Raw genomic sequence first — 72,089 nt, 5'->3', positions numbered from 1 at the left:
TTGAAGCATCTTAAAAGTGATATAAATCAATCATATGAATTTATATTCTTTGAAGTTTAGCGGCCATGAAAGCACCACAGACTTCCAAACTGTGGAAGTTAATAACAGATTCCAGAAACTTCTGGTCTTCTCTAGAATTCTTTTGAATGGAAAAACATTTGCAATATTTCACGTGAGGAATGACAGTCCAGAATTTGGGGAATGTTTCTCTAGCAAAGCCTTGGTGAATCACAGCTAGCACGCCCAGAACTATAAGAAACGTCAGTACGGTAATTAACTTCCCCTCAAGAGCCTAAGTGCTCTTCAGTCGGTAACATGGATGCCATTCAGCACTTTGACCATTGCAAGAATACTGCCTTCTTCTCCCTACCCCCAGGAAAGTGGAAACCCTTCCAGCTATTCCAAAATGAAGATTTATTACACAACAGAAAATTAGGATGAGCACCTGCAACATAACTATTGATGAGAGAGATGTTTCTTAACTGAGTCATTCCCCCCTGAAGGGATGAAGCAAATTCTATTTCTTTATGCTTACTTTAGAAAATTATTTCAGGACTGCTGAGGGCAGCAGAAGGAAGACCACTTGCACCTGGGGAGCTCATACCAGCTCAATACTTAGATTTTTCATTTGACCGAAATCAGTTCTATGGTGGCCTCTAGTTAAATGGCATAATTGGCTGATTGCAGATATTGCAGCTGACACAAGAATGAAGTTTCCAGCAGGCATTAGGAAGTGACTCCTCCAGACCGAAATGTTGGCTTGGACAGTAACTTTATAAAAGTAAACTTTAAAGATGCGTAGAACTCAGTTGTCATGGAAAGATATAAATGAAAAAAATGCTAAAAATATTTATTTGCTCAGCACATGCACATGCCTGCACACACACACACACACACACACACACACATACAGAGTCTGGAAGTATATATATCAGATTGCTAACAGGAGTAATCTCTTGGTAAGTAATTATGGTGGGATTTTTTAACTTATTTTTATATTCTATTTTCAATAACAAACATGGATTATTCATATAATAATAGAATAATAATAATATTTTTAAAGAAAGAAAGAAATTCAGTTATCCAAGTCCATTTTCCCATTCCAGGCTTGATGTTCTACTACAAAATTCATGACTATATGTAGGATTTACATGTCTTTTTCTGTAGAGGGCCATATTCTTGAAACCCTCGGCTCATCTCTCTCCTTTTAAAAGTGAATGTGGATGGTCAGTTAGAAAATATTGATGAAGATAATTAATGGCACTGAACTGTACATGTGAAGATTGTTGAAATAAAAGAAAGGAAAGAAAAGTATTCACTAAGGACCTACTCTACCTTCTTGGTCCAAGAAATGGGCTAACTCTTCCTACTCCCATTATCTTGGTGTTGTTGTTAGGTGCCATTGAGTCAGTTCCCACTCATAGCAACCCTATGTACAACAGAATGAAACACTGCCTGGACCTGTGCCATCCTCACAATCATTGTTATGCTTGAGCCCATTGTTGCAGCCACTGTGTCAATCCATCTCATTGAGTGTCTTCCTCTTTTTTGTTGACCTTCTACTCGACCAAACATGATGTCCTTCTCCAGGGACTGATCCCTCCTGATTAACATGTCCAAAGTCTGTGAGACTTAGTCTCACCATCCATGCTTCTAAGGAGCATTCTGATTGTACTTCTTCCAAGACAGATTTGTTTGTTCCTTTGGCAGTTTCTACGGTATATTCAATATTCTTTGCCAACACAACAATTCAAAAGCATCAATTCTTCTTTGGTCTTCCTTACTCATTGTCCAGCTTTCGCATGCATATGAGGCGACTGAAAACACTATGGCTTGGGTCAGGCACACCTTAGTCTTAAAGGTGACGTCTTTGCTTTTGGACACTTTAAAGAGGTCTTTTGCAGCAGATTTGCCCAATGCAATGGGTCTCTTGATTTCTTGGCTGCACTTGCTTGGCTGTTGATTGTGGATCCAGGTAAAATGAAATCCTTGACAACTTCAATCTTTTCTCCATTTATAATGATGTTGCTCATTGGTCCAGTTGTGTGGATTTTGATTTTCTTTTGTGTTGAGGTGTAATCCATACTGAAGGCTGTGGTCTTTGATCTTTTTCAGTAAGTGCTTCAAGTCCTCTTCACTTTCATCAAGCAAGGTTGTGTCATCTGTTTAACACAGGTTGTTGATGCATCTTCCTCTAATCTTGATGCCGCATTCCTCTTCACAGAGTCCAGCTTCTCGGATTATTTGCTCAGCATACAGATTGAATCACTCAATAGGCATAGTAAAAGAATACAGCTTTGACACACACCTTTTTTGACTTTAAACCATGCAGTATCCCCTTGTTCTATTTGCATGACTGTCTCTTGGTCCATGTACAGGTTCCTCATGAACACAATTAAGTGTTCCGGAATTCCCATTCTTCAAAATGTTATCCATCATTTGTTATGATCCACACAGTCGAATGCCTTTGCGTAGTCAGTAAAACACAGGTATACATCTTTCTGGTATTCTCTGCTTTCAGCCAGGATCCATCTCACGTCAGCAATGATATCCCTGTTTCCATGTCCTCTTCTGACTCCAGCTTGAATTTCTGGCAGTTCCCTGTGGATATACTGCTGCAGTCGCTTTTGAATGATCTTCAGCAAAATTTTACTTGCATGTGATATTAACAATATTGTTGGATAATTTCTGCATTCAGTTGGATCACCGATCCTTCTGACCTTTTGGGTCACCCCAGCAGGTAAAGAACCACGAACAGCTGAGGTGCTGCTGAGGGCAAAGGGAATATAGAATGGGTGGTAGAAGAAGGTAGTTCTAAACACCAGTTATGTCCACGTGACTAGTTGCAGACATGAGGATTGTAATGGTTATGAGTATTTCTGCCCTGTATGTATGCATCAAATATTTTTGTTTTCTTCACTTATAAAACAGAAGATGTAAATGGGGATAGTGCGTTTTCAGTTGTATGAGTGTTACTTGTATCATGGTAGGTGCAAGTACGACTTTGTAATTGTCTTTATTTAGAAATTATGTATGGTTTGGGGAGATGTGTACAGGTGCCAAGTTGACCAGAGGTAGACTGTGATGGTTAAGATTGTGTGTCAGCTTGGCTGGTTCGTGATTCTCAGTGCTTATATGTGATCACCCCCATGATGGGATCTGCTGTGAGTAGCCAATTAGTTGAAAGGGAGTTTTCTTGGGCATGTGGCCTGCATCCAAATATACATGGAGGTTCTGGCTTTTGCCTGCTCTGGATCCTGCAGCTCCCTCATGTTCGTCTGACCCCCAGTTCTTGAGACTTGAGCTAGCAAATCACATGCCAATCTCGGGATTTGTGGTTCTTCACAGCCTGTGAGCAAGAGCCCTGCTCTTTGCCCTGCCAATCCTGGGTTCACTAGGCCCTGCAGCTACGTGAATCAGGAGTCTTGCGGTCTTGCCTGCCAATCTTGGAATTCGTGGATCTTCACGGCCTGTGAACAAGGGCTGTACTGTCCTACCTCCTGATCTTGGGCTCACCAGCCCGAGGCTATGTGAATCAGGAGAAGCCTCTGTTGTGATCCACAGACTTGGGATGTTCCAGCCTCTACAATCCCATGAGCAGCTTCCTTGATATAAATCTGTCTATACACTATACTGGTTTTGCTTCTCTAGAGAACCCAGCCTAAGACATTTAGTACCAGGAGTGGGGTACATGTTTTTTTGTTTGTTTGTTTGTTTGTTTTTAATGGGCATTCCCTTTTCTCGGTAGCATAGGTCTGTGCACCGGTAACTTTGAGAAATAATTTTCAGTCACTCGAAAGAAACTTTTTTTTTTTTCTTTTTACCAGAGTTTTGAAGTAAAGGTGAGGCATTGCTGTCAGGGAAATGAAAGAATTTTCAGGGAGGAGTGTTGTTATTGTTAGCTGCCATTGAGCTGGCACCTGATTTATGAGGACCTCATGCACAACAGAACAAAATGCTGTCAAGTCCAGCACCATCACTGTGATCAGATCATTGTGATCCATAAGATTTTTTTCTGAGCATTTTATTGTTTAGGTGAAAGTTTACAGAGCAAATTAATTTCCTATTCAACAATTTATACACAGCTTGTTTTGTGACATTGGTTGCAAACCCTTGAATATGTCAACACTCTCCCCACTGCTTCCCTGGGTTCTTGGTGTCTATTCGCTCAGCTTTCCTGCCCCCATAGTTCTTCTGAACTTTGCTTTTGGGCAAATGCTGCCCTTTAGGTCTCAAATAGTTGATCGTTCTGAAGTGCATACTCCTCACTGGTGTTATTGTTCATTTTGTAGGCCTATCTGTTGTATGGCTATAATGTGATCTCTGGGGGTGATTTCAGTTCCAAATTTGAAGCTTGTCTAAGGGCCACAGTTTTGAGGGTTCTGCCAGTCTCCACCAGACCAGTAAGCCTGGTCTTACTTATGAGTTTGAATTTTGTTCTACAATTCTCTCCCACTTCTGTCCATGGCCTGCTATTGTGGTCCTGGTCAGAATGGTTGGTAGTGGCAGCTGGGTGCCATCTAGTTCTTCTGGTCTCAAATTGGTGGAGGCTCTGGTTCATGTGGTCCATTAGTTTTTTGGACTAATTGTTTCCTTGAGTCTGGTTTTCTTCATTTTTCTTTGTTTTGGTTGGGAAGAGACCAATTGTCGCGTCTTAGATGGCTGCTTGAAAGCTTTTAAGACCCCAGTCGCTACTCACTAAGATAGGATGTAGAGCATTGTCTATATGGGTTATGATATGCCAATTGACCTAATGTCCCCTGAGACTATGGTCCCTAGCCCTCAAGCCCAGTATCTCAGTCTTTGGAGGTATATGGTTATGGCTAAGTTTTCATGACTGTGTCCCCTGTGTGCACTATTTCATACATGGGTATATTTGCAGCATGTACACATATATATGTATGCAGATATATTTCCATACTCCCTTCCACCATTGTTGAACTTACATACCTACCTATGTATCCACTTGTGCATTATTGTGTGTTATTACTGTTGTTGCAGAATTGTATATATATTAGTATTTACCATTTTGCCTTTTACTCTTATGTACCTTTCAGTATCTTCTTTTACCTTAACTATGTTGTGCTGACTTCCCTATATTATGTATTAACTCTCTCTTCACCAAAGTTAGTACGTTTCTACTATCTAGTTAGTGGTTTTCTCTCCCCCTACCTCCCATCCCTGGTAACCATCAAAGAATGCTTCTGTCTGTGTGAAAGTCTTTTCTTGACTTTTTATAATAATAGTCTCATACAATAGTTGTCCTTTTGTGATAGACTTATTTTGCTCAGCATAATGTCCTCCAAGTTCATCCATTGTGATTGTTAAGGTTGTTTGTCAGCTTGGCTTGGCCATGATTCTCAGTGGTTTACCAGTTATGATGTAGTTTGTCAGTCATATGATGATGTCATAATAAGATTTCATATAACATGATCATCTCCATGATGGGATCTGCCGTGAGTAGCCAATCAATTGAAAGGGGGTTTCCTTGAGAGCTGTGGTCTGCATCAAATATAAGTGGACTTTCTGGCAAGGCTCCTGGGCTATTGCTTGCTCTGGATCCTGCAGCTGGCTCTGGTTGCTCATCTGGCTTTTGGTTCTTGGGACTTGAGCTAGCAGCTTACATGCCATCTTGCCTGCTGATCTTGGGATTCGTTGTTCTTCGCAGCCTATGAGTAAGAGCCCTGCTGTCTGACCTGCCAATCTTGGGTTCACTAGCCTCTGTGGCTATGTGAATCAGGAGAAGCCTCCAGCCAGACCTAGGGGCTTGGAATGTTTCAACCTCTACAACCACATGAGTCATTCCCTCGTTATAAGTATCTATGTAGATATTTATACATTTTACTGGTTTTGTTTCTCTAGAGAACACAGCCTAAGTTTTCCATATCGTGAGATGTTTCATGGATTTGTCATTATTCTTTATCCTTGAGTAGTACTCTATTGTGTATGTACCACAGTTTGTTTATCCATTCATCCATTGATGGATACTTAGGCTATTCCCATCTTTTTGCTATTGTAAATAATGTTGCAATGAACGTGGGTGTGCATGTGTCTATTAGTATCACAGCTCTTATTTTTTATATAGCTAGGAGTGGGATTGCCGGACCATGTGGTATTTTTATTTCTAGCTTTTGAAGGAAGTGCCATATAATTTTCCTTAGCAGTTGTACCATTGTACATTCCCACCTGCAGTGTATGAGAGTTCCAACCTTCCCACAGCTTCTCCAGCATTTGTTGTTTTCTGTTTTTTGATCAGTGCCCTTATGACTGGTATGAGATGGTATCTTATTGTGGTTTTGATATGCATTTCTCTAATGGCTAATGATTAGGAGCAACTCTTCATGGATGTCTTCCTTGGTGAAGTGTCTGTTCATGTCCTTTGATCATTTTTTAATTGAGTTTTTTTGTTGTTATTATTGAGTTGTTGGAGTTTTCTATAGAGATTAGACCCTTGTCAAATATGGTATAGCCAATTTTTTTTTCCCAGACTGTGGATTTTCTTTTTACCCTTTTGGAAAAGTCTTTTAATGAACATAAGTATTTGATTTTCAGGAGGTCCCATTAATTTAGTTTATCTTCTGCTGTTTGGGCTTATATTTGATAGCCTAGTTATACCACTGACAGATAAATGGTGGCTGTGCATGAGGTGCATTGATCAAAAATTGAACCCAGGCCTCCTGCATGGAAGGTAAGAATTCTACCACTGAACCAGAGTAGTGTCTTTGAATAATTATAGCTATCATTGATTGAGTGCATACAGTGTGCCAGGTACTTTAAATACTTTATTTCATATAATCTTCAAAATACTGCTTTTCTAAAAAAAAATTTCAGGTAAGTAAAATTATTGCTGTTTTCCAGGTTAGGAATTGTGGCATAGAGAAGTTAAGTAACTTGTCCAAGGTCACAGAACTAGCAAACAAGGGAAGCTATGACACCAACCTAGGTCTCTCTGAATCCAATAACCCCAAAGACTCTTTTATTTATTCATTTTGTGGTGAAAATATACACACAAACCAGCAACAATTCAACAATTTCTGCATGTATTATTCAAGTTGCGTAACCATTCTTTTTTTAAATAATTTTTATTGAGCTTTAAGTGAACGTTTACAAATCAAGTCAGTCTGTCACATATAAGCTTATAAACACCTTACTCCATACCCCCACTTATTCTCCCCCTATGAGTCAGCCCTTCCAGTCTCTCCTTTCGTGACAATTTTGCCAGTTTCTAACCCTCTCTACTCTCCTATCTCCCCTCCAGACAGGAGATGCCAACACAGTCTCAAGTGTCCACCTGATACAAGTAGCTCACTCTTCATCAGCATCTCTCTCCAACCCATTGTCCAGTCCCTTCCATGTCTGATGAGTTGTCTTCAGGAATGGTTCCTGTCCTGGGTCAACAGAAGGTTTGGGGACCATGACCGCTGGGATTCCTCTAGTCTCAGTCCGACCATTAAGTCTGGTCTTTTTATGAGAATTTGGGGTCCGCATCCCACTGATCTCCTGCTCCTTCAGGAGTTCTCTGTTGTGCTCCCTGTCAGGGCAGTCATCAGTTGTGGCCGGGCACCATCTAGTTCTTCTGGTCTCAGGATGATGTAAGTCTCTGGTTCATGTGGCCCTTTCTGTCTCTTGGGCTCATAGTTATCGTGTGCCCTTGGTCTTCTTCATTCTCCTTTGATCCAAGTGGGTTGAGACCAATTGATGCATCTTAGATGGCCACTTGTTAGCATTTAAGACCCCAGACGCCACATTTCAAAGTGGGATGCAGAATGTTTTCATAATAGAATTATTTTGCCAATTGACTTAGAAGTCCCCTTAAGCCATAGTCCCCAAACCCCTGCCCTTGCTCCACTGACCTTTGAAGCATTCAGTTTATCCCGGAAACTTCTTTGTTTTTGGTCCAGTCCAGTTGAGCTGACCTTCCGTGTATTGAGTATTGTCCTTCCCCTCACCTAAAGTAGTTCTTATCTACTAACTAATCAGTAAATAACCCTCTCCCACCCTCGCTCCCCCACCCCGTAACCACAAAAGTGTGTGTTCTTCTCAGTTTATATTATTTCTTAAGATCTCATAATAGTGGTCTTATACAATATTTGTCCTTTTGCCTCTGAATAATTTCACTCAGCATAGTGCCTTCCAGGTTCCTCCATGTTATGAAATGTTTCACAGATTCGTCACTGTTCTTTATCGATGTGTAGTATTCCATCGTGTGAATATACCACAATTTATTTAACCATTCATCCGTTGATGGACACCTTGGTTGCTTCCAGCTTTTTGCTATGGTAAACAGAGCTTCAATAAACATGGGTGTGCATATATCTGTTGGTGTGAAGGCTCTTATTCCTCTAGGGTATATTCCGAGGAGTGGGATTTTTGGGTTGTATGGTAATTCTATTTCTAACTTTTTAAGAAAACACCAGATAGATTTCCGAAGTGGTTGTACCATTTGACATTCCCACCAGCAGTGTATAAGTTCCAATCTCTCCGCAGCCTCTCCAACATTTATTATTTTGTGTTTTTTGGATGAATGCCAGCCTTGTTGGAGTGAGATGGAATCTCATCGTAGTTTTAATTTGCATTTCTCTAATGGCTAATGATCGAGAGCATTTTCTCATGTATCTGTTAGCTGCCTGAATATCTTCTTTAGTGAAGTGTGTGTTCATATCCTTTGCCCACTTCTTGATTGGGTTGTTTGTCTTTTTGTGCTGAGTTCTGACAGAATCATATAGATTTTAGAGATCAGGGGCTGGTCGGAGATGTCATAGCTGAAAATTCTTTCCCACTCTGTAGGTGGTCTTTTCACTCTTTTGGTGAAATCTTTAGATGAGCAGAGGTGTTTGATTTTTAGGAGCTCCCAGTTATCTGGTTTCTCTTCGTCATTTTTGGTAATGTTTTGTATTCTGTTTATGCCTTGTATTAGGGCTCCCAACGTTGTCCCTATTTTTTCTTCCATGATCTTTATCGTTTTAGTCTTTATGTTTAGGACTTTGATCCACTTGGAGTTAGTATTTGTGCATGGTGTGACGTATGGGTCCTGTTTCCTTTTTTTTGCAAATGGATATCCAGTTATGCCAGCACCATTTGTTAAAAAGACTATCTTTTCCCCAATTAACTGACACTGGGCCTTTGTCAAATATCAGCTGCTCATATGTGGATGGATTTATATCTGGGTTCTCAATTCTGTTCCATTGGTCTATGTGCCTGTTGTTGTTCCAGTACGAGGCTGTTTTGACTACTGTGGCTATATAGTAGGTTCTAAAATCAGGTAGAGTGAGGCCTCCCACTTTCTTCTTCTTTTTCAGTAATGCTTTACTTATCTGAGGCTTCTTTCCCTTCCATATGAAGTTGGTGATTTGTTTCTCCATCACATTAAAAAATGTCGTTGGAACTTGGATCGGAAGTGCAATACATGTATAGATGGCTTTTGGTAGAATAGACATTTTTACTATGTTAAGTTTTCCTATCCATGAGCAAGGTATGTTTTTCCACTTAAGTAGGTCCTTTTTAGTTTCTCGTAGTAGTACTTTGTAGTTTTCTTTATATAGGTCTTCTTGGGGGCTACTGTGAATGGTATTGATTTGGTTATTTCCTCTTCGATGTTCCTTCAGTAGAGGAATCCAAGTGATTTTTGTATGTTTATCTTATAACCTGAGACTCTGCCAAACTCTTCTATTAGTTTCAGTAGTTTTCTGGAGGATTCCTTAGGGTTTTCTGTGTATAAGATCATGTCATCTGCAAATAGAGATAATTTGACTACCTCCTTGCCAATCCGGATGCCGTTTATTTCTTTGTCTAGCCTAATTGCTCTGGCTAGGACTTCTAGCACAATGTAGAATAAGAGCGGTGATAAAGGGCATCCTTGTCTGGTTCCCGTTCTCAAGGGAAATGTTTTCAGGCTCTCTCCTTTTAGAGTGATGTTGGCTGTTGGCTTTGTATATAAAATATATCTATATGTATATATATATATAGATAGATATAGATAGATAGATAGATAGATAGATAGATAGATAGATAGATAGATAGATAGATAGATGATAGATAGATAGATAGATAGATAGATAGATAGATAGATAGATAGATAGATAGATGATAGATAGATAGATAGATAGATAGATAGATAGATAGATAGATAGATAGATAGATAGATAGATAGATAGATAGATAGATGCCCTTTATTATGTTGAGGAATTTTCCTTCAATTCCTATTTTGGTGAGAGTTTTTATCATAAGTGGGTGTTGGACTTTGTCAAATGCCTTTTCTGCATCAATTGATAAGATCATGTGGTTTTTGTCTTTTGTTTTATTTATATGGTGGATTACATTAATGGTTTGTCTAATATTAAGCCAGCCTTGCATACCTGGTATAAATCCCACTTGGTCATGGTGGATTATTTTTTGATATGTTGTTGAATTCTATTGGCTAGAATCTTTTTGAGGATTTTGCATCTATGTTCATGAGGGATATAGGTCTGTAATTTTCTTTTTTTGTGATGTCTTTACCTGGTTTGGGTATCAGGGATATTATGGCTTCATAGAATGAGTTAGGCAGTATTCTGTCATTTTCTATGCTTTGAAATACCTTTTAGTAGTAGTGGTGTTAACTCTTTTCTGAGAGTTTGGTAGAACTCTGCAGTAAAGCCATCTGGGTCAGGGCTTTTTTTTTGTTGGAAGTTTTTTGATTACTGTTTCAACCTCCTTTGGTTATAGGTCTATTTAGTTGTTCTACTTCTGATTGTGTTAGTTTAGGTAGGTAGTGTTTTTCTAGGAATTCATCCATTTCTTCTAGGTTTGCAAATTTGTTAGATTACAATTTTTCATAATAATCTGATATGATTCTTTTGATTTCATTTGGGTCTGTTGTGATGTGGCACATCTCGTTTCTTATTCGGGTTATTTTTTTCCTTTCCTGTATTTCTTTAGTCAGTCTGACCAATGGTTTATCAACTTTGTTAATTTTTTCAAAGAACCAGCTTTTGACTTTGTTAATTCTTGCAGTTGTTTTTCTGTTCTCTCGTTCATTTAGTTCAGCTCTAATTTTTATTATTTGTTTTCTTCTGGTGCCTGATGGATTCTTTTGTTGCTCACTTTCTGTTTGTTCAAGTTGTAGGGAGAGTTCTCTGATTTTGGCTCTTTCTTCTTTTTGTATGTGTGCATTTATCAATATAAATTGACCTCTGAGCACTGCTTTTGCTGTGTCCCAGAGGTTTTGATAGGAAGTATTTTCATTCTCGTTGCATTCTATGAATTTCCTTATTCCCTCCTTAATGTCTTCTATAACCCAGTCTTTTTTAGGAGGGTATTGTTCAATGTCCAAGTATTTGATTTCGTTTCTCTAATTTTTCTGTTATTGATTTCCACTTTTATGGCCTTGTGGTCTGAGAAGATGTTTTGTAATATTTCGATGTTTTTGATTCTGCAAAGGTTTGTTTTACGACCTAATATGTGGTCTATTCTAGAGAATGTTCCATGTGCACTAGAAAAAAGAGTATACTTTGCAGCAGTTGGGTGGAGTGTTCTGTATAAGTTAATGAGGTCAATTTGGTTGATTGTAACAATTAGGTCTTCCGTGTCTCTATTGAGCTTCTCACTGGATGTCCTGTCCTTCTCCGAAAGTGGTGTGTTGAAGTCTCCTACTATAATTGCGGAGGTGTCTATCTCATTTTTCAGTTCTGTTAAAGTTTGTTTTATGTATCTTTCAGCCCTGTCATTGTGTGCATAAATATTTAATATGGTTATATCTTCCTGGTCAATTGTCTCCTTTCATCATTACATAGTGTCTTTCTTTATCCTTTGTGGTGGATTTAACTTTAAAGTCTATTTCGTCAGAAATTAATATTGCTACTCCTGGTCTCTTTTGATTGTTGTTTGCTTGATATATTTTTTTCCATCCTTTGAGTTTTAGTTTGTTTGTGTCCCTGAGTCTAAGGTGTGTCTCTTGTAGGCAGCATATAGACGGATGGTGTTTCTTTATCCAGTCCGAGACTCTCTGTCTCTTTATTGGCGCATTTAGTCCATTTACATTCAGCGTAATTACAGATAAGTATGTGTTTAGTGTTGTCATTTTGATGTCTTTTTATGTGTGTTGTTGACAATTTCATTTTTCCATTTACTTTTTTGTGCTGAGACATTTTTCTTTGTAAATTGTGAGAGCCTCATTTTCATAGTATTTGACTTTATGTTTGCTGAGTCGTTACGTTTTTCTTGGCTTTTATTTTGAGTTATGGAGTTGTTACACCTCTTTGTGGTTACCTTAATATTTACCCCTATTTTTCTAAGTAAAAACCTAACTTGTATTGTCCTATATTGCCTTGTATCCCTCTCCATATGGCAGTTCTATGCCACCTGTATTTAGTCCCTCTTTTTGATTATTGTGATCTTTTACATATTGACTTCAATGATTCCCTGTTTCGAGCATTTTTTTTTTGTTTTTAAAATGAATCTTAATTTGCTTTTGTGATTTCCCTATTTGAGTTGATATCAGGATGCTCTGTTCTGTGACATTGTGTTGTGCTGGTATCTGATATTATTGGTTTTCTGACCAAACAATTTCCTTTCGTATTTCTTGTAGCTTTGGTTTGGTTTTTGCAAATTCTCTAAGCTTGTGTTTATCTCTAAATGTCTTAATTTCGCCTTCATATTTCAGAGAAAGTTTTGCTGGATATATGATCCTTGGCTGGCAGTTTTTCTCCTTCAGTGCTCTCTATATGTCATCCCATTGCCTTCTTGACTGCATGGTTTCTGCTGAGTAGTCTGAACTTATTCTTATTGATTCTCCCTTGAAGGAAACCTTTCTTTTCTCCCTGGCTGCTTTTAAAATTTTCTCTTTATCTTTGGTTTTGGCAAGTCTGACGATAATACGTCTTGGTGATTTTCTTTTTGAATCAATCTAAATGGGGTTCGATGAGCATCTTGGATAGATATCCTTTCGTCTTTCATAATGTCAGGGAAGTTTTCTGCCAACAGATCTTCAACTATTCTCTCTGTGTTTCTGTTATCCCTCCCTGTTCTGGGACTCCAATCACACGCAAGTTATTCTTCTTGATAGAGTCCCACATGATTCTTAGGGTTTCTTCATTTTTTTTAATTCTTTTATCTGATTTTTTTCCAGCTATATTGGTGTCAATTCCCTGGTCCTCCAGATCTCCCACTCTGCATTCCAATTGCTCGAGTCTGCTCCTTTGACTTCCTATTGCGCTGTCTAACTCTGTAATTTTATTGTTAATCTTTTGGATTTCTGCATGCTGTCTCTCTATGGATTCTTGCAACTTATTAATTTTTCCACTATGTTCTTGAATAATCTTTTTTAGTTCTTCAACTGCTTTATCAGTGTGTTCCTTGGCTTTTTCTGTAGATTGCCTTATTTCATTTCTGAGGTCATCCCTGAAGTCTTGAAGCATTCTGTAAATTAGTTTTCTATATTCTCTATCTGGCAATTCCAGGACTGTATCTTCATTTGGGAAAGATTTTGATTCTTTAGTTTGGGGAGTTGTAGAAGCAATCATGGTCTGCTTCTTTATGTGGTTTGATATCGACTGCTGTCTCCGAGCCATCACTAAGATATTGTAGTGATTTATTCTATATTTGCTCACTGAGTCTTATCTTGTTTTGTTTTCTTTCAATATACGTAGATGGACTACTAGATTGCGCCATCTTGATTGTTGTAGCCGTTGAATCACTTATGCCCTATTACCAGCTGGTTTGGGCTGTTACCAGATATATAAGCCTGAGTCCATTCACTATTCTTAAGTAGAATCTGATTTTGGGTCATCAAGTGTGTGGTGGAGACTATCACCTATTCACCTAGAGAAGTAGTGGTGATAGTTGTGTGCACCAGATTCTAGTAGCAGCAGGGGTTCACACTCCAGAGGGGGCAGGATGCTGACAGGCTTCCCCCAAGTGCCAGTGAGGTAGGTGTGTCTCTATTCCTAAAGCACCTTGGTGGGTGGGCTCTGCAGCTGTACCTTAGGGCCCCAATGCAAGTACCTCTACAGATTGGTAGGTGTCACGCTCCTTAGACCCCTCAGGCAGGAGGCTAGGTGGTCTGGGGGGAGCTTCAGCCCTCAGTTCCCTGTTGTGTGTCAGTGAGGGCTCTGTTGAATATGCAGAGATATCAGACCTGGGAAACTTGTCTTTCCAGTAATCCGCTAAAACAATTACAGTCAGATCCCTATCAGAAATGCCTTTGTGTTATAATAGCCACCTTGTTCCCTGTGGGGATGAAAGCCCAAGACCGTGGATCACATATGCTTGGCTGGAGCTGGTTCTGTGTTTTTAGTCCAATTAGGAAAAGATTTTTGGTCCCTGGGTTTTTTGTAGCTGCTTCTCTCAGACTAGGAGAATGGGTTAGGAAAAGACCAAAACAAGAAAGAAAGAAAGAAAAACCACAGAGCAGTTCACTCTCTGGCACAGGAAATTCCAACGTTAATGAAGCCGCCTGGGAAGGGGAGGGGAGGGTTCAGATAAAAAGGAGAAAGTAGCACCCCGGAATATAGACAAAGTTACTTATCTTGCTTGGGATGACTGTTTTATCTGAGATTCCAGAGGGGCGTATTGACTGTGTGCGCTGGGTGGGTAGAGATTGCCCCCGAGGGTCAGGCCCGCATCCTGTGCGTGCTCTGTCTCAGAAGCCACGGTTAGTTCCTTCCCTCCCAGTCCAAAGCCCAGCGCCAAGGTTCCCTGGCAGGGACGCCACACTCCTGGCTCCAAAACCAGTCGCTGCCTCCTGGTGACTTCTCCTCCTGTCAGCCGCGTCACTGGGCTGCCTGCATGCACTGGCTGGGCTTCCCCCAAGGTCAGTGCAGGGGGCTAGGGCTGCATCCCGTGTTTGCGGCCTCTCAGGATGCCGTGCTCACCTCCCCTGCACCCAGTCCAAAGCCCGGGGCCAAGGTTTTCTGACTGGGACGCTGGCTCCAGGCTCCAAAAATGGTTGCTGCTTCCCCGTGGTTGTTCGTTCTCAGTCTCTGTCAATCAGGTCAACTCTTTAGATCTGTGTTTGATGGTTAGGGTTCGTATATTAGCATGTATGTGATCGATTCACTTGGTTTTCCGAGTCTTTGTTGCAAGAGGGATCTGAGGTAGCTTCTACCTAGTCAGCCATCTTGGCTCCGCTGCGTAACCATTCTTGCTAATCTTTTCCAAACTATTCCACCACCATTAACAAAAACTCAATGCTTCCTAAGCAAAAGCTCTCCCTTTCCCCCTCCCACCCACCCCTGGTAGCCAGTATTAATTTTTGATTTGTATATATTTGCTTATTTCATATAAGTGAGATCATACAGTATTTACCCTTTTGTGACTGACTTGTTTCATTCAGTATAATGTTTTCAAGATTCGTCGAGGTTGTGGCATGCATCAGAACTTCATTTCTCTTTAGAGCTTTGTATATTCCATTGTATGTATATACCACATTTTGTTTATCCATTTATCTGTTAATGGACATTTTGGTTGTTTTCTCTTTTGGGCTAGTGTGGAAAGTGCTGCACTGAACATTAGTGTTTCTGTTTGTGTTTCTGCTTTCACCTATCCTGTGTATACACCTAGGGTTGAGATTTCTGAGTCATATGGTAGCTCTAAAGATTGATATCCTAAGCATTAGTGAGCTGAAATGGCCATTTTGAATCAGAAAATCATATGGTCTACTACACCAGAAATGATAAATTGAAGGGGAATGACTTCACATTCATCATCCAAAAGAACATTTCAAGACCTATCCTGAAGCACAACGCTGTCAGTGATAGGATAATATCCACAGGTCTACAGGGAAGAGCAGTTAATAACACTGATATTCAAATTTACCCACCAGCCTCTAATGTGACAGATCAGAAAACTGAAGATTTTTACCAACTTCTGCAGTCTGAAATTGATCAACACGCATTCCAGATGCATTGGTAATTACTGGTGTTTGGAATGCAAAAGTTGGAAACTAAGAAGAAGGACTGGTAGTTGGAAAATATGGCCTTGGTGATGGAAACAACAACAGAGATTGCATGATAGAATTTTGCAAGACCAATGACTTGTTTATTGCAAATACCTTTTTTCAACAACATAGATGGCAACTATACATGTAGACCTCACTGAATGGAATACAAAGGAATTCAATCAAATTTACTACATCTTTGGAAAGGTGATGGAGAAGCTCAATATCATCAGTCACAACAAGGCCAGGGGTTGACTGTGTAACAGACCATCAATTGCTCATATGCAAGTTCAAGTTGAAACTGAAGACAATTAGTCCAAGAGAGCCAAAATATGACCCTGAGTATATCCCACCTGAATTCAGAGGCCATCTCAAGAATACGTTTAACGCATCGGACACTAATAACCAAAGACCAGACAATTTGTAGAATGACATCAAGGACACAATACATAAAGAAAGCAAAAGGTCATTAAACAGACCAAGAAGAAAGAAAAGACCAAAACGGATGTCAGAGGAGACTCTGAAGGTTGCTCTTGAAGGTAGAGTAGCTAAAGTGAACGGGAAGAAATGATGAAGTAGAAGAGTTGAACAGAAGATTTCAAACGGCAGCTCAAGAGGACAAAGTAAAGTATTATACTGAAATGTGCAAAGACCTGGAGTTAGAAAACCAGAAGGAAAGAACATGCTCAGCATTTCTCAAGCTGAAAGAGCTGAAGAGAAAATTCAAGTCTCGAGTTGCAATACTGAAGGATTCTGCAGGGAAAATATTAAACGACTCAGGAAGCATCAAAAGAGGATGGAAGGAATACACAGAGTCACTCTACCAAAATAATTGGTTGATGTTCAACCATTTCAGGAGGTAGCATATTACAAAAACCAGTGATACTGAAGGAAAAAGTCCAAGCTGCACTGAAGGCGTTGGTGAAAAACAAGGTTCCAGGAATGGACAGAATACCAAATGAGATGTTTCAACACACCGATGCAGCTCTTGGACATATGCCAAGAAATTTGGAAGACAGCTACTTGGCCAACCGGCTGGAAGAGATTCATATTTATGCCCAATTCCAAAGAAAGATGACCTAACAGAACGTGGAAATTATCGAACAACATCATTAATATCACATGCAAGTAAAATTATGCTGAAGATAATTCAAAAATGGTCATGGGAGTACATCGACAGGACAGGGAACTGCCAGAAATTCAAGCTGGATTCAGAAGAGGACATGGAACAAGGGATATCATTGCCGATGCCAGATGGATCTTGGCTGAAAGCAGAAAATACCAGAAAGATGTTTACCTATGTTTTATTGACTATGCAAAGGCATTCGACTGTGTGGATCATAATAAATTATGGGTAGCATTGAGAAGAATGAGAATTCCAGAACACTTAATTATGCCCATGTGGAACCTGTGCATAGACCAAGAGGCAGTTGTAACAGAACTAGAGGATATAATAATAAAAATATTGTGATGACACAATCTTGCTTGCTGAAAGCAAAGAGGACTTGATGCACTTACTGATGAAGATCAAAGGCTACAGCCTGCAGTATGGATTACACCTCAACATAAAGAAAACAAAAATCCTCACAACTGGACTGTTTTAGTCATCTAGTGCTGCTATAACAGAAATACCAAAAGTGGGTGGCTTTAACAAAGAGAAGTTTATTTCCTCACAGTGAAGTAGGCTAAAAGTCCAAATTCAGGGTGTCAGCTACAGGGGAAGGCTTTCACTCTCTGTCAGCCCTCTCATCAGCTTGAATGCTCCTTAGATGTGAGGATGGCGAAAGTTCGTCTCATGTACTTTGGACATATAATCAGGAGGGACCAGTCCCTGGAGAAGGACATCATGCTTGGTATGGTAGAAGGTCAGCAAAAATGAGGAAGACCATTGAAGAGATGGATTGACACAGTGGCTGCAACAATGAGCTCAAACATGATTGTGAGGATGGTGCAGGACCGGGCAGTGTTTCGCTCTGTTGTACATAGGGTCGCTATGGGTCGGAACAGACTTGAAGGCACCTGACAACAACATGGTAGTTCTATGTTCACCTTTTTGAGGAACTGCCAAACTGTTTTGCACAGTAGCTGTACCATTTTACATTCTCACCAGCACTGAGTTCCTGTTTCTTCACAACCTTGCCAACACCTTTTTTTTTTCTTTTTTTTTTTTATCATTGCCATTCTAATGCGGGTGAGATGGTATCTCATTATCATTTTGATTTGCGTTTTTTTTTTATGGCTAATGAGGAAACACTGGTGGCATAGTGGATAAGTGCTACAGCTGCTGACCAAAAGTTCGGCAGTTGGTATCCACCAGGCACTACTTGGAAACCCTATGGGGCAGCTCTACTCTGTCCTATAGGGTTGCTATGAGTTGGAATTAACTAGATGGCAACTGGTATGGGTAATGGTTAATGAAGGAGTGCTGGTGGCACAGTGGTGAAGTGCTTGGCTGCCAACTGAAAGGCCAGCAGTTTAAACACACCAGTGAGAGGCTCCAGGGGAGAAAAGAGCTGGCGATCTGCTCCCATAAAGATTACAGCCTTGGAAACCCTATGGGTCAGTTTTATTCCGTCCTTTAAAAAAAATTTTTTTTTTTTTTTTTAGGATCGTGAGTTGGAATCAACTCGAAAGAAATCCATTTTGTTTTGGTTTAATGGCTAATGACGTTGAGCATCTTTTCATGCACCTGTTGGCCATTTGTATTTCTTCTTTGATGAAATATCTATTCAAGTCTTTTGGCCGTTTTTGATTGAGTTGTTTGTCTTTTTTTCTTAAATTGTAGAAGTTCTTTATATATACTGTATATCAAACACAATATATCAGATATATGGTTCCCAAATATTTTATCCCCATCTGTCTGTTGGTTGTCTTGTCATTTCATTGATAAAGTCCTTTAAAAGCCAAAGTTTTTCATATTAATGAGGTCCTAGTCATCTGTTTTGTCTTTTGTTGCTTGTGTGTTGAGTGCCGTATCTAAAAATCCACAGTTAAAAACTAGGTTATTACCCTAGTTTTTAACATTACCCCTGTGTTTTTTTTGGAGTTTTATGGTTTTAGTTCTTATATTTATGTCCTTGACCCATTTTATGTTAGTTTTGAACATGGTGTGAAGTACGAGTCCAGCTTCATTCTTCTGCATTGGAAATCCAGTTGTCCCAGCACAGTTTATTTATTTTATTGTGCTTTAAGTGAAAGTTTACAATTCAAGTCAGTCTCTCGTACAAAAAGTTATACGCACATTGTTATATGACCCTAGTTGCTCTCCCTACAATGTGACAGCACACTCCTTCTCTCCCCCCGTATTTTCCGTGTCCTTTCAACCCTTCCTGTCCCCCTCTGCCTTCCAATCTCACCTCCAGACAGGAGTTGCCCACGTATTCTCATGTGTATACTAAGGCTAAGAAGCACACTCCTCACCAGTACCAATTTATGTCTTATAGTCCAGTCTAATCTTTGTCTGAAGAGTTGGCCTCAGGAATGGTTTTAGTTAGGGGCTAACAGAGAGTTTGGGGGCCATGACCTCTGGGGTCCCTCCAGTCTCAGTCAGACCGTTCAATCTGGTCTTTTTACTAGAATTTGAGGTTTGCATCCCACTTTTCTCCTGAAGCATCAGGGATTCTCCTTCGTGTTCCCTGTCAGGGTAGTCATCGGTGGTGGCTGGGCACAATCTAGTTCTTCCAGTCTCAGGGTGATGGAGTCTCTAGTTTATGTGGCCCTTACTTTATCTTGGGCTCATATTTTCCTTGGGTCTTTGGTGTTCTTCATTCCCCTTTGCTCCAGGTGGGTTGAGACCAATTGATGCATCTTAGATGGCCGCTTGCTAGCTTTTAAGATTCCCAGATGCCACTCACCAAAGTGGGATGCAGAAAGCTTTCTTAAAACACTTTGTTATGCCAATTGACCTAGATGCCCCCTGAAACCATGGTCGCCAGAACCCCGCCCCTGTTACTCTGTCCCTTGAAGTATTTAGTTGTATTCAGGAAACTGCTTAGCTTTTGGATTAGTCCAGTTTTGCTGAATTTTCCTGTATTGTGTGTTGTCCTTCCCTTCACCTAAATTAGTTCTTGTCTACTATCTAATTAGTGAATACCCCTCTCCCTCCCTCCCCACCCTCGTAACCATCAAAGGAAGTTTTCTTCTGTGTTTAAACCTTTTCTTGAGTTCTTATAATAGTGGTCTCATACAATATTTGTCCTTTTGCAACTGACTAATTTCACTCAGGAAGCCCTGGTGGAGTAGTGGTTGAGTGCTATAGCTGCTAATCAAAAGGTCGGCAGTTCAAATCCACCAGGCACTCCTTGGAAACTCTATGGGGCAGTTCTACTCTGTCCTATAGGGTCGCTATGAGTTGCAATCGACTTGACAGCAATGGGTTAATTTCACTCAGCATAATGCTTTCCAGATTCCTCCATATTATGAGATGTTTCACAGATTCATCATTGTTCTTTATAGTTGTGTAGTATTGCATTGTGTGAATATACCATAATTTGCTTATCCATCCATCTGTTGATGGGCACCTTGGTTGTTTTCATCTTTTGCTGTTGTAAACAGTGCTGCAATGAATATGTGTGTGTGTATATCTATTCATGTGATGGCTCTTATTTCTCTAGGATATATTCCAAGGAGTGGGATTACTGCATCATACGGTAGATCTATTTCCAGCTTTTTAAAGAAGTGCCAAATTGATTTCCAAAGTGGTTGTACAATTTTACATTCCCACCAGCAGTGTATTAGTATTCCAGTCTCTCCACAACCTCTCCAACATTTATTATTTTGTGTTTTTTTTTTTTTTTTGGATTAATGCCAGCCTTGTTGGGGTGAGATGGTATGTCATTGTAGTATTGATTTGCATTTCTCTAATGGTTAATGATTGTGAGCATTTCGTCATGTATCTGTTAGCCACTGAACGTCTTCTTTGGTGAAGTGCCTGTTCATATCCTTTGCCCATTTTTTAATTGGGTTATTTGCCTTTTTGTTATTGAGGTTTTGCAGCATCTTGTAGATTTTAGAGATTAGACCCTAATTGGATTTTCGTAGTCAAAAATTTTTTCCCAGTATATAGGTTGTCTTTTTACTCATTTGATGAAGTCTTTGGATGAGCCTAAGTATTTGATTTTTAGGAGCTCCCAGTCATCTTGTTTCTTTTCTAGTGTTTGTACATTGTTAGTAATGTTTTGTATACTGTTTATGCCAGCTATAAAGGCTCCTATTATTGTCCCTATTTTTTCTTCCATGATCTTTATCATTTTAGATTTTATGCTTAGATCTTTGATCCATTTTGAGTTAGTTTTTGTGCATGGTGTGAGGTATGGGTCTTGTTTCATTTTTTTGCAGGTAGATATCAAGTTATGCCAACACCATTTGTTAAACAGACTGTCTTTTCCCCCATTTAACTGACTTTGGGCCATTGTCAAATATCATCTGCTCATATGTGGATGGATTTATGTCTGGATTCTCAATTCTGTTCTATTGGTCTATGTATCTGTTGTACCAGGACCAGTCTGTTTTTACTACTGTGGCGGTATAATAGATTCTAAAATCAGATAGTGTGAGAGGCCTCCCATTTTGTCCTTCTTTTTCAGTATTGCTTTACTTACCCGGGGCCTCTTCCCTTTCCATATGAAGTTGGTGATTTGTTTCTCCATCTCATTAAAAAATGCCACTGGAATTTGGATCGAGATTGCATTGTATCTGTAGATACCTTCGGGTAGAATAGACATTTTCACGATGTTGAGTCTTCCTATCCATGAGCAAGGTATGTTTTTCCACTCATGTAGGTCTCTTTTGGTTTCTTGCAGTAGTGTCTTGTAGTTTTCTTTGTACAGGTCTTTTATGTCTCTGGTTGGATTTACTCTTAAGTATTTTATCTTCTTGGGGGCTATTATAAATGTTATTGATTTAGTGATTTCCTCTTCGATGTTCTCTTTGTTAGTGTTGAGGAATCCAACTGATTTTTGTACGTTTATCTTGTATCCTGATAGTTTGCTGAAATCTTGTATTAGTTTTCATAGTTTTCTTGTGGATTCTTTAGGGTTTTCTGCGTATAAGATCATATCATCTGCAAATAGAAATATTTTTACATCTTCCTTACCAACTTGGATACCTTTTATTTCTTTTTCTAGCCTAATTGCTCTGGCTAGGACCTCTGGCACAATGTTGAATAAGAGTGGTGATAAAGGGCATCCTTGTGTGATTCCTGTTCTCAACGGGAATGTTTTCAGACACTCTCCATTTAGGATGATGTTGGTTATTGGCTTTGTATAAATGCCCTTTATTATGAGAGAAATTTTCCTTCTATTCCTGTTTTGCTGAGAGTTTTTATCAAGAATGGGTGTTGGACTTTGTCAAATGCCCTTTCTGCATCAATTGATAAGATCATGTGGCTTTTGTCTTTTGTTTTACTTATGTGGAGGATTACATTAATTGTTTTTCTAATGTTGAACCATCCCTGCATACTTGGTATGAATCCAACTTATTCATGGCCCAGCACCATTTATTAAAGGGACTATTCTTTCCCCCATTGGATGGACTTGGCACCCTTGTTAAAAATCAATTGACCATACAGGCATGGGTTTATTTCTGGACGTGCATTTCTATTTCATTGGCTTATATGTCTATCATTATACCAGTACTACACTATTTTGATAATATATTTTGATACAGGGAATTGTGGGCCTCTACTTTGTTCTTTTTTTTTTTTTTCAAGATTGTTTTGGCTATTTAGGGTCCCTTGTAGTTCCATAAAAATTTGAGTATTGGTTTTTTCACTTCTGGTAAGAAGGCTGTTGGAATTTTGTTAGTGATTGTGTTTAATCCTTAGATCACTATCGATAGTATTGATATCTTAACAATAGTAAGTCTTCCAATCCACGAACATGGACTGTCCTTCAATTAGTTAGGTCTTCTTTAATTTCTTTCAGCTAAATTTTATAGTTCTAAGGGTACAAGTTTTTACCTCCCTGGATAAATTTATTCCTAGGTATTTTATCGTTTTAGATGCTATTATAAATGAAATTATTTTCTTACTTTCCTTTTCAGATTGCTGGTGGACAGAAACCCAACTGATTTTTGTGTTAAGCTTATACCCTGCCACTTTGCTAAACTCATGTGTTAGCTCTAGTAGCTTTATTGTGGATACTTTGGAGCCTTCTGTATATAGGATCATTTTACCTTTATGAAGAGGTAGTTTTACTTCTTCCACCCTGATTTGGATATCTTTATTTCTTTTTCTTGCCTAATTGCCCTGGCTACAACTTTCAGTACAATATTGAATAGCTGTGGTGAGAGTGGCCATCCTTGTTTTGTTCCTGGTAGTAAGGGGAAAGCTCCTCAGTCTTTCTTCATCAAGTATGAGTTTAGCTGTGAATTTTTCATAAATGCCTTTTATCGGATTGAGGAATTTCCCTTCTATTCCTACCTTGTTGAGTGTTTTTTTCTTATCACGAAAATGTGTTGGATTTTGTCAAATGGCTTCTCTACATTCATTGAAATAATCATGTCTTTCTTTTCCTTTATTAATATGGTGTACTGCATTGATTGATTTTGTAATGTGAACCACCCTTGCATCCCTGGGATAAATCGCACTTGCTTGTGGTTTTTTTGTGGTTTATAATCCTTTTAGTATACTTTTGGATTCAGTTTGTCAGTATTGTGTTGAGGATTTTTGCGTCTATATTTATAAGGGATATTGGTTTGTAGTTTTCTTGTGTTGTCTTTGTCTGCCTTTGGTATCAGAGTAATGCTTGCCTCATAAAATGTGTTAGGAATTGTTCCCTCCTCTTCTAGTTTTTGAAAAAGTTTAGGGAGGATTAGAGTCGCTTATCTAAGTGTTTGGTAGAATTCCCCAGTGAAGCCTTCTGTTCTAGGACTTTTCTTTGTTGGGAGGTTTTTGATGCTGATTCAATCTCTTCACTTGTTATTGGTTTGTTGAAATCGTCTGTTTCTTCACGAGTCAATGTAGGCAGTTTATGTGTTTCTAGGAATTTGTCCATTTTATCTAGGTTATTTTTTTTTATCTAATCTGTTGGCGTACAATTGTTCAAAGCATTCTCTTTTGATTCTTTTTATTTCTGTAGGGAAGGTTCTAATGTTCCCAGCTTCATTTTTAATTTTAGGTATTTACATATCCTCTTTTTGTCAGTCTAGCTGAAGTTTTATCAATGGTATTGATCTTTTCAAAAAACTAACGTTTAGTTTCGTTGATACTTCTGTGGTTTTTCTATTCTCTGTTTCATTTATCTCTACTCTGATCTGTGTTATTTCCTTTCTCCTGATAAATTTAGTCTTGTTTTACTTTTCTTTTTCAAGTCTCTCAATTTATAAAGTTAGGTTATTGATTTGAGATCTTTTAAAATTAGGTATTTACCACTGTAAATTCCCCACTGAGGATTACCTGTGCTGTGTTCCATACTATCTGACACTTTGTGCTTTCTTTTTCATTGACTTAAAGTATTTTTTTTATTTCTCTCTTAATTTCTTCCTTGACCTATTGGTTGTTTAATTTCCACATATTTGTCTATTTTCCAGTTTTCTTTCTGTTACTAATCTTTAACTTCACTCCATTATGATTGGAGAAGGTAATTCGTATTATTTCAACCATCTTAAATTTATTGAGACTTGCTTTGTGACTTAACATGTGGTCTGTCTGGAGAATGATCCATGTGCATGGAAGAAGGATGTATATTTTGTTTTAGTTGAGTGTTTTATATATATGTCTGTTAGGTCTAAAAAATCAAAAACCAAACCTGTTGCCATGGAGTCTATTCTGACTCATAGCAACCCTACAGACAGAGTAGAACTGCCCCATAGGGTTTCCAAGGAACAGCTGGTGGATTTGAACTGCTGACCTCTTGGTTAGCAGCCAAGCTCTTAACCACTGTGCCACCAGGGCTCCCTGTTAGGTCTAGTTGGATTATAAAACCAAAACAAAACAAAAAAACATTGCCTTTGAGTCTATTCTGACTCATAGCAACCCTAACAGGACAGAGTAGAACTGCCCCATAGGGTTTCCAAGGAGCATCTGGTGGATTCAAACTGCTGACCTTGTGGTTAGCAGCCTGAGCTCTTAACCTAATGCCACCAGGGCTCCAGTTAGATTATAGTATTGTTTAAATTCTCTATTTCCTCACTGATTTTTCTTTCTAAATATTCTGCCCAGTGGTGAAAATGATGTATTGAAGGCTACAGCTATTATTGTAGAATTGTCAGTTTCTCCCTTTAATTGTTCAGTGTTTGATTCATATATATTGGGACTTTGATGTTAAGTGCATATATATATATTCTCTACTATGATACTTGTGCAAACCTATTTTTTTAAATAATTTTATTTATTTTGTTGTTGTTAAGAATATACACAGCAAAACATAAATCAATTCAACAGTTTCTACATGTACCATTTAGTGACACTGATTACATTCTTCCAGTTGTTTAACCAGCTCACCTCCTTTTCTAAGTTGTTTCTCCCCATTAACATAAATCTACTGTCATCTAAGGTTCCTATCTAATTTTTTAAGTGCTGTTGTCAATTTAGTCCCATATAGATAGTTCTTAAAAGATCATTATGCTCAAGGGAGATATTTTTTACTAGTTAAGCTAAACTATATATATTTTTTGTTTGGTTTGAAGAAAACTTCAGGGGATATTTTTAGTTTAAGGCTTAAGCATTATCTCGGGGCAATAGTTTCTGGGATTCATTCAATCTTCATGGCACCAGGAAGTCTGGAGTCCATGAGAACTTTAAATTCTGTTCTGCATTTCCCTCCTTTTGATCAGAATTCTTCTACGGAATCTTTGATCAAAATGTTCAGTAATGGTAGCTGGCACCATCCAGTTCTGAAGGCAGTTGCACATGGAGGCAATTAGTCCCACATTCCACATCCTATTCCTGACTCTCCTTCTTCCTCTAAGTGCTTATATACTTATAATTGTGATATATTCTTGATGAATTGACCCTTTTATTATTATATAACATCTTTCTTTGCCTCTAATAACAAATCTTGATTAAAGTCTGTGTTGTCTGATATTAAAATTGAAACTTCAGCTCTCTTTTGTTTACTATTTGCTATTTGTTTACTAGTTCCATCACTTTCAACCTACTTTTATCCTTGGGCCTAAAATTTGTCTCTTGTTGACTGCATACAATTGGAACACATTTTTCTACCATTCTGCCACTCTCTGCCTTTTGATTGGAGCATTTATTCCAGTTATATTCACTGTAATTATCAGTAAGGAAGGACTTAATTCTGCCATTTTGTTATTTGTTTTGTGTGTGTGTGTGTGCATGTGCTGAACTGCAGTATTGTCATAAATAGCCTAGATTGCTTAGGCTAAGTACCAGGATCAGCATAAAGCTGATTACTATGGGGTGGAGGTCAGACATACTTTTTTACCAATTCTGACACCAGCCGTCCTCCCCACGGCACTCCCTATTTCTCTGCTGGGTGAGGTAATTCATTCTGATGGCTACACAGATTTCACAGTTAAGTGGTTTATAATAGAAGTAACAGGGTACTACTTGGGATCAAGATCAACAGGCTACAACTCAGGATCAGGAAGCATGTAGGCAAAATCTGGAAGGGTCCCCTGAAGTGGAAAGCACATCCCTTCCTTCTTCAGTGCAGGGCAACTCTGTCAACTCCTCTCAACTGTGCAAGCAAGCAGGCCCTTCTCTCTGCCATGCATATATGTCCCCTTCTCAGCCATGCAGACTTCCTCTTAGCCCTCTCAGAAAGGGTTTCTTCTTGGCCCTCTTATAACAGACCTCCTTTTGGCCATGCGCACCCCCTCTCAGCTATACAGGCCTCCTCTCAGCCCCCTCAGGACAGTCCTCTTCTCAGCCCCCTCAGGAGAGGTTTCCTCTCAGACCCCTCAGGAGAAGTCTCCTGTTGGCTGTGCACATGCCCTCTCAGTAGTGCAGGCCTCTATGCCTTCAGTGTTCCTGCCATCATCTTCTCCACTGCTAACTGACTCAGCCCATAGTCAGTATAGCAGTTCTGTTCAGCTCTCTCGGCTGTATTCTTGGCATCAGGTTTCTGCCATCACGACCGGCTCTGCTGCAGGACCCCTTCCAGGACTCTCACTGTCTTCAGTGTTACAGCCCTTGACCCATATTACAGCTTTTTCGGGTGGTTTCTCACTGCCTCTCTCTCTGCTTCTTCTCTCTTGTCTCTTCTTGCCTTTTCTCCTCCTTCCTTCTTTCAGAAACCTTCCTTCTTTCTGAAACCTCTGTGGGGTTGGCTTCATATATCAGCAGACTCCTTGTCAATTTCAAGGCATGACCCTCCCAGCAGGGCCACAGACTGACCAGTCAATCCACTTGGTGAACCATAGTCACTTCATTTGCATAGTCTACAATATATTGCCCCACACATCTGTCAATTTGTCTTACTGTGGTAGCTTGCATGTTACAGTGATGCTGGAAGCTGTGCCACCAGTATTTTAAACACAAACAGGGACACCTATGGTAGATAGGTTTCAGCTGAGCTTCCAGACTAAGACAGACTAGGAAGAAGGGCCTGGCAGTCTACTTCTGAAAAAATTAGCCAGTGAAAACTTTATGAATAACATGACCTTGAGTATATTCCACCTAATTTTAGAAGCTATCTTAAGGATAGATTTGGCTCCTAAAAGCTAATGACCGAAGACCAGACAGGGTGTGGAATGACTTCAAAGACATCATATGTGAAGAAAGCAAAAGGTCATTAAATAGACAGGAAAGAAAGAAATGACCAAAACAGTTGTCAGAAGAGACTCTGAAACTTGCCCTTGAACGTAGAGTAGCTAAAGCAAAAGGAAGAAATGATGAGGTAAAAGAGCTGAACAGAAGATTCCAAAGGATGGCTCTAGAAGATAAAGTATTATAATGAAATGAGCAAAGATCTGGAGATAGAAAGCCAAAAGGAAAGAGCATGCTTAGCAGTTCTCAAGCTGAAAGAACTGAAGAAAAAATTCAAGCCTGTAGTTGCAATATTGAAGGATTCTACAGGGAAAATATTAAACAACTCACGAAGCAACAAAAGAAGATGAAAGGACTACACAGAGTCAACTGTACCAAAAAGAATTGGTTGACTAAGGAGGTAGCAAATGACTAGAACTGACAGTAATGAAGGAAAAACTCCAAGCTGTACTGAAGGCATTGGCGAAAAATAAGGCTCCAGGAATTGATGGAATATCAGTTGAGATGTTGGCTCCAGGAATTCACGGAATATCAATTGAGATATTTTAACAAACGAATGCAACACTGGAAGTGCTCGCTCATCTATGACAAGAAAATTGGAAGACAGCTACCTGGCCAACCGACTGGAAGAGATCAATATTTGTGCCCATTCCAAAGAAAGGTGATTCAACAGAGTATTGAAATTATCAAACAATATCATTAATATCACATGCAAGTAAAATTTTGCTGAAGATCGTTTAAAAGTGGTTGCAGCAATGCATGGACAGGGAACTGCCAGAAATTCAAGCTGGGTTCATAAGAGGACATGGAATGAAGGATATCATTGCTGATGTCAGATGGATCTTGGCTGAAAGCAGAGAATGCCAGAAAGATGTTTACCTGTGTTTTATTGACTATGCAAAGGCATTCAACTGCATAGATCATAACAAATTATGTATAAAATTATGAAGAATGGGAATTCCAGAAACTTAATTGTGTTCATGCAGAACCTGTACATAGAAGAAGAGGCAGTGTTCTGAACAGAGCAAGGGGCTACTGTGTGCTCTAAAATCAGGAAAGGTGTGCGTCAGGGTTGTATCCCTTCACCAGACTTATTCAATCTTTATGCTGAGCAAATAATCCGAGAAGCTGGACTATATGAGGAGGAATGTAGCATCATGACTGGAGGAAGACTCTTTAGCAACCTGTGATATGCATATGACACAACCTTGCTTGCTGAAAGTGAAGAGGACTCGATGCACTTACTGATAAAGATCCAAGACTGCAGCCTTCAGTATGGATTACACTTCAACATAAAGAAAACAAAAATCCTCACATCTGGACCTATAAGCAACATCATGACAAATGGAGAAAAGATTGAAGCTGTCAAGGATTTCATTTTACTGGTATCCACAATCAATGCTCATGGAAGCTGTAGGCAAGAAATCAAACGATGCATTGCATTGGGCAAATCTGGTGCAAAAGACCCCTTTAAAGTGTTCAAAAGCAAAGATGTCAGTTTAAGGACTAAGGCATGCCTGACCCAAGCCATGGTATTTTCAATTGCCTCATATGCACGTGAAAGCTGGAGAATGAATATGTAAGACCAAACAAGAGCTGATGCCTTTGAATTATGGTGTTGGTGAAGAATATTGAATATGCCATGGACTGTCAAAAGAAAGAATACATCTGTCTTGGAAAAAGTGCAGACAGAATGGTCCTTAGAAGCAAGGATGGCAAGACTTTGTCTCACATACTTTGGACACGTTATCAGGAGGGATCAGTCTCTGGAGAAAGGACATCATGCTTGGTAAAGTCAAGAGTCAGCAAAAAACAGGAAGACCCTCAACGAGATGGATTGACACAGTGGCTGCAACAATGGGCTCAAGCATAACAGTAATTGTGAGGATGGTGCAGGCTGGGCAGTGTTTTGTTCTGTTGTACATGGGTTTGCTACTAGTCCAAACCGATTTGACGGCACCTAACAACAACAATTTTTAACAACAACATTTTTTTTTTTAACAACAACATAGTATATTGACGAATCCCTGCGAGGTGTAAAATAGACCAATCACAGCACAGGCTGCAACTCAGGGCCAGACAAAAAGTATCAAACCATCATGTTGTTTACTGCTTTCCCAGAAGACGTCAATCAACCTGGACAAATGTAACAAACTGGGGTAGAAAACTAGGGCAAAAGTAATTCCTCAGGAATTGGGGGTGGGGGAGTCTCTCAAGTGGTTTTTTGAAAGAACCTAGGCAAAAGGCCACATGAAGGAATTAGTTTCACCACATGTATCTTATACCTTCTTTGTCCCTTTTTTCCTCTAATACTACCAAATATTGTGGCTTTGTTGATTTTTTGTGGTGAACCATTTTGGCTCCTTTTTCATTTCCTTTTGTGTGTATATTTTATATATTTTCTTTATGGTTGCCCTGTGTATTACATTTAACATTCTGAATTTGTAACAAGCTAGTTTAAATTGATACCAACTTCAGTATCATGCAAAAACTCTATACTTATACTATTTCTCCCTTCCCTGCTTATATTGTTGGTATAACCAATTGCATCTTTATACATCATGTGACCTGTAACATACATTTATAGTTATTTTTATGCATAAGTCATTGTAAAGCATGAAGGGCATAACCACGAGAATTATGAAGCAAAATTACCTTAAAACTTATCCTTATATATGCCCCTATAATTAAAAGAGATCTTTTTGTGTGTGTGTGTGTGTGTGTGTGTGTGTGTACAACTATGTCTATGTCTTTTCTTTCACATCTGAAGGACTACCTTTAGCTGATTGACAGTTCTTTTCTTTAAGTCCTTTAAGTACATCAGTTTATTGCCATCTGACCTTCAAGACTTCTGAGGAGAAACTGGCATTTAATCTTATTGGATATCCTTTTTATGTGACTATTCATGTTTCTCTTGCTGCTTTCAAGATTCTTTTTCTTTACTTTTAGAGAGTTTGATTATAATGTGTCTAAGCGTAGGTGTCTTTGGGTTTATCCTACTTGGAGTTCATTGACCTTTTTGGATTTGTAGGTTTGTGTCTTTTATCAGATTTGGAAATTTTTCTGCCATTATTTCCTCATATATTCTTTCTTTACCTTTCTCTCTCGTGTCCCTCTGAAATTTCCATGATGCATATGTTGGTTCACTTGATATTGTCCCAGAATTCCATTAAACTGTGTTCTTCATTTTGGGCCCTCTCTCTTGTTGACCTTCAGCCTCCATGATTTAGATTACATTATTCTCTAGTTCACTGATTCTTCTGTCTGCTCAAATCTTGCTCAATCCTTTTGATGAGTTTCTCATTTCAATCATTGTCTCTTTCAGTTCCAGTATTTCTCTGTGGTTACTTTATATAGTGTCTGTCTCTTTATTTAAATTTTCATTTCGTTGGTGCATTGTGTTCCTGATTTCCTTTATTTATTTATTTGTGTTTTCTTTTAGTTCTTTGAACTTGCTTAACATTGTTATATTCTTCCGATCTGTTCATTATCAGACTTCCATAAGTACAATTCCTCTCCCTTTGTCTTGTTCACTTGGATGGGCCAGTTTCTGGTTTCTTTCTGTGCCTTGTTTTTTTTGAAGCTGGGATATTAGAATTTTATAATGTGTTAGCTTTCTCAATTCTCCTAGGTGTTCAGTGTTTTCAACAGCACTACTTTATGCAAGAAACTTTTAGCAGTCTTTAGACTGCTTACCATTCCCTTCCTCTTTCTGTGATAACTCTGTTTCCATCCAGACTAAAGTTTTTGTCCTTCAATGGCTCTAAAACAGAACAGAAAACACACACTAATCAATCTGTCCTCTAAGGGTGCCACCTTCAGTCTTTGGTAATTGCTTCCTCCCCTGTTCTGTGAGGGCTATATTTCTGTCCAGACAATGTTTTCAATCCTTTAGCAGCTCCCAAAGTGGTTAGGAAGCCCACATTAAATGAACCGCCTTCTGGTATGTGTAGCTGTCAGTCCTTCGTCACTGCTCCCTTACCTGCTCTGTGAGGGCCTATTTATTTTAGAGCCAGAGATTGGGACCCTTCTCCATGCTCAGTTGAGCTGTGGGCTGACTGGGACTGCGGTAGCTGAATGTCCACTGCACCGAGAGGGAGAGGGCAGGGATAGTGGATGAAGCACTTTCCTACCTTATGGCATTCATCATTGGCTTGGTTCCATCTGCAGCTCCTTGCTGTTGTCCTCCCACCACCAATTCAGAGTTCCACCAAGCTAAGTACAGATTTCTTGTTGGGTTTCTTGCTGTATATGCGGAGACAGTCAGGAACTTAGACCTGCTCACACTGCCATCATCCCAGAATCTGTGCTAATATATATTTTTAATGTCAATACCTAACATGCATGGAGAATTTACTCTAAGCCTTTCTTACCACTCTAAGTGAATAACAGAGGTAAGAAACACTGAACTTCATGTTCAGCACCTGGAGGAGGAAATTGGGTGACCTATTCCATTATGCCCTGTGAGGTAATCTAATTAAATCATCTCCATTTCCTGGCTGAGGAACATATACGGAGGGCATTTCTAGACAGAAAAGCAAAAAAAATAATATAATTGATTTAAATGTATCTGACTAATTGTATAAGAAGTATAAATCTCAGCTTGCACAGTGTATGGTAAGGTCTCTGGACATATGAAAAAATAAAGAATTCTATGATAATATCAATAAATATGAAGAAGGATCTGTGGCTTCGAATGATAATGTAGTCTTTCAAGACTAATTCAGTTCATAAGCAGAATGGTCTAACAGATTGTAATAAAAGATAATACTGTTTTACACTTATCAAAGACCTCCCCTGTGCAGAGTTCAAAATGCTTCCTAATCCTTTCTCTTCCTCCCCACACAGACCTGAGTGGTAAGCGTGTATACATTTGTATGAAGTTATAAAAAAAAGAAGAGAGTTAAAAAAAAAAAACTAATAGGGATGGTAGCTAAATTCTAACACTAGGTGTTGCTAGTTTCCATGGTGAGAACTCCAGCAGGAGTTAAGTAACACTATGGTCTCAATTCAAACTTAAAAATCCTGTTTTGAGTTTTTGCTATAAATTTTACCAAAGTGAAATGGTTGGATCAACTGAATTCCCTTAAATTATACCCATAATAATAGTTTGTAATCTGAGACAGTAGTTTTTGGCTGCTACTGTCACTTGGTATAAGGCAAACAAGTGGAGCCAGTAGCTACTGTATTCAGTAGTGTTCCATACTGATGAAAAGGCCTTATAAAAAGCATCAAGAACCATTTAAATTTCTCATTTATTCATTCATTTATCTGGTTTGAATCTGAAACAAGCCAAGCCTACCCTGCATTATAATGCTCCAATTCAGTTTTCTCCCCACCCTATCCCATTCCTGTTTGGTGCCTGTTATGGATTTAATTGCATCCTCCAAAAATATGTTTTGTAAATTCTGCTATACCTGTGGCTATAATCCCATTTAGAAATAGGGTTTTTTGTTATGTTAATGAGGAAGTATTAATGTAGCATGTGACTTAAATCAATCTCTTTTGAAATATAAAAGAGCAGATTAAGCAAGCAGTAAAAAGCAGAGATGGGAAAGATACAAGCCAAATGATTGCCAAAGGACCTAGGAATAGAAGCTGAAAAGAAACAAGGATCTTCCCCCCAGAGTGGACACAAAAAGAGAGCCTTACCCTAGAGCCAGTGCCCTGAATTCAGACTTCTGCCCTTTTAAACTGTGAGAAAATAAATTCTTTTTTTTATTGATTTGGGTATATGTATTTTGTGTCTAGCCACATTACTGAATTATTATTGTTCTAATCATTTTTTAGTTTATTCTCTTGAGTTTTGAAGGCATAGTTTGTAAATAACGACAATGTTATCCCTATCATCTAACACTTATAATTCTTATTTCTTCTATGTCTTGCCTTATTTCACTGACTAAAATTTCCAGAACATTGTATCTGAGTATTGGTTCTTATCTTAATCCTGACACCCTTGTATGATTCCCAACTTAAAAGGAAATATTTATCAGTAAGGATGTTGCAGCTGCAAATAATAAAATGCACAACTGACAGTGGCTTAAACAATGAGAAAATTGTATTATCTAATATAATATGAAGTCTGGAGTTAGGCCAGTTCCAAAGTTGATTGATTAATTTAGCGGCTCAACAATATAAGGACATGGTTCAGTTTTTCTGTGATTCTCCAGGCTTTCTCCTCATGGTTTCCAGATGGCTACAGCAATTCTAAGTATCAGTTTATAGACAATGTCCAAGTCCTGAATAGTGCAAGTCTCATTTTTAAATGCTCATTTTTTGTGTGTGTGTGTTTTATTTTTTTTTTAATAATTTTTATTGAGCTTTAAGTGAACGTTTACAAATCAAGTCAGTCTGTCACGTATAAGCTTATATACACCTTACTCCATACTCTCACTTACTCTCCCCCTAACGAGTCAGCCCTTCCGGTCTCTCCTTTTGTAACAATTTTGCCAGTTTCTAACCCTCTCTACCCTCCCATCTCCCCTCCAGACAGGAGATGCCAACAGTCTCAAGTGTCCACCTGATACAAGTAGCTCACTCTTCATCAGCATCTCTCTCCAACCCATTGTCCAGTCCCTTCCATGTCTGATGAGTTGTCTTTGGGAATGGTTCCTGTCCTGGGCCAACAGAAGGTTTGGGGACCATGACCGCTGGGATTCCTCTAGTCTCAGTCAGACCATTAAGTCTGGTCTTTTTATGAGAATTTGGAGTCCGCATCCCACTGATCTCCTGCTCCCTCAGGAGTTCTCTGTTGTGCTCCCTGTCAGGGCAGTCATCGGTTGTGGCCGGACACCATCTAGTTCTTCTGGTCTCAGGATGATGTAAGTCTCTGGTTCATGTGGCTCTTTCTGTCTCTTGGGCTCATAGTTGTCGTGTGACCTTGGTGTTCTTCATTATCCTTTGCTCCAGGTGGGTTGAGACCAATTGATGCATCTTAGATGGCCGCTTGTTAGCATTTAAGACCCCAGATGCCACATTTCAAAGTAGGATGCAGAATGTTTTCATAATAGTATTATTTTGCCAATTGACTTAGAAGTCCCCTTAGGCCAAGACAATAAATTCTTGTTTGTTAAAGCCACCCACTTGTGGTATTTCTGTTATAGCAGCCTAGATAACTAAGAGAGGCCCCTTAGTTGTACTACAGTGATTTAAGACAGATTTAACCTACTATAGTTCCTCCTCTACTAAAGAATCATTTGTTAAAAGTCTGTTCCACCTCTCCTCCTTCCCTCTCCACCCTTTGCTTGTAACCTGTAACCTAACACAGGCACTTTACAATCAAACTAAGGTACACTGTGGTTTCAAGTGTGGGGAGATGTGGAGAACAGTGTCAGAAAGGTTTCTGTTCTTATACTTAAAAAATGACTTTTTCCTGGAACACATTTTCTGCCAAAAGAGGCCCTACCTAATGATCAATACTGTGCTGATGAGTTCTGTACAAATATCCTTAATGATGGAGAAACACTGCTACAGACCCAAGTAGATAACAAGTGGGGCTAATGTAGGAGCTGCACACAACATGGAAGTTTCTGGGGGTTTAATCCAGACGTCTTTCTGGGTCCAAACACATTCTGAAGTGAGTAGTCTGGTCAGCACTTGCAGGAGAGTAGAGATGGAATTATAATTTATGTAGATTCATGCAAATGGCTGTATGAATAATTGTGCCAAGTATATCAAATGAAAAGCTCCAAGGGTTAGAATGGACTTTGAGAGGGCATCTAGTTCACCTTCTATCTCTAGTTGGGATTTTTGAAAAATTATCTCCCAAAGCTAAAGCAATCGTTTCTTCTTTCTTTCAAAAATCTCCAGACAAAGAGATTCTGCAAACACTTGGTGATATATTCCAGTCTTATGCTTCTCATGCAAATGACTTAACCTTAATAGAGTCAGAGTTACCATAGTAAATAATTTCCATTTCCATCACTTTGTGCAGTGAGCAAGGCAAACAAAGCCACCAACAAGAGGGCTTGCACATGACATGCACAGCTGCTAACCAGAAAACAGATTATATGCATATTTAGCACAGAAAAGATTCTAAATCATGGAACAATCTTTTCAGTCACACGCACACACACTTGAGTAATCAGCTAATAATACAGAAGCTAATCACGAAGATGTATGTGGAAGTTGTTCATGTTTATAATGTTTAACAATTCAGCTTTTGTCTCAGAAAATGTTCCCTGCATAATAAATAAACAGGGCTGAGCTCCTACTTGTTCCTGTAACGAAATCCACACCTCACTGGAGAACACAATCCTCTTCTGCCTGAAGGGGCTTTTATCCCAATATCCATTGCTTCCCAGAAACCATTCTGTCTAATGCATCTGCAAAGATTAAAACCTATTTTAACACCTCTGAAAAAAAAAAAGGACTTGCTGAGTCCTACCTTTGGGAGCTACCACAGCCAAGGCCACTACTGGTGCTTGACTTAGGGTCACCATTTTTCCACCACTGTGTGCTCTTGAGACTGCTATTCCCTTACCACTCCAGGGTTTTGGGGCAGGTGCCCTCTCCTACAATGATAATCTTTCCTCGACCGATGTAGTTTAGGAGCTTTAACATCACTGCAATGGCTCTTTTTGTGTTCTAATATCAGGTACTATCTTAGTTCTCTAGTGCTGCTATAACAAAAATACCACAAGTGGATGGGTTTAAAAAGAGAAATTTATTCTCTCACAGTTCAGGTGGCTAGAAGTCCAAATTCAGGGTGCCAGCTCCAGGGGAAGGCTTTCTTTGCTGGCTCTGGGGGAAGGTCCTTGTCATCAATCTTTCCCTGGTTTAGGAACTTCTCAGTACAGGGACCCCCGGTCCAAAAGACACTATTTTCCTGGCTCTTGTTTCTTGGTGGTATGAGGTCCCCCTGCCTCTCTGCCCACTTCTCTCTTTTATATCTCAAAAGAGGTTGATTTAAGACAAAACCTAATCTTGTAGATTGAGTTTTGCCTCATTAACATAACTGTTACTAATCCTATTTCATTAACATCATAGAAATAGGATTTACAACACATAGGAAAATCATATCTGATTACAAAATTGTGGACAATCACACAATACTGGGAATCATAGCCTAGGAAATTGACAGATATTTTTGTGGGACACAATTCAATCCATGACAGTTACCATTATGCCTGAGCTTCTATAGTGAGTATGGCACTATTTACTAGGGTGTTTTAGTTTTTTTTTTTTTAGTTTGGTTTCCTACTGCCAGACAGAGGTCTTTCTTCTTAGAGTTGCTTTTCAAAGTGTCAGACTGAGGCAGAACAGCCCCTGAGTGACATGTAGTCTTCACAGAGTATCATTAATAATACATAAATTCAGTGTTTTTTTTTATTGAGTATATAGACTCCAGCATCTCACACAAGTTGTGGAAGAGATTTCTGCAAAGATACACTATGAGTGCTTGTTTAAATGCTCTCCTCCTTATAATGTCCCTAGATTGAGGTCTGTGGTCACTAATCCCAATTAGGTTTAGGGCTGCCATTTGGTACTGTACTCACTTTGTATTGTTCTAAACAAATATCTGCTCTCCAAGGCAGAGGCTAACTAATTTTGCTATACATTGGAATCTCCTAGGAAATTTTGAAAATGCATGTTTCCAGGTCCCACTTTAGTCTCACTGGATCAGAATACACATTTTTGTTAGAGATATCCCTGAACGATTCTGAATAGCCAGGTTTAGGAATCACTACTATAAAGTTATCTCTCTTAAGTCTCCTCAAAACCTTAAAGGCCTATCTGCAAAAGTCTATCCTGAAAATGGGTTTCGATGGTTCCTTCCAAGATGAACAAGAATGTGAGTCTTCACCATGCCCATTAATCTTCACTGAACATTGATTATCTATCAGTGTTATTTGGTAAATGGTATTTCCAAACCAAGAATTATCCTTGCCATAAATGCATATTTTTGGAGCTCTGGTGGTGCAGTGGTTAAGAACTTTTCTGCTAACCAAAAGGTCAGTAGTTTGAATCCACCAGCAACTCCTTGGAAACCCTATCGGGCAGTTCCACTTTGTCTTATAGGGTCACAATGAGTCAGAATCAACTCGATGGCAAAGGGTTTTTTAAGGCAGGAAAAGAAACAATAGAAGTTACCTTTTTCCTTTGCTCACAGGAAGAACATTTTTATCTTACTTGAGAACACTGCTCTCTTCTGAAAATTCCTAAATCTTTTCTTCTACTACAGTGTAGATAACATTTACTGATACTTCCTGCATGTCACATGCTAAAAATATTACATGCATGATTTCATTTAATATTTACTATTCTCAAATTTAAGTCTTTTCTTACTCACTATTCTATATACAGCACTAGTTTTTTTTTTTTTTTATTCTATACAGTATATGGATGGTTGTTTTCTCCCTTTTCACTCTTATTGATGTTGGAGAGAAGTTGCTTGTGATATTGTCAAATTTGTGTCAGTTTTACTTACCTTAGCTAGTCTGCTTTATTCCCTGTCCTCTGGCTTTTGAGTCCCAACCTTCTCATGGGCTCTGCTCATGGCCCCAAACATCTCTGAGTCAAGTCTTTATATCTCTGGAATCCTGTCTACCTTTGGCTCTGGTTTTGAATTTTCTGAACTTGTATGTAATTAAACTGGCCTAATCAGTCTCCTTCATGAAACCTACCTATACAGTTCATGGCTTTACTCCTAACCAGTGCCTAAACCCTGTGCTGACTCTGTTTATCTCTCTGAATTGTAACTCCTAGCTCTAGTCCTTGACTTTTCAGCAATTATATGTAAATTTAAATTTCTTGGCAGTATGTAAGATCCTGAGGAGTGGGAGTTTTAGTGGAGATATTTATTAGAACAGCAAAATTGAGGAACATTTTTGCCACCAAAAGCTCAACTGAGTGCTTCTGTCCTGGAGACATTTGGCGTTCTAAAAGCCTCTGGCTGAGGAGGCTATTCCAGTTGGAATGAAAGTTGATACATTGTGTTTTGTGATTAGAAGTAGCAGACCAGAACTTCCAGGTACCACTTTGAATTTCCCAGTGAAGTCTATATGCTATTTCCAACGCTAAGGATTATTTTCTTTCATCTGAAGCATTCTCTGAAAAGGTAAATTATGGGCTTGGGTCCAAAATTATTTACTAAGCACTTTGTAAGCCAGAGCAACTGTTTCTTTGCCAATTTCAAATTATTTTAAATAATGTTAAATGACCTCTTTTTCAAATCACTGATAACCTACATCAACTAGAAAAGCTTCTAACTCAAATCAGCAAACCTCACATCTAATAGAGTGACAAAGACCTGACACAAGGCAAAGCAATGTGAAGTCAAAATTAGTTTTTTTTTTTTTTAATCACTGTCTTGTGCATTCTACTTTGAAATCATTCATTAAGAAGTTTACCTAGTACCAAGAGCTATACATAGGTAAAACAACCGCTTTTATGAGTTGTTTTTTCCTTTTTGGGTCCCCAACCTCCACAATCTCCTTTAGTACCATCTATTTAGAATGCCAGGACTTTTCACAACTTGCAAAACTAATTTGTTTATGAGTGTTACAACCTACCCAAGAGCACTTTATAAAACAATTATTTGAAAATAGAGCTTTCTAGACACATTAATTAACAAGAACAATGATTTGCTAATGTTTGGATTTTAGGTACCAGCAAGTAGAAACTAGGAAGGGAGAGAGGTAAAGGAAAATAAATCTTCTCCCAATTCCCTCAAATCATACCACACACCAAGCAGCCTAACCATAAAGATGGTCCCCTGTTACTTTCTTTAACCACAAGTCCACCTGACATACACTCATTTAAGATGAGCAGTTCACAAGATCTGGGAAGATGGCAGAGCAGTTCCTCACACCTACCCTCCCATACAATCACCAAGGAAAACACCCAGAAAATTTACAGTAATATCAACTCTGTAAGAAATCTAAAAAGTAATCAGAGGGTTGAAGCAACTAGGTGAATGCTATGTAAATAAAAAGGCAATTTTTAAATGGTAGGAATTTTTTTTCGTCTCCCTCTACTACCAGCATCCCTTTGACAGTGGTGACAACAGCAGGAGACTTGACCACACTCTCAAAAAGAGGTCTCATACTTGGGTCTGGAGTGAAAAGAGCCAACTTTGCTCACAGACTATTGTGAATATTGGTTCTGATCTGTCTGGGGATTGCCTGAGGATTGAAACATGGCATTTTTCCTGGTTTGACCCACCTTGGAGCTCACACTGGGCTGGAGGAGAGAGGAATGGTGAGCAATGCCTGAAGGTTGCAACCTTTCTTAACTACCTCAGACTAAGTAGTGTACTTGAAGCATACAATTAACTTCGAAGGGCTGAAGGAGACACCAGTGTGAGAGTTTCCTGAAGGATTTGGCACTTTCAAAAGCAGCATGTATATAGGAAAACTGAGAAAGCCACGTGCAAAGTCGGGATAAAATGAATTTGCACCAAATTTCTAAGAAAAATCTATGTTTTTACCTCAGGATGATTCCTAAGGACAGACCCGAGTTGCAAAGACTAGGAGAGGTGGGATTTTTCCTCCTTCTACTTTTCTTTCTTTCTTTTCTTCCCTTGTTTTCTTTTCCTCTTTCTTCCTGAAGTACAGGAAATCTCTTTTGAAAGACTAGCTAGGCATGGGTTGAGAGACAGAGTCCTTGGTGTGCATGTACATTCAGGAGGGTAGTCATTGCAAATATTGTTATAGGAAGTTTCTAGCAGATGTGCTAATATAGCCTTTAACAACAAAAAATCCAAACCCTGGGGAAGGGAAAAAAATGAGTCTCAGAACTGACAAACTATAATATTCAAAAGTCCTGGCTTCAAAAAAAAAAACTTGCAAAGCATTCAAAGAAACAAACAAAAAAAGGATGGGTCATTCAAAAAGAGAGAGAGAGGGACATAAACCATCCTGATGGAACCCCAGATAATAGACACACTGTATGCCTTTGGAAACCCTGGTGGAGTAGTGGTTAAGTGCTATGGCTGCTAACCAAAGGGTCGGCAGTTCAAATCCGCCAGGCGCTCTTTGGAAAGTCCACGGGGCAGTTCTACTCTGTCCTGTAGGGTCGCTATGAGTTGGAATTGACTCGACGGCACTGGGTTTGGTACTGGCTTATACGTGTTTAAAATAACAATATTAAATATGCTCAAAAACTAAAGGAAATCATGAAAATGATACATGACAAAATGAGAATATCAACAAAGAGACAGAAAATATAAAAAAGAACCAAACAGAACTACTGGAGCTGAAAAGTACAATAACTGAAATAAATAATTCTCTAGAGGGCCTCAACAGAGATTTGAGTCAGCAGAAGAAAGAATCAGTGAGCTAGAAGCCAAGAGGTTCAAATTATCAAGGCTGAAGAGCAAAAATAGAATGAAGAAAAGAATGAAGAGAAGTGAGATCCTAAGGGGATTGTGGAGCACCATCAAGCAAGCTAACATACATATCACATGAATCCCAGAAGGAGAGGAGAGAGAGAAAAAGGGACAGGAAAAATATTTGAGGAAATAACGTCAGGAAATTTTCAAAATTTGATGAAGGCTATAAATCTACAAATACAAGAAGCTTAACAAATCCCAAGTAGGATAAACCAAAAGAGACCCAAACTGAGACACTTTATAATCAAACTCTTGAAAACCAAAGATAAAGAGAGAACCTTGAAAACAGCGAGAGAGAAATGAGTTGTCACATAAATAGGGATCTTCTATAAAGTTAAGTGCCGTGGCAATTTATCTTCAGAAACCTTGGAGGCAAGAAGGCAGTGGTATGTAATATTTAAAGTACTGAAAGAAGAGAGCTATCAGTCAATAATTCTAAATCTGGCAAAACTGTCTTTCATCAATAAGTGCAAAAATTAAGACAAAAGCTGAGAGAGTTTGTTATGACTAGACATGCACTACAAGAAATGTTAAGGAGATTCGTTCAGATTCAAATGAAAAGATATTAGACAGTGACTAAAAGCCATATGTAGGAGAAAAACAGCTCAGATAAAGGTAATTTCATAGGCAAATGTAAAGGACAGTTTTATGATATAATTGTTTTATGACTCTGCTTGCTATGTCTTATAAAATTTAAAACATCAGATGCATTACAAGTAAATATAAATTTAAATTTTGAGCATATGATTTATAAAGATGCAATTTGTAATAACAAGAACATGAATGGGGGCAGTAGTGAAATAGGAATAGAGTTTTTGTATGTTATTGAAGTTAAGTTGCTATCCTTTTAAGTTGTTTTTGTTGTTAGGTACCATCAACTCGGTTCCAACTCATAGCAACCCTATGTATAACAGAACAAAACACTGCCTGGTCCTGAGCCATCCTCACAATTGTTGTTATGCTTGAGTCCATTGCTGCTGCCACTGTGTCAATCCATCTTGTTGAGGGTCTTCCTTTTTTTCACTGACCCTCTAACTTATCAAGTATGATGTCCTTCTCCAGAGACGGATCCCTCCTGATAACGTGTACAAAGTATGTGAGATGTAGTCTCACCATCTTTGGTCCCAAGGAGCATTCTGGTTGTAATTCTTCCAAGACAGATTCGTTCATTCTTTTGTCAGTCCATGGTATAATCAATGTTTCCCCCCAACACCACAATTCAAAGGCATCAATTCCTCTTTGGTCTTCCATATTCATCTTCCAGCTTTCACGTGCATATGAGGTGATTGAAAACACCGTCGCCTGGGTCAGGCACACCTTAGTCTTCAAGGTGACATCTTTGCTTTTGAGCACTTTAAATAGCTTTTTTGCAGAAGATTTGCCCAATGAGCCACATCATTTGATTTCTTGACTGCTGCTTCCATGGGTGTGGATTGTGGATCCAAATAAAATGAAATTCTTGACAACTTCAAACTTTTCTCTGTTTATCACAATGTTGCTCATTGGCCCAGTTGTGAGGATTTTTGTTTTCTTTATGTGTAATCCATGCTGAAGGCTGTTGTCTTTGATCTTCATGAGTGAGTGCTTCAAGTCCTCTTCACCTTCAGCTAGCAAGGTTGTATCATCTGCACGATGTAGGTTGTTAACGATTCTTCCTCCAATCCTGATGCCACATTCTTCTTCATATAATCCAGCTTCTCAGATTATTTGCTCAGCATACAGATTGAATAACCCAGAAAACCCAGTGCCGTCAAGTCGATTCCGACTCATAGCGACCCTAGGTATGGTAAAAGGGTACAACCCTTACACACGCCTTTCCTGACTTTAAACCAAGTAGTATCACCTTGTTCTGTTTGAATGACTGCCTCTTGATCTATGTACAGGTTCCTCATGAGCATAATTAAGTGTTCTAGAATTCCCATTCTTCACAATGTTATCCATAATTTGTTATTATCCACACAGTTCAATGCCTTTGCATAGTCAATAAAACACAGGTAAACATCTTTCTGTTATTCTGCTTTCAGCCAAGATCCATCTGACATCAGCGATGATATCACTGGGTCCATGTCCTCTTCTGAATTCAGCTTGAATTTCTGTCAGTTCCTTGTCTATATACTGCTGCAGCCACTTCTGAATGATCTTCAGCAAAATTTTACTTGTATGTGATATTAATGATATTGTTTGATAATTTCTGCATTTGGTTGGATCACCTTTCTTGGGAATAGGTATAAATATGAATCTCTTCCAGTCAGTTGGCCCAGTAGCTAGCTGTCTTCCAAATTTCTTGGCATAGACCAGTGAGCACTTCCAGCACTGCACCCATTTGTTGAAATGTCTCAGCTTATACTCTGTCAATTCCTGGAGCCCTGTTTTTCACCAGTGCCTTCCGGGCAGCTTGGACGTCTTCCTTCAGTACCATCTGTTCCTTCTCATATGGTACTCTTGAAATGGTTAAACGTCGACCAATTCTTTTTGGTATAATGACTCTGTGTATTCCTTCCATCTTCTTTTGATGCTTCCTGTGTCATTAATATTTTCCCCATAGAATCCTTCAATATTGCAACTCGAGGCTTGAATTTTTTCTTCAGTTCTTTCAGCTTGAGAAATGTAGAGCCTGTTCTTCTCTTTTGATTTTCTCTCTCCAGGCCTTTGAACATGTCTTTATAATACTTTGTCTCCTCGAGCCACCCTTTGAAATCTTCTGTTCAACTCTTTTACTTCATCATTTCTTCCTTTTGCTTTAGCTACTCTACATTCAAGAGCAAGTTTCAGAGTCTCTTCTGACATCCATTTTGATCTTTTCTTTCTTTCTTATCTTTTTAGTGAACTCTTGCTTTCTTCATGTGTTATGTTCTTGATGTCATTCCACAACTGCTCTGGTCTTTAGTCATTAGTGTTCAGTGCGTCAAATGTATTCTTGAGATTGTCTCTAAATTCAGGTTGGATATTCTCAAGGTCATACTTTGGCTCTCTTGGACTTGTTCTAATCATCTTCAGCTTCAACTTGAACTTGCATATGAGCTATTAGTACTCTGTTCTACATTTGGCACCTGGCCTTGTTCTGACTGATGATATTGAGCTTTTCTATCATCGCTTTTCACAGATATACGTGATTTGATTCCTGTGTATTTCATCTGGCCCGGTACACCTGTATAGACTATGAGTCAGAATTGACTCGACTGCAATGGGCACGAGGTCGGTAAACAAGGAGAAAGGGAAAGAAGCACAGAGCTAACCCACTTAAGGTATGCTGCCATAAATTTAGAAAGTTAAATATAACCTCATAACCACAAAGAAAAAAATGTAAAAAAAATACACAAAGTGAAAAGAGAAGGAATAAAAATGATTCACTACAAAAAAAACCCAGTTATACCAAAGGAAAACAATATTGGAGTAAATGAAGGACAAAAATGGTGTATGAAACACACACAAAAATAAATAAATAGGAAAATGTAAGAAGTAAAACCTTCCTTATCAGCAATTACTTTAAATATAAATTGATTAAACTCTCCAGTCATCAGGCAGAATGGTTGAAAAAAAACACCCATCCATATGCTGGATAAGAGACATGCCTTAGCCTCAAAGACTAGAGGCTGAAAAAAATATTCCACTCAAATAGTAACTAAAAGAGAGCTGTGGTAGCTATATAAATATCGGATGAAAGAACTTATGTCAAAGTCTGGCACAAGAGACAAATGAGGGTATTATATAATGATAAAAAGGTCAATTCATCAAGAGGATATAACAACTACAAGTATGCACCTAACACCAAAGCCCCAATATATTTGAAGCAAAACTGACAGCATTGAAGGGGTAAATCGATAATTCTACAATAATATCTGGAGACTTCAATATACCACCTTCACTAATGGATAAAATACCTAGGAAGATCACTGAAGAAGTAGAGGACTTGAACACTAGAAACCAACTAGATCTAACGTATGTATATAGAACTCTCCACAAAACAACAGCACAATACACATTCTTCTCCAGTGCACATGGGTCATTCTCCAGGATAGACCATACTCTAGGTCGCAATGCAAGTCTCAACACTTTGAAAAAGATTTAAATCATATAAAGTATCTTCTCTGACCACAATGGAATAAAACCAGGAATCAGTAACAGAAGGAAAACAGGAAATTGTACAAATATGTGAAAATTAAACAACCAATGGGTCAAAGATGAAATACAAAGAGAAATCAGAAAACACTTAGTGACAAATGAAAATGAAATCACAATGTATCAAAACTTATGGGATGCGGTGAATGCAGTCTTGGAGGGAAATTTACAGCTGTTATTCCTACATTGGAGTCTCTGGGTGGCTCAAATGGTTAAGTACTTGACTACTAGCTGAAAAGTTGACAGTTCAAACCTACTCAGAAGCGCCTCAGATGACAAGCCTGATAATCTGCTTCTGAAAGGTCATAGCCTTGAAAACTCTGTGGAGCAATTCTACTGCGCACCCATAGAGTCACCATAAGTTGGAATTTGCTCAATGGCAACCTCCAACAACAATAATGCCAACATTAAAAAAAAAAAAAGAACAGTCTCAAACCAAAAGCCTAACTTTACAACTTGAGGAACTACAAAAAGAAGAGCAAACCATGACCAAAGCAACTAGAAAGAAGGAAATTACAAAGATTAGAAGAGAGAAAAATGAAATAGAGAATAGGAAAAGGATTAGAGAGAATCATCAAAATGAGAAGTTGGCTTTTTAAAAGATCAATAAAGTTGACAAACCTTTAGCTAGACTGAAAGACAGAGAGAGAGAAGATGCAAATATCTAAAATGAGAAATGAAAGGGAGGATATTACTACCAAACACACAAAAATAAAAAGAATTAAAAGATATTACTATGAATACCTCAATATACAGAAGACAAAAATTCTCATAACTGGACCAATAAGCAACATCATGATAAAGAGAGAAAATATTGAAGTTGTCAAGGGTTTCATTTACTTGAATCCACAATCAACACATATGGAAGCAGCAGTCAGGAAATCAAGAGATGCATTGCATTGGGAAAATCTTCTGCAAAAGGTCTCTTTAAAGTGTTAAAAAGCAAAGATGTCACTTTGAGGAATAAGGTGAGCCCGTCCCAAGCTGTGATATTTTCAGTCATTTTACATACATACGAAAGCTGTACAATGAATAAGGAAGACTGAAGAAGAATTGATGCCTTCGTATTATGATGTTTTCAAAAAATATCGAATATACATACCATGGACTGCCAGAAGAACCAACATATCTGTTTTGGAAAAAGTACAGCCAGAATGCTCCTTAGAAGTGATGATGGGGAGACTTTGTCTCATGTACTTTGGACATGTTATTAGAAGGGACCAGTCCCTTGAGAAGGCCATCATGCTTGGTAAAGCAGAGGGTTAGCGAAAGAGAGGAACACCCTCTATGAGACAGATAGACCCAGTGGTTGTAATGACAGGCTTAAGCACACCAATGATTGTGAGGATGGAGCAGGACCAGGCAGCATTTCCTTCTGTTGTACATAGGGTCACTATGAGTCGAAACAGACTCGGCAGTACCTAACAACAACAACAACATGAAAAGCAGTACACCAAAAAAATAGATAACCTAGATGAAAAGAAGAAATCCCTAGAAATGCATGAACTATCTTAAATTGACTCAGGAAGAAATAGAAAATATCAACAGACCCATGAAAAGTGAAGATCAAATTAGTAATCAATAACCTCACAAGAAGTAAAGTCCTGGAACAAATGGCCTCACTGAGGATTTCTACCAAACGTTTTCAGAAGAATTGAAGTAAACCCTTCTTAAACTCTTCCAAAAATTATACGAAAAAAATTTTTTTAAAGGATGGAATAATACCTAATACATTCTATGAGGCCAGCTTTACTCTGATTCTAAAGCCAGGCAATGACACCACAATAAAACAAAACTGCAGACCAATATCCCTTATGAATACAGATGTGAAAATCCTCAATAAAATGCTAGCAAATCAAATCCAGCAGCATATTAAAAGGATTATATACCATGCTCAAACGAGATTTATCCCAGGAATGCAAGGGCGGTGCAACATAAGAAAATCAATGTAACACACCACAATAATAGAACAAAGGAAAAGAACTACACAACCATCTCATCTGTTGCAGAAAAGCCATTTGACAAAATCCAACACCATTTCATGATAAAAAAAAAAACAATAAACTAAAAGTAGAATGGAAATTCTCCAAGATGATAAAGGAAATTTATGAAAAACTCACAGCTAACATCATTTTTTTTTTAACATCATACTCACTGGGAAAGACTGAAAGCTTTTCCTTCTGAGATCAGGAATAGGGTAAGGACACCCGCTTTCACCACTGCTGTTCAATACTGAACTTGAAATTCTAGCCAGAGCAATTAGACAAGACAAAGAAAAGGCATACAAATCAGAAAAGAAGATATAAAACTCTATTTGCAGATAACATGAGCCTACAAACACAAATACACACACACACATATTCCTGTAAAAAATGGCGCCAGGCCTCCTCATCAGACTTCACAAAGAGGAGGAGAGAGAATCAAGATCAGCATCAGCCCAAGGCTGTTTCCTATGAGGTGGATGTTAGGACGTACTTTATCTCTCCAATTTTTTGTTAACTATTCTGACACCAGTGGTCTCTCCCATGGCACTCTCTACTTCTCTGCTAAACCCGTTGAACCCGTTGCCGTCGAGTCTATTCCAACTAATAGAGACCCTATAGTACAGAGTAAAACTGCCCCATAGGGTTTTCAAGGTGTGCCTGGTGGATTCGAACTGCTGACCATTTGGTTAGCAACCATGGCTCTTAACCACTATGCAAACAGGGTTTTCACTTCTCTGCTAGGTTTGATAATTCATTGCAGTGGCTACACAGAACTCACAGACCATACTCACAGCTATGGGATTTAATAAGGAAGTAATTGGTTACAATTCAGGATCAGAAGTGACTTATTTCTTTTATCAGAACAGCCTCTTCTCAGACAGGCCTCCCTCTGGCCTTCAGCTTCTTGGCCTCTCAGCCTTTCGGCCCTTGACCTGGCCTCTGTCCTGCTCTGGCAAGTGTTAACAAAGCTCTTTAGCTCTGCCAGTAAGTGCTCAGAGGCACCCCACCCTGCCGGTTAAACTTGACTTGAAAGGCACTCAGCTCTCTAGCTCTGTGGATCAGCATGCCCACTCTAGCAGCTTCACTCCATGGGCTGGGAAGCCCACCGTACCATCTTGTGCTGGTCTCCTGGTTCTGCTGCTGCCATTTCTCTCCCACGCTTGCCACCACTTCTCACTGTCTCCTGGGTCTTCCCCATGTTACAGCTCTCTCTGTCCTTGTCCTAGGTCTAGGAGGGTCTCAGCACAGGGACTCTGAATCCATAGGATGCGCTCCACTCCTGTCTCTTCTTTTTGGTGGTAGTGGATTCCCCTTCTGCTCTGGGATTGGCTCTCTTTTGGGTCTAGCAAGATGGCAAAACTGACCAATGCCCTCATTAGGGTTCCACACACCTTTTTTAGTATAGTCCTACTAAATCATTTTGTAGGAGTCACAAGACCATGGTGAGAAAGGCCATATAAAAGCAAATTCTTTGCACTGCAGGCCACCCCCTGGCTTTTCTAGCAATGGTTCCTCCATATGTGAAGGATAACTTTCCCTTCCCAATCATTTTACCAGTTCAAAACAGTCATAAATAATTAGTCCTTCAGTAGGGCAAAAAGTCTTCTGGTGAGGTCACTCAGGTCTCAGCCACTCAGGTCTGCTGCAGGTGTCCCATCTGATCTGGTCAGGTTCTTCAAAAGTCATCTTGGTTTCACCCTCTCTGGTATCTGATAAAATTTAACTGAAAGATTATTCCCTTTCTTTGAGCTTCAGGAGGTATAAGCATAGCAAAACTTTTTTTTTAAATAATTTTTGTTGAACTTTAAGTGAACGTTTACAAATCAACTCAGTCTGTCACATAAAAGCTTATATACACCTTACTCCATACTCCCACTTACTCTCCCCCTAATGAGTCAGCCCTTCCAGTCTCTCCTTTCGTGACAATTTTGCCAGTTTCTAACCCTCTCTACCCTCCCATCTCCCCTCCAGACAGGAGATGCCAACAGTCTCAAGGGTCCACCTGATACAAGTAGCTCACTCTTCATCGGCATCTCTCTCCAACCCATTGTCCAGTCCCTTCCATGTCTGATGAGTTGTCTTTGGGAATGGTTCCTGTCCTGGGCCAACAGAAGGTTTGGGGACCATGACCGCCAGGATTCCTCTAGTTTCAGTCAGACCATTAAGTCTGGTCTTTTTATGAGAATTTGGGGTCCGCATCCCACTATTCTCCGGCTCCCTCAGGGGTTCTCTGTGGTGCTCCCTGTCAGGGCAGTCATCGGTTGTGGCCGGGCACCATCTAGTTCTTCTGGTCTCAGGATGATGTAAGTCTCTGGTTCATGTGGCCCTTTCTGTCTCTTGGGCTCATAGTTGTCGTGTGACCTTGGTGTTCTTCATTCTCCTTTGATCCAGGTGGGTTGAGACCAATTGATGCATCTTAGATGGCCGCTTGTTAACATTTAAGACCCCAGACACCACATTTCAAAGTGGGATGCAGAATGATTTCATAATAGTATTATTTTACCAATTGACTTAGAAGTCCCCTTAAGCCATAGTCCCCAAACCCCTGCCCTTGCTCCGCTGACCTTTGAAGCATTCAGTTTATCCCGGAAACTTCTTTGCTTTTGGTCCAGTCCAGTTGAGCTGACCTTCCGTGTATTGAGTATTGTTCTTCCCCTCACCTAAAGTAGTTCCTATCTACTAACTAATCAGTAAATAACCCTCTCCCACCCTCCCTCCCTCCCCGACTCGTAACCACAAAAGTATGTGTTCTTCTCAGTTTATACTATTTCTCAAGATCTTATAATAGTGGTCTTATACAATATTTGTCCTTTTGACTCTGACTAATTTCACTCAGCATAATGCCTTCCAGGTTCCTCCATGTTATGAAATGTTTCAAAGATTCGTCACTGTTCTTTATCGATGCTTAGTATTCCACTGTGTGAATATACCACAGTTTATTTACCCATTCATCCGTTGATGGACACCTTGGTTGCTTCCAGCTTTTTGCTATGGTAAACAGAGCTGCAATAAACATGGGTGTGCATATATCTGTTGGTGTGAAGGCCCTTATTTCTCTAGGGTATATTCCGAGAAGTGGGATTTCTGGGTTGTATGGTAATTCTATTTCTAACTTTTTAAGAAAACGCCAGATAGATTTCCAAAGTGGTTGTACCATTTGACATTCTCACCAGCAGTGTATGAGAGTTCCAATCTCTCCGCAGCCTCTCCAATATTTATTATTTTGTGTTTTTTGGATTAATGCTAGCCTTGTTTTTTTGTTGGAGTGAGATGGAATCTCATAGTAGTTTTAAGTTGCATTTCTCTAATGGCTAATGATCGAGAGCATTTTCTCATGTATCTGTTAGCTGCCTGAATATCTTCTTTAGTGAAGTGCGTGTTCATATCCTTTGCCCACTTCTTGATTGGGTTGTTTGTCTTTTTGTGCTGAGTTCTGACAGAATCATATAGATTTTAGAGATCAGGCGCTGGTCAGAGATGTCATAGCTGAAAATTCTTTCCCACTCTGTAGGTGGTCTTTTCACTCTTTTGGTGAAGTCTTTAGATGAGCATAGGTGTTTGATTTTTAGGAGCTCCCAGTTATCTGGTTTCTCTTCGTCATTTTTGGTAATGTTTTGTATTCTGTTTATGCCTTGTATTAGGGCTCCTAAGGTTGTCCCTATTTTTTCTTTCATGATCTTTATCGTTTTAGTCTTTATGTTTAAGTCTTTGATCCACTTGGAGTAACTTTTTGTGAATGGTGTGAGGTATGGGTCCTGTTTCTTTTTCTTGCAAATGGATACCCAGTTATGCCAGCACCATTTGTTAAAAAGACTATCTTTTCCCCACTTAACTGACACTGGGTCTTTGTCAAATATCAGCTGCTCATATGTGGATGGATTTATATCTGGGTTCTCAATTCTGTTCCGTTGGTTTATGTGCCTGTTATTGTACCAGTACCAGGCTGTTTTGACTACTGTGGCTGTATAATAGGTTCTAAAATCGGGTAGAGTGAGGCCTCCCACTTTCTTCTTCTTTTTCAGTAATGCTTTGCTTATCCGTGGCTTCTTTCCCTTCCATATGAAGTTCGTGATTTTTCTCCATCACATTAAAAAATGTCATTGGAATTTGGATCAGAAGTGCATTGTATGTATAGATGGCTTTTGGTAGAATAGACATTTTTACTATGTTAAGTCTTCCTATCCATGAGCAAGGTATGTTTTTCCACTTAAGTAGGTCCTTTTTAGTTTCTTGTAGTAGTACTTTGTAGTTTTCTTTGTATGGGTCTTTTACATCTTTGGTAAGATTTATTCCTAAGTATTTTATCTTCTTGGGGGCTACTGTGAATGGTATTGATTTGGTGATTTCCTCTTCGATGTTCTTTTTGTTGATGTAGAGGAATCCAAGTGATTTTTGTATGTTTATCTTATAACCTGAGACTCTGCCAAACTCTTCTATTAGTTTCAGTAGTTTTCTGGAGGATTCCTTACGGTTTTCTGTGTATAAGAACATGTCATCTGCAAATAGAGATAATTTGACTTCCTCCTTGCCAATCCAGATGCCCTTTATTTCTTTGTCTAGCCTAATATCTCTGGCTAGAACCTCTAGCACAATGTTGAATAAGAGCGGTGATAAAGGGTATCCTTGTCTGGTTCCTGTTCTCAAGGGAAATGTTTTCAGGCTCTCTCCTTTTAGAGTGATGTTGGCTGTTGGCTTTGTATAGATGCCGTTCATTATGTTGAGGAATTTTCCTTCAATTCCTATTTTGCTGAGAGTTTTTATCATAAATGGGTGTTGGACTTTGTCAAATGACTTTTCTGCATCAATTGATAAGATCATGTGGTTTTTGTGTTTTGTTTTATTTATATGGTGGATTACATTAATGGTTTTTCTAATATTAAGCCAGCCTTGCATACCTGGTATAAATCCCACTTGGTCGTGGTGGATTCTTTTTTTGATATGTTGTTGAATTCTATTGGCTAGAATTTTGTTGAGGATTTTTGCATCTATGTTCATGAGGGATATAGGTCTGTAATTTTCTTTTTTTGTGATGTCTTTACCTGGTTTTGGTATCAGGGAGATGGTGGCTTCATAGAATGTGTTAGGTAGTATTCCGTCATTTTCTATGCTTTGAAATACCTTTAGTAGTAGTGGTGTTAACTCTTCTCTGAAAGTTTGGTAGAACTCTGCAGTAAAGCCATCTGGGCCAGGGCTTTTTTTTGTTGGGAGTTTTTGGATTACCGTTTCAATCTCTTTTTTGGTTATGGGTCTATTTAGTTGTTCTACTTCTGATTGTGTTAGTTTAGGTAGGTAGTGTTTTCTAGGAATTCATCCATTTCTTCTAGGTTTGCAAATTTGTTAGATTACAATTTTTTGTGTGTGTAATAATCTGATAGGATTCTTTTAATTTCAGTTGGGTCTGTTGTGATGTGGCCTATCCTTTTTCTTATTCGGGTCATTTGTTTCCTTTCCTGTATTTCTTTAGTCAGTCTGGCCAATGGTTTATCAATTTTATTAATTTTTTCAAAGAATCAGCTTTTGACTTTGTTAATTCTTGCAGTTGTTTTTCTGTTCTCTCGTTCATTTAGTTCAGCTCTAATTTTTATTATTTGTTTTCTTCTGGTGCCTGATGGATTCTTTTGTTGCTCACTTTCTGTTTGTTCAAGTTGTAGGTGCAGTTCTCTGATTTTGGCTCTTTCTTCTTTTTGTATGTGTGCATTTATCGATATAAATTGGCCTCTGAGCACTGCTTTTGCTGTGTCCCAGAGGTTTTGATAGGAAGTATTTTCATTCCCGTTGCATTCTATGAATTTCTTTAGTCACTCCTTAATGTCTTCTATAACCCAGTCTTTTTTTTACGAGGGTATTGTTCAGTTTTCAAGTATTTGATTTCTTTTCTCTAATTTTTCTGTTATTGATTTCCACTTTTATGGCCTTGTGGTCTGAGAAGATGCTTTGTAATATTTTGATGTTTTGGATTCTGCAAAGGTTTGTTTTATGACCTAATATGTGGTCTATTCTAGAGAATGTTCCATGTGCGCTAGAAAAAAAAGTATACTTTGCAGCAGTTGGGTGGAGTGTTCTGTATAAGTTAATGAGGTCAAGTTGGTTGATTGTAGCAATTAGGTCTTCCGTGTCTCTATTGAGCTTCTTACTGGATGTCCTGTCCTCCGAATGTGGTGTGTTGAAGTCTCCTACTATAATTGTGGAGGTGTCTATCTCACTTTTCAGTTCTGTTAAAGTTTGTTTTATGTATCTTTCAGCCCTGTCATTGGGTGCATAAATATTTAATATGGCTATATCTTCCTGGTCAATTGTCCCTTTAATCATTATGTAGTGTCCTTCTTTATCCTTTGTGGTGGATTTAACTTTAAAGTCTATTTTGTCAGAAATTAATATTGCTACTCCTCTTCTTTTTTGCTTATTGTTTGCTTGATATATTTTTTCCATCCTTTGAGTTTTAGTTTGTTTGTGTCTCTAAGTCTAAGGTGTGTCTCTTGTAGGCAGCATATAGACGGATGGTGTTTCTTTATCCAGTCTGAGACTCTCTGTCTCTTTATTGGTGCATTTAGTGCATTTACATTCAGCGTAATTATTTATGTGTTTAGTGCTGTCATTTTGATGCCTTTTTATGTGTGTTGTTGACAATTTCATTTTTCCACTTACTTTTTTGTGCTGAGACGTTTTTCTTTGTAAATTGTGTGTTCCTCATTTTCATAGTATTTGACTTTACGTTTGCTGAGTCGTTATGTTTTTCTTGGTTTTTATTTTGAGTTATGGAGTTGTTATACCTCTTTGTGGTTGCCTTAATATTTACCCCTATTTTTCTAAGTAAAAACCTAACTTGTATTGTCCTATATCGCCTTGTATCCCTCTCCATATGGCAGTTCTATGCCACCTGTATTTAGTCCCTCTTTTTGATTATTGTGATCTTTTACATATTGACTTCAATGATTCCCTGTTTCGAGCATTTTTTTTTTGTTTTTAAAATGAATCTTAATTTGTTTTTGTGATTTCCCTATTTGAGTTGATATCAGGATGCTCTGTTCTGTGACATTGTGTTGTGCTGGTATCTGATATTATTGGTTTTCTGACCAAACAATTTCCTTTAGTATTTCTTGTAGCTTTGGTTTTGTTTTTGCAAATTCTCTAAGCTTGTGTTTATCTCTAAATGTCTTAATTTCACCTTCATATTTCAGAGAAAGTTTTGCTGGATATATGATCCTTGGCTGGCAGTTTTTCTCCTTCAGTGCTCTCTATATGTCATCCCATTGCCTTCTTGACTGCATGGTTTCTGCTGAGTAGTCTGAACTTATTCTTATTGATTCTCCTTTGTAGGAGACCTTTCTTTTATCCCTGGCTGCTTTTAAAATTTTCTCTTTATCTTTGGTTTTGGCAAGTCTGACGATAATATGTCTTGGTGATTTTCTTTTTGGATCAATCTTAAATGGGTTTTAATGAGCATCTTGGGTAGATATCCTTTTGTCTTTCATAATGTCAGGGAAGTTTTCTGCCAACAGATCATCAACTATTCTCTCTGTGTTTTCTGTTATCGCTCCCTGTTCTGGGACTCCAATCACACACAAGTTATTCTTCTTGATAGAGTCCCACATGATTCTTAGGGTTTCTTCATTTTTTTTAATTCTTTTATCTGATTTTTTTTCAGCTATATTGGTGTCAATTCCCTGGTCCTCCAGATTTCCCACTCTGCATTCCAATTGCTCGAGTCTGCTCCTTTGACTTCCTATTGCGTTGTCTAATTCTGTAATTTTATTGTTAATCTTTTGGATTTCTGCATGCTGTCTCTCTATGGATTCTTGCAACTTATTAATTTTTCCCCTATGTTCTTGAATAATCTTTTTTAGTTCTGCAACTGCTTTATCAGTGTTTCCTTGGCTTTTTCTGTAGATTGCCTTATTTCATTTCTGAGGTCATCTCTGAAGTCTTGAAGCATTCTGTAAATTAGTTTTTTATATTCTGCTTCTGGCAATTTTTATCTTCATTTGGGGAAGATTTTGATTCTTTAGTTTGGGGAGTTGTAGAAGCAATCATGTTCTGCTTCTTTATGTGGTTTGATATCGACTGCTGTCTCTGAGCCATCACTAAGATATTGTAGTGATTTATTCTATATTTGCTCACTGAGTCTTATCTTGTTTTGTTTTCTTTCAATATATGTAGATGGGCTACTAGATTGCGCTGTCTTGATTGTTGTAGCCCTTGAATCACTTATGTCCTATTACCAGCTGTTTTGGGCTGTTACCAGGTATATAAGCCTGAGTCCATTCGCTATTCTTGAGTAGAATCTGATTTTGGGCCATCAAGCGTATGGTGCAGACTGTCACCTATCCACCTAGAGAAGTAGTGGTGATAGTTGTGTGCACCAGATTCTAGTAGCAGCAGGGGTTCACACTCCAGAGGGGGCAGGATGCTGACAGGCTTCCCCCAAGTGCCAGTGAGGTAGGTGTGTCTCTATTCCTAAAGCACCTTGGTGGGTGGGCTCTGCAGCTGTACCTTAGGCCCCCAATGCAAGTACCTCTACAGATCGGTAGGTGTCACCCTCCTTAGGCCCCTAAGGCAAGAGGCTAGGTGGTCTGGGGAGAGCTTCAGCCCTCAGTTCCCTTTGTGGGTCAGTTAGGGCTCTGTTGAATAAGGAGAGATATCAGACCTGGGAAACTTGTCTTCCCAGTAATCTGCTAAAACAATTACAGTCAGATCCCTATCAGAAATGCCTTTGCAGTATAATAGCCATCTTGTTCCCTGTAGGGATGAAAGCCCAAGACTTTGGTTCACATATGCTTGGCTGGAGCTGGTTCTGTGTTTTTAGTCCAATTAGGGAAGGATTTTTGGTCTCTGGGTTTTTTGTAGCTGCTTCTCTCAGGCCAGGAGAATGGGTTAGGAAAAGACCAAAAAAAGAAAGAAAGAAAGAAAAACCACAGAGCAGTTCACTCTCTGGCACAGGAAATTCCAATGTTAATGAAGCCGCCTGGGAAGGGGAGGGGAGGGTTCAGATAAATAGGAGAAAGTAGCACCCCGGAATATAGACAAAGTTACTTATCTTGCTTGGGATGACTTTTTTATCTGAGATTCCAGAGTGGCGTGTCGACTGTGTGTGCTGGGTGGGTAGAGATTGTCCTCGAGGGTCAGGCCTGCAACCCGTGCTTGCTCTGTCTCAGAAGCCGCGGTTAGTTCCTCCACTCCCAGTCCAAAGCCCAGTGCCAAGGTTGCCCGGCTGGGACACCACACTCCCGGCTCCAAAACCAGTCGCTGCCTCCCGGTGACTTCTCCTCCTGTCAGCCGCAATGTGTGCCTGCGTGCACTGGCTGGGCTTCCCCTGAGGTCAGTTCAGGGGGCCAGGGATGCGTCCTGTGTTTGTGCCGTCACAGGATGCCATGCTCACCTCCCCTGCACCCAGTCCAAAGCCCGGTGCCAAGGTTTCCTGACTGAGACGCTGGCTCCAGGCTCCAAAAACAGTCACTGCTTCCCCGTGATTGTTCGTTCTCAGTCTCTGTCACTCAGGTCAACTCTTTAGATCTGTGTTTGATGGTCAAGGTTTGTAGATTGTCATGTATGTGATGGATTCACTTGTTTTTCCGAGTCTTTGTTGCAAGAGGGATCCGAGGTAGCTTCTACCTAGTCAGCCATCTTGGCCCTCTCCATAGCAAAACTTTTAAGGGATTTTAGGTTTGGCCACTGTACTCCAGTACAGCAGTGCCTCCTCCTTAGTCCACTCTTTCACAGTTACAGCTTCTACAATTACAGTTTTTGCAATAATAATTCACCCCGTTAACAACCGTTACTCACAGCTGAACCACATAATCCTCTCAGCATCTTCCCCCACTCTCTCTTCCCCGGACCCATCAGGTAAAGAGGAAGCTGTTCAGTGAAGCTCTTCCCTGGTCCCCCTCATTTCCAGTGCAAGCACACCCAAGAAAGCTTGTAAGCTAGCCACTCCATACCATTATCTCCTCCCATTTTAGACAGCCAATATTTAAATCGCCCATCCCTACCAAACCAGTACTCTTAGGAGACAAGCATGTTCTTTGATCTGAAGAATCTTATGTTCCGGTTAGAACTTTTAGCATCTGCAACCATATGCAAATTCCAGTCCAGAGTAAGCCATCAAATTGCAGCAATCTACACCGGTTCACTGCATCAAACACCTCTTTTTTCATTCTGTAGGATTCTGGTCAGCTCATCCCTAGCCCCTGTTATAGGGCGAAAACACAAAGTTTAGTAAAACAAAAATAAAATTTTATTTAGCATATATTCAAAAAGGCAAAAGTGGGAAGTGGACAAGCAGGCTGCCAGAGGTAATGTCTGTCCGAATCCAAGGAAATACTACAGAACAGACAATAGTGGGAAAAAGAACAAGCATGCTGCCACAGCCATGTCTGCCCCAGTCCAGAAGAACGTTACAGAATCATCAGTGTATATTAACATTACAAATGGGCAAAACCATTCAAAGTTTCACCTTTTCACAGACTGACTGGAAAGTGTGATCCTACATTTTGAATCATCTTTCTTGACAATCATTTGTACAGGTTTTAGTAACGACAGTGAGGAGGGTCTTCATTGGTCCAACAAATTTTCTGTTCACTTAATGGTAATAGAAAAAAAAGATAAGAGTGGAAAGTCTTTTGAAAAAACCAAACCCATTGCCATTGAGTCGATTCCAACTCATAGCAACCCTATATAGGACAGAGTAAAACTGCCCCATAAAGTTCCCAAGGAGTGCCTGGTAGATTTGAACTGCTGACCTTTTTGGTTAGCAGCTGTAGCTCTTAACCACTTCACCACTGGGGTTTCCAGGCTTATGTGAAAGGTTCTCTAAAAGATATTTCCAAGATTATCTTATCTAATGTCTTTATACCTCAGGGCCCAGTTGATGTGTCCTTGTGAGTCCTTGTGAGCCCAGCTCCAGCTAGGTCACATTCTCTATGCTCAAGGACAGGGAATAATGATTCTAATGTTGTTTCCTAAATCACTCCCATGGGCTAGGTCAACAGGCACCACCCATAGGCTCAGGAGTTCACACACAATGCCTTGCATTTCAAATTAGTCATCCCCTTCACTCTCTCTCTCATCCCTAGCCCCCCACGGACTAGGTCAATGTCTGCCAGTGGAACATGTCCAAACTCAGCCCTTCTCTTCATTGCTGCACCTCCCCCACTTTCACTCATATCATGGCCCCAGGTGGTCACCTCAAGTGAGCATACCAGGCTGTCTACTCACAGACTCCCTTTAACTTCCAATCTGGAAGAGGGCTCTTCTGATGGGCACTGACTTTTCCTGCCTCAATGCATTCTAAGGCAAACTGCTTGCTTACAGTTCAAAAAGCAAAAGTCTTTTTTTTTTTCTGCAGGTACTCCGTTCAAAACGGCTGTTCTCTCAACAGTTCTGGGTGGGTCTGCATGTCTTTTCAAATTCAAATTCCTGACTGGAAAGGTTATGGGTGGGCTTTGGTTTTAGAAGGAATCCCCCATACTCTATACACAGGGGTACTGGATTGAGACAAAGAGGCTCTGTTTCTTAGGGCAAACCTCAGTTCCTCATTTAGCATATTCAATCAAGTATTGGCTGAAAGCAGAGTTATGCTATCTGTTTCCTCACCTACAATACCCAATATTCTATCCCATCACATAGTTAGGTCTGTTTTAGAACAGCAGGTAGGAGAAACAATCAGTATCCATAGTATATTCAAATAAACATAAAAAAAAAACCAAAACCCATTGCTGTCAATTCAATTCTGACTCATAGTGACCCTATAGGACAGAGTAGAGTTGCCCCATAGGGTTTCCAAGGAGCAACTGGTGGATTTGAACTGCTGACATTTTGGTTAGCAGCCAACCTTTTGGTTAGCAGCTGAGTTCTTAACTACTGTGCTACCAGGGCTTTCAAATAAACATAAACCTTTTTAAAACATTCCAGCTTCATCTTCTCTTCTTCACACCTTGACTCTCTTCCCATTCATATGCATATGGCCTTGGGCTTCTGTCTGGGTGGAGCCAGAAGACTCTGCCATCTTGCTTAACTGGCCTGTTTTTTGCTCCAAGCCATTCCAGATGCAGCTTTTCTCTCCTCAGCTGCATTATAACATCTCTTACTTTCCTTTCAGCCATTATAGATAGCAACAACCAAAGTAACTACCTGAGAATCAAAAGTTTCACCTCCCATGCCACTTAGTCCTTTTTCTTACAAAGTCCCATGCTTCCATGAGTCTGGAGCCATTGCAATGAATCTTGCTCCTGATCCCAACTGTAAAAATGGCCTGTGGATGGTGTCCTGTGACCTCCTTATCTAACTTCACAAGGAGGAGGAGAGAGAATCAAGATCAACATCAGCCCAAGGCTGATTCCTATGAGGTGGAGGTCAGACATACCTCCTCTCTCCAACCTTTTTACCAATTCTGACATCAGCTGACCCTCCCAAGGCACTCTCTGCTTCTCTGCTAGGTTTGATAATTAGTTGCAATGGCCAAACTGAACTCACAGGCTATACTCACAGTTATAAGCTTCACTAGGAAAGTAACATGTTATGTAAATCAGGATCAGGAAGGACTCAGGATATGGTTCTTCAATCAGGGCAGCCTCTTCTTAGTTATGCCTGAAGGCAGGCCTCTCTCTGGCCCTTGGCGCCTTGGTATCTTAGCCCTAGGCCTGGCCTCTGCCCTACTTGGGCAAGTGTTACAAATCTCTTTAGCTCCACCAGTAAGTGCCCAGAGGCACCCCGCTCTGCCAGCTGCCTCAGCCCAAATACGCTCAGTTCTCTTGCTCTGTGGATCTGTGAGCCTAGCTCTGCCAAGTACCCAGAGGCAGCCCACTCTGCCAGCAAGCCTCCTGCCGGAAGGCGCTCAGATCTCTTGCTCCGTCTGTTTGCACACCCACTACAGGTGCCTCACTCCATGGGCTGGGAAGCCCTGTGCTGGTCTCCTGGTTCTGCTGCAGCCATTTCTCTGCCATGTGTGCTACCACTCCTCACCATCTCCTGGGTCTTCTCTGGTGTTAAAGCTCTCTCTCTCTCTCTGTCTCCTGGGTCTAGGAGGTTCTCAGCACAGTGACCCAGGGTCCAAATGATGCTCTCTGCTCCTGTCTCTTCTTCTTGGTACCAATGAGGTCCCCCGCCCCGCTCTGGGATTGGATTTCTTTTAAGTCTAGTGGGATGGCAAAACTGATCAATCCCCTCATTAGGATTTTATACACCTTACTTGCATAGTGGCACTCAACCATTTTGTAAGAGTCACAAAACCATGGCAAGAAAGGCCATATAAAAGTGAATGCACAGTATAGCAATTACCAAAGAATCCAAAATAAAGCTGCTGTTGTTGTTTTTAGGTGCCATCAAGTCGGTTCTGACTCATAGTGACAACAGAACAAAACACTGCCAGTCCTGCACCATCCTCACAATTTTTGCCATGCTTAAACCCATTGTTCCAGTCACTGTGTCAATCTATCTCGTTGAGGGTTTTCCTCTTTTTTTGCTGACCCTCTACTTTACCAAGCATAATGTCCTTTTCCAGGGACTGGTTCTTCCTCATAGCACCTCCAAAGTAAGTGAGACAAAGTTTCACCATTCTCACTTCCAAGGAGTATTCTGGCTATACTTCTTCCAAGCAGATTTGTTCATTCTCTGGCAGTCCATGACATATTCAATATTCTTCACTAAAACCATAATTCGAAGGCATGAGTTCTTCTTTGGTCTTCCTTATTGGTGAAATAAAGCTACTAGACCTTACAGATGAGTTCAGCAAAGTGCTGAAGTGCCAGTTTGACATACAAAAATTAATTGGGTTTCTATACTTCAGCAATGAGAAATCTGAAAAGGAAATCAGGAAAATGATCCCATTTACAGTAGCATATAAAAGAAGAAAATACCTAGGAATAAATTTAACCACAAGGTTAAAGACTTGCTTACTGAAAACTATAAAATATTGCTGCAAGAAATTAAAGAAGACCCAAATAAATAGAAGGACATCTCATGTTCATGGATTGAAAACTTAATATTGTTAAGACATCAATACTACCTAGAATGATACATAATTCAACACAATCCCTATCAGAATTAGAACTGCCTCTTTTTGTGGAAATGGGAAAACCAATTTCCAAATTCATACGGAATTTCAAGGTGCCTAGAATAGCCATAGCAAACTTGAAAAGAAAGAATAAAGTGGGAATATTCAACTTTTCCATTTTAAATTGTGCTACAAAATTACAGTAATAAGAACAGCCTGGTATTGGTTGAATAAGGAGCCCTGGTGGCTCTTTGCTTAAGTGCTTAGTTCCTAACTGAAAAGTTGGTGGTTCAAACCAACACAGCAGCTCCTTTGGAGAAAGACCTGGTGATCTGCTCCCATAAAGATTTAGCCTAGAAAACCCTATAAGGCATTTCTACTCTGTCACATGGAGTCGCTATGAGTTGAAATAGACTTGATAACACTCACCAACAACTGCATTGATTTAATGATAGGCATATACACCAGTGAAATAGAATTGTGAGTCCAGAAATAAAACCATACATCTATGGAAAATGGAGTTTTGGCAAGGGTGCCAAGTCCATTAAATGGGGAAATAACTGTCTATTTAATCGATAGCACTGGGGCTCATCCCTGAGATGGTTACGTAAGCAGAAATGAATCCAATTCCCCTGTAACAACTCCAGGGTAAAAAAAGAAAAAAACAGTAAAATAGCGCTAGCAAGGAGACAGAACCACAAATGTAGGACTCTAACACCAACTCAAAACTTAAAGCAACAGGCCGTGAACTGAAGGAAGAACAGGCGCCCTATAAGGTAGGAAGGTTTTTTTATTTTCTTCTCTTTGGTGCCTGGGAAACCCATATACCCAAACCCCACAGCAGTGGAGCAGGTGTCTCCTGAATGGGAGGCAGCCTCTGAAGAGGCGCAAATGGAGAACTGCAAAATACAATTAGTGGGCAGAACTTCCTAAGAGGGGGAGAAAGGCAGTAAGGCTTAGTTTTCATTGATGATTCACTTTGTTGGAGATTTCATGTCAGTGGGAAGGCAGTCAGCCCCAACCACCACTGCAGAGGAACTGACCTCTTCCAAATGGGAGGCAGCCCCAAGGAGGGGCAGACAGGGAACTGTAAGGAGCAATTGATAGACTGTGACCCCTAGGAGCAGAAGAGCAGCAGTGGAGCTTGGCTTTTGCTGATGACTCAGTGAGCTGGAGACCACATATCAGTAAGAAGGCAAACAGAGAAATAGAGAAATCTTGGTAGTAAAATGGAAAATTCACTTCCACCTCATTCCCACTCCAGCCAAGTCACAGAAAAAAAAGGGGAGGGGGAGGGTAACCCACACTGATTCTAATTCACATTAAACAAAAGAGGCCCATTAAGTTGCATAGTTGTAAACGAACATTTTCAGAGTGAAAAAGGGAAAGAGGGCCGGAGATTCACCTCCAAAACAAAAGGCATATGCCATGTGAAAAGATATTAGGATCTAACTACAGGCTTTGAAATCAGATTGGAGTCTTCTAACAACTAAGGAAAGGGGAAAGCTGTAACCACACCCAGAACACCTGTTTGGCCTCAGAGCAGACAAAGGCGATCAACTCCTCCCTCAGGGCTCTGGAGACACACAATCTACACAGATCTGAAAAAGCACTAAGAGCTGAAAGAACCATAAGGCTAGAGTGCCTTCTAGAGTAAGAGGGAGGAAATAAATTAAAAATAAAAAAGACGAAGAGAAGCCTGCTTAAAAATTTTGCAGAAAGAGAAGAATCAGAAACCCAGAATTACCTCAGCAAAGTATTTAAATGCCCAGGTTCAACAAAAGATTGTATGGCATACACGAAAACAAGAAAAGATGGCCCAATTAAAGGAACAACATGAAGAAGCAGAAGTTACTCCCATGGAAGTAAAGATAACAAAAAAAAAAAGAGAGAGAATTTTCAAACAACAAATTTAATTATGATTAAAGAATATAAAAATCACACAAATAACAAACAAATTAATGGAGATCACAAAACAATATTGTTACCAGTCCTCCAGGTCTCGATCGGTGCAACACTGAGACATGAGTCAGGTGACAGTGAAAGAAGAAAACCTTGGTTGGCGAAGCAAAGGAGCACACCTGGATCTGCGTCACCAAGATGGCTCCTCAACCAGCAGGCACAGGGGTTTATATGGGGAGGAAACAGAGTAGGGGTGGGCTCTTCTTCAGGGCATGTTCAGGGGTGTGCTCAGGGGTGTGGTCTGTCAGGATTGGTGGACAGCTCCTGTGATGATGCCAACGTCATTGGGTCAGTGCAGTTGCACTGGGGCCATGACGGAGGGAAATGATGGCTTATCTCCTCCCATCCACCATCCAGAACCTGCAGGTCTCACTCGCCTCCCCGCCTTTTCTTTTCAGGATTTGGATCCTGTGTAAGGTCCAACCCCCAAGTGTCTGTCAGTTTGTCATACTGTGGGGGCTGGCGTATTGCTGTGATGCTGGAAGTTATACCACCAGTATTCAAATACCAACAGGGTCATCCATGGTGGACAGGTTTCAGCTGAGCTTCCAGACTAAGACAGACTAGTAAGAAGGACCTGGCAGTCTACTTCTGAAAAGATTTAGCCAGTGAAAACCCTATGAATAGTAGTGGAACATTGTTTGATATAGTGCTGAAAGATAAGCACTAAAAAAGGCCCATGCGTTGGGCAAATTTGCTGTAAAAGGCCTGTTTGAAGTGATGAAAAGCAAAGATGTCACCTTGAAGACTAAGTGCAAACTCAAGCCACAGTGTTTTCAATCACCTCTGATGCATGTGAAAATTTGACGATAAATAAAGAAGATCAAAGAAGAATTGACACCTTTGAATTGTGGTGTTGGAGAAGATTATTGAATATACCATGGACTGCCAAAAGAAAAAAATCTGCCTTGGAAGAAGTACAACCAGAATGTTCCTTAAAAGCAAGAATGGACAGACTATATCTCACATACTTTGGACATGTTGTCAGGAGAGATCAGTTGCTTGAGAAGGACATCATGCTTGGTAAAGTCAGCAAAAAAGAGGAAGACCTTTGATGAGATGGATTGACACAGAGGCTGCAACAATGGGCCTTAGCATAACAAGGATTGCGAGGATGGTGCAGGACTGGGCCTTGTTTCATTCTATTGTACCTAGGGTCACTATGAATCTGAACCAACTTGGTGGCAGCTAACAACAACAACAACAATATAAGGTCCAAATCCTGGGCCAGGTGGGGACATGGGCTGTAGGTCATTCTTCTGTAACGACTTCATCTTGGCTAGGGGCACTAGTGTACAACTGGACTCTGGCTGTAACCGGTTCGGGGGAGATGGGGCGATATCCCTGCTGTAACATCATCTGCAGGTGGAACTTCTGGAGCCTGGGAGATACAAACTTTACTAAAAGTTTAAACAAACAAGGCCCAAATACAAGCAGCAGGATGACTGCGATTGAGGGTCCTAGAAGGGGAGGAAACCACGTTAAGCTCGGGATTGCAGCCTTTACTGTATTCCAGATATACTGTGAAGTTGGGCCTTGGGTGAACTTGTGTAGCCATTTAGCTTTTTCGTAAATATTTTTCACATTTATTTTCACCTCTCCTGAGGTGTTGATGTACGTGCAGCAAGAGGTGTTGGCTACCGCACAAATGTCTCCTTGTTCAGCTAGCGGGTAGTCCAGAACGATATGATATAAGCAAAGCTAGCCAGGCAGTCAAGGATCTTTTGTTGATCTTCGATGGCTCGGGCAGTGGACCGTGTAATATTTTCTGTGGACAAAGTCAGATTATGAAGGGTGGCTTCATGATAGGCAAATCCTCCCCATGGGGCCGGGAGCCCTAATTACCGTGCCTGCCCCAGCCAGAATTAAACCTAGTACTTTTTTTTGTCTATAACTTGAGGTTCAGTTGGAGGTCTGGTGTATTTGGACACTGGTGCCTGAGGGTGACAAAAATTCTAGGGAACATTGACTAGTGGCAGTGATAGGGTTGATGCAAGCAGTTGCTCATCCATAGCTTGGAGGGTGATAAACTGAGCTGTGGCTATTTGAATATGAGCCAGATCCGCATATCCAGACATATCCATTGAGGGCACATAAAGACTCAGTGATGGTGCAGTTGTAAGGGTGGTGTTAGCTTGCTCAAGCCAAGTGTTGCTCTGCAAGTTCGGGGCTAGAAGACAATAAAGTTCAGTTCAGTATACTCGGCCTGCGGGCTTTGGTATTCTCTCTTGTGGCATTGTAAATATGCTTCGGAGGTGATAGAGTGTGTCTGGGGGTGTAGGTCCCATGTGGTAGGGCAAGCAGTAGTTAGAGAGCAAATAAAAAGTTCTTCAGAAATTCCTGAATATCTTCCCTCAGTAGGTGTACCCGTGCAGCAGATTTGGTTGGTCAGCTTAGTTTGGATACAAGTCGTCTCATTCCAGTTGACTGGGTTTTAGCATTGGAGTCAGTGAGACTCCAGATAGTCTGTTGGACAAAGTCTTTATTGTAATTAGAGGTTTGGTTCTCAACCCAGGAAATGTTAATCCCATATACGGAAGTGAATGAAAATGGGGCCAGAGGGAGACCCATTGCGTGGGGAATCAGGTGGTGTTTTTAGTAGGTGGGGGTATTTGGGTGTAATTGATAACTGGGACTGCTTCTACATTGTCTTTAGTTCTGGTGCGGGGGGCGGGGGCGGTGGGCTGGTGAAGCAGACCCAGCAATCTTCCAAGTGGAGAGCATTCGAGGTACTTATGAGATAGTTATCTTGCCATTCTGGGGGCCTTGCCTCTCCCTCAGAGAAACATAGAAGACACACAAACAGGATGTAAGGCCTCTTGTGGGTGGCGGTGCACACAGCCCAAAGCATGAACAGAGTTATGAACAGTTGACAGTCATTGAGCCCAGCAGGAAACAAGCATGAGGTCATAAAAAAGGAGAATATAACAACCAAGAAGGCTAAAACAACACGCATAGCCACCAGGGGATGACACACATCAACTGGCACAATTGTCTATGTTGCCTGTTTCCTCTTAAACAACCACTTTAAACCCTGTAAAGGCTGAGTCTCCCAATTATCACTGTCTTGCCAGTTCTCACTGTTTGGCAAGGTTTGTTGGTCAATATCAGGAGTGGGAGCTGGTTTGATGCAAGAGTGGTGGACCCACACTCACCCTTCTGGCGATCTTGACTGCAGTGGGGGTTAACATCAACACCTCAAAAGGACCCTTCCATTTTTCTGCCAAGTCTGCAGCATTCCAAGTTTTGACATATATCCAGTTACCAGGCTTCTAAACGTGGAGAGGGACTTCAGGTTGTGGAAGAATCTGCCACATTGCATACCTGTGAATAGAGTCAAACATCTTCACTACAGAATACAAATATCATTTAATAACGAGCTGACCTTGCTCATGCATGGTTTCAGCCTCCAGAGTGTTTCCAGGATCCAAAGTACTTAAGCCCTCCCAAAAGTTACGGAGGAGGGGATGCCTGTACCTAAGCTCAAAGGGGCTTACCTTAAGTTTGGTTTGAGGTGCAACTCTAATCCTGAACTGAGTCAAGGGAAGGGCCTTAACCCAAGTAAATTTGGTCTCCTGGAAAAGTTTGGCCAAATGGGTGTTAATAGTCCAGTTCATTCTTTCTACTTTTCCACTGGACTGGGGTGTCCACTCACTGTGAAGATGCCACTTAATCCCCAGCTGTCAAGCTACAAGTTGTGTGACCTGAGCAGTGGAGTGTGTTCCGTTGTCACTCCTGATGGTTTGGGGAAGGCCAAACCTGGGAATGATGTCTTCCAGCAGTCTTTTGGCAACTTCTGTGGCCTTTTCAGTCCTGCAGGGAAATGCTTTGACCCATTTGCAAAAGGTGTCTGTAAACACTAGCAGATACCTGTAATTACCTGGAGCCCAGGGCATCTCAGTGAAGTCCATCTGCCAATCTTCTTCGAGAACATATCCTTGGTACCGGGTCCCCTCTGGCAAGGCCAAGAAGGTCTTGGGGTTGTTTTTCTGACAGGTGACACATTGTCTAGTAAAGTCTCTGATAATAGCCTGCAAATTCTGGCCAAGAAAATGTCTCTTTACCCAATCATACATTGCTCCCACCCATAGTGGGTGGTCCCATGTAGGTGCTTTAGGATGCTGGGAATCTTGTGTTGTGGAATGAATAGCCTCTCATCCCTTGTGCAGAACCACTTATCCTTTTTTTGGAGCTGCCACTGATTGGTCACATAAAGGTCTTTTTTACTGTAACCAGGGTTTTCCGTGGTTTATGGCAAGCCAGGGTGTGGGAAGAGAGTAGCAACTACCGCTGAGGTCATTGTTCTTGCCACCCATTTGGCCTCAAAGTCAGCCCTTCGGTTGCCCTGGGCCACTGCTCTATCTCCCTGCTGATGTCTCTTAACAGTGTACCACATCCAGAGCAGTGGGGTGTAACATTGCCTCAAGGAGTGGTAAAATCTGTTGGCTGCGTTTGATTTCTTTACCGGCTGAATTCAAAAGCTTCCACAAAGCCTCATGTGCATGTAAAACTGAAAACAGTACTGAAGTCCATGTAAATCGGCACTCGCTTGGACTTGGTCAGCTGCAAAGCCTGGATCATCGCAACTACCTCTGCCTTTTGGGTCGAGGTTCCATTGGGGAGAGCATTGGCTTCTAGGACCTCTGTGAGTCTGCCAATTGCATAGTCTGCCCTCTGTGGCCCACTCTCTATGAAGCTACTCCCATCTATGAAGACCTCTAAGTCAGTATCCACTAGAAGTTGATCTTTTAGGTCTGAGCCACTGGCATAGACTAGGTCCACCATCTGGATGCTATCATGGTGGATGGGGTAGAGTGAGGAGAAAGGTGGCTGGATTTACAGCGACGGCAGATTGGACTAGCATGTTGGGATTGCCAACCAGAGAGGCCTGGTATTCAGTTATTCAACTCTGGGATAGTCAATGATTTCTCCTTTGTTCCAGTATAGTGAGTACCCAATGAGGGGCATGAACTCAAATAGTTTAGCCCAAAATTAGCTTTTCCGCTGCCTTCAGGATTTGTACAGTGGGTGCTACTGCTTTAAGGCATGCTGGCTACCTGTGGGTGACTGGGTCCATAGCCTCGGAGAAATAAGATACCAGTTGCCTCCAGGAGCCCAGATTTTGGGTGAAGGCCCCTGCAGCTACGCCCTGATCCTTGTGCACAAAAAGATCAAAAGGTTTATGCAAGTCCAGAAGTCCTAACGCTGGGGCCTCTAGGAGGGCTTTTTAACCTGTTCGAATGCTGTCTGTTCTTGTTTGGTCCAAAGAAACGAGTCTGTCTGTTTTCCTTCTAGGAGGGCATAGAGGGGCTTGGTAAGTAGCCCAAAATTAGGAATCCATATCCTGCAGAAGCCTACCATCTCCAGGAACCCTCGGAGCTCTTTCTGGTTCTCTGGGAGTGCTAGTCTACATATAGCTTCTTTCCTGTCTGGATGGAGCTCCTGCTTTCCTCACTGATGATAAACCCCAAATAAGTGACCTTCTGCTGGACCTTTTGAGCCTTTTCTTTTGACACCCTATACCCAGCCTCTGCCAAAAAGTTTAACACAGTCACAGTGTTCTCTACACAGCTGGAGTCATGAGAGCTGGCAATCAGTAAGTCATCCACATACTGCAGCAGGGTGCCATTGGTCAGTGTTAGCTTCTGGAATTCTTGGGCCAGGGTGGTTCCAAACAGAGTGGAACTGTTTTTAAAGCCCTGAGGCAGAACCTGCCAGCAATATTGTTGTTTTTGTCTAGTGTATGGGTGTCATGGATTGAATTTTGTCCCCCCAAAAATGTGTGTATCAATTTTATGTTAAAGAGGGTTAGGGTGGGATTGTAACACCCTTATCCAGGTCACATCCCTGATCCAACGTAAAGGGAGTTTCTCTGGGGTGTGGCCTGCACCACCTTTTATCTCTCAAGAGATAAAAAGGAAAGGGAAGCAAGTACAGAGTTGAGGGCCTCATATCACCATGAAAGCAGTGCTGGGAGCAGAGTGCATCCTTTGGACCCAGGGTCCCTGCACAGAAAAGCTCCTAGTCCAGGAGAAGATATATGAGAAGGCTGACAGAGCTAGAGAAAGCCTTCCCCTGGAGCTGATGCCCTGAATTTGGACTTTTAGCCCTCTTTACTGTGAAGAAATAAATTTCTCTTTGTTAAAGCCATCCACTGGTGGTATTTCTGTTATAGCAGCACTAGATGACTAAGGCGCTGGGCCTTCCCGTTCAAACGCAAAAATCTCTTGGCTACTGGAATCCAAAGGCACATAGAAGGAAGCATCCTTCAAATCTGATTGATGACATGCAGGCCTCGGACAAATTGATAGGAGCCATCTTTCTTCTTCAGGGGCAGGATGGGAGTGTTAAAGGCAGATGTGCAGGGCCTTAGCAGTCCAAATCCTTAAGTATCACTGTGTTAAAAGTCGTACCACCAACTGAGCCTCTTGTCAGTATTCTGCCGTGTGATAGTGATCCCTGGGGGGGGGGGCCTCAAAGGGGGAAGATGTCATCAACTGCATCTCTGGTTGGCTGCGCATCATGTTGTCTCTGGGCTTCCTCTTGGGCCCTGTCTAGAACCATCCACCTCTCCTCCGGGGAGAGGAGGGTGCTTAAGAGAGATTGACAGTCTATCCATGTGGGATCAACAGAGTTAAAGATGGTAGTAAACACTTCACACGTTTTAATCTAATCCTCGCAATATCCCGGGATATAAATCTTCTATTTAATCAGGTCTGCTATATATATTTTTTTTTTTTTTGCTATACTAAAGGGTACATGAACCCAGACCAGGCCCTCATCCACTGCTGGGGTTTGGAGGGGATACTGGCTTGAGGCTGACCCTCCCTGCTGGCTCTGTCCTGGCTCTGCTGCACCCTGGGCTGTTTCTGTCCCTTGACAGGGTGTCCCCCCTCATATGTGGTGCCAACAAGGGAATATCTCCAAGACATTTGGGTGGTCCTGCTTTCCTGTTCTGCTCTCTGCTCTCCCCCAGGCTCTGGGAAAGGATGGTCGCTGAGAAAAGGGGCAGGAACTGGCTCCCCACCCCTTCCCACCAGCCCACTTTTCCTTCACCTGGCTGCCCATCCCCTCTGCCCAGTGCAAGTCCAGGAGGAGAGCCATGCCAACTACTGGAGGATGCCACAGACACTGCGGCAAGAGTGGGAGGAGGGGGGAAATGTGGAGGAGGCTGTGACAGCCCCATTGGGTTGAAAGGGTCATCTGCCACTGGAACTGGCAGGGGTGTGGTGGGCTTTTTCTTTTCCTTTTGTACACAGATTTTACAAGCCTTCTGAGTTTCCTTAACATTATGCAATGACATGAAGTCTTCCGCATAATGTTTTCATCTCACCATTTTTTGTGCAATATAAATCTGGCTGAAGGATGGTGTTTTGGTTCAGTGATCCGTTCACAAACCACATTTCTTGGTCCTCTAGACAACACTGGGGCCAAGCAGTATTACATAAGAAAATTAATTTCTTCTTTTTCATAGGATCATAGTTGAATTTATTCCAATTTTTTAAAATACACCCCAAGGTAAAGGGCATCCAAATTGTATCTCTATTTGCAGATGGCATGATCTTTTTTTTATTGTGCTTTAAGTGAAAGTTTACAAATCAAGTCAGTCTCTCCTACAAAAATTTATGTATGCTTTGCTATATATTCCTAATTGCTCTCCCCCTAATGAGACAGCACACTCCCTCCCTCCACTCACTCTTTTAGTGTCCATTCGTCCAGCTTCTGACCCCCTCTGCCCTCTCATCTCCCCTCCAGACAGGAGATGCCAACATAGTCTCATGTGTCTACTTGATCCTAGAAGCTCATTCTTCATCGGTATCATTTTCTATCCCATTGTCCACTCCAATCCCAGTCTGAAGAGTTGGCTTTGGGAATGGTTCCTGTCTTGGGCTTACAGAAGGTCTGGGGACCATGACCACCGGGGTCCTTCTAGTCTTAGTCAGACCAGTAAGTCTGGCCTTTTTACAAGATTCTGGGGTCTGCATCCCACTGCTTTCCTGCTCCCTCAGTGGTTCTCTGTTGTGTTCCCTGTCAGGGCAGTCATCGGTTGTAGCCGGGCATCATCTAGTTCTTCTGGTCTCATGCTGGTGTAGTTTCTGGTTTATGTGGACCTTTTTGTCTCTTTGGGTCATAATTACCTTGTGTCTTTGGTGTTCTTCATAATCATTTGCTCCAGGTGGGTTAAGACCAATTGATGCGTAGTGGATGGCTGCTTGCTAGCGTTTAAGGCCCCAGACGCCACTCTTCGAAGTGGGATGCAGAATGTTTTCTTAATAGGTTTTACTACGTCAATTGACTTAGATGTCCCCCGAACCATGGTCCCCAGACCCCTGCCCCTGCTATGCTGGCCTTGGAAGCTTTCAGTTTATTTAGGAAACTTCTTTGCATTTGCTTTAGTCCAGTTGTGCTGACCTCTCCTGTACTGTGTGTTGTCTTTCCCTTCACCTAAAATAGTTCTTATCTACTATTTAATTAGTGAATACTCCTCTCCCTCCCTTCCTTCTTCTCCCCTCTCGTAACCATCAAAGAGTATTTTCTTCTCAGTTTAAACTACTTCTCAAGTTCTTAAAATAGTGGTCTTATACAACATTTGTCCTTTTGCAAATGAGTAATTTCACTCAGCATAATGCCTTCCAGATTCCTCCATGTTATGAAATGTTTTACAGATGCATCACTGCTCTTTATGGATGCGTAGTATTCCATTGTGTGAATATACCATAATTTGTGTATCCATTCATCCATTGGTAGGCACCTTGGTTGGTTCCATCTTTTTGCTATTGTAAACAGTGCTGCAATTAGCATGGGTATGCATTTATTTATCGGTGTAAATGCTCTTATTTCTCTAGGATATATTCCAAGGAGTGGGATTGCTGAATCTTATGGCAGTTCTATATCTAGCTTTTTAAGGAAGCACCAAATTGATTTCCATAGTGGTTGTACCATTTTACATTCCCAACAGCTGTATATAAGTGTTCCAGTCTCTCCACAGCCTCTCCAACATTTTTTTTTGGAATAATTCCAGCCTTGTTGGAGTGAGATGGAATCACATTGTAGTTTTGATTTGCATTTCTCTAATGGCTAATGATCATGAGCATTTGCTCATGTATCTGTTA

This window comes from Loxodonta africana, chromosome X, assembly GCF_030014295.1.
Source record: "Loxodonta africana isolate mLoxAfr1 chromosome X, mLoxAfr1.hap2, whole genome shotgun sequence".
In the NCBI taxonomy this organism is placed as follows: Eukaryota; Metazoa; Chordata; class Mammalia; order Proboscidea; family Elephantidae; genus Loxodonta; species Loxodonta africana.
Note: the sequence above shows the minus strand (reverse complement) of the source record.